The sequence below is a fragment of the Mustela lutreola genome, chromosome X (assembly GCF_030435805.1).
Source record: "Mustela lutreola isolate mMusLut2 chromosome X, mMusLut2.pri, whole genome shotgun sequence".
In the NCBI taxonomy this organism is placed as follows: Eukaryota; Metazoa; Chordata; class Mammalia; order Carnivora; family Mustelidae; genus Mustela; species Mustela lutreola.
The window spans coordinates 113,406,717-113,478,805 of record NC_081308.1 but is presented as its reverse complement, the minus strand read 5'-3'; the positions used below and the strand labels follow the sequence as shown (position 1 = coordinate 113,478,805).

General features: G+C 42.7%; 1 protein-coding gene across 2 annotated transcripts; it reads right to left on the bottom strand.

The window, feature by feature from the left end:
- Positions 1-25,628: 25,628 nt before the first annotated feature.
- On the bottom strand, positions 25,629-56,623 carry ARHGAP36 (Rho GTPase activating protein 36). 2 transcript variants are annotated; one of them, XM_059158422.1, is made up of 12 exons: positions 56,442-56,623; positions 33,593-33,751; positions 32,364-32,429; positions 31,593-31,828; positions 31,137-31,329; positions 30,870-30,925; positions 30,463-30,613; positions 29,862-30,010; positions 29,485-29,661; positions 29,152-29,249; positions 28,910-29,016; positions 25,629-26,881 (listed from the first exon to the last, which is right to left on the bottom strand). In XM_059158422.1, exons 1-12 carry the CDS (start codon positions 56,497-56,499, stop codon positions 26,724-26,726), a joined length of 1,608 nt encoding a protein of 535 aa, XP_059014405.1. In that variant the 5' UTR covers positions 56,500-56,623; the 3' UTR covers positions 25,629-26,723. The 2 variants fall into 2 exon arrangements, with proteins under 2 accessions (XP_059014405.1, XP_059014404.1); XM_059158421.1 differs by lacking the exon at positions 56,442-56,623 and having other exon boundaries at positions 33,593-33,946.
- Between the last annotated feature and the right edge of the window lie 15,466 nt (positions 56,624-72,089).

Genomic DNA, 72,089 nt, shown 5'->3' with positions numbered 1-72,089 from the left:
CTGACACAAACACAGGAACCAGAGCCTTCTTATGACAGTAAGGAATGCATTTCTCTGAAGATTATTAAGACCAAGTTTGAATAAAGACAACTGAATAGTTCAAGAACTCAACAGTTCAAGAAAAAAGCTACCTATTCTATCCAGGAAAAATAATCAAACTAGTGACCTAGTTTGGTCGTGGGACTAACAAATGGGACTAACAATTTAAAAATAACTTCATTTTTATGGGAAAGAGAAATAGGCTGGATCACCTGGTATTCCCAAAGGATATACTGTTGTATAAAGTCATCAAGGGTACTCAGATACTCGGAGATGAAACAACACTGGACAGACCAAAAGTTAGACTAAAGAGTTGGTTCTTCGACGGCCTAGTCATGCCAAGCTATTAAGAGGTTGTTGGGGTCATTTGAGAGCCATCCTCAGCCTTTCAAGATAATGTCAGGGCTAACCCGTGCCCCTCCTTCCCTTTACAACTGCCCCACAGTGGGAAGTTGAAGTCTGAAGTTGTTTATGAGTCATTCTGTAAACTATATCCAAAATACACCTTACAGCAAGATGCTAGTAGATGTGTTATGAAAAATAAGTTCTCTGGTCAAATGAGTGTGGAAATTGCTGGGCTATATATAGTTAAACTGTATGCTTTATTGCTTTATTTAAAACCTTTAATATAGTGAATGGGTACTAAAATTACCCAAGAAAAGATAAAGTTAGCAGTGTTCCCAGTTATTTAATCTGGAAAATACGTGACTAGTATTTCATAGACCACCATTTGGGATACATTGTTCTAAAACATTATTTCTGAAAGTCCATTGTTAAAATGTAAATAGAATACTTGGGAGAAAGTAATTGTACTATTAGCACCCACTTTCATATTTCATGGCAACATGTTCCTGGAGAGATAAAGTATAAGAAATATACATTGTTTTCAGGGAGCTCACAATCTACAGGTGAGACACAAGAAATAATAAAATATACAATAAATATTATGCTGAGGAATTATATATGCTGTAAGATGGTGTGGTGTTTTGGATGAGAGTGGTGGCAGTGAAAATAGAAATAAATAGACAGATATGGGGTATATTTTACAGGTAAGGCCAATAAGACTTAAAAAAGGATTTGAGGATGTAGGGTGAAGGGAAGAAGAAAGTTTAAAAATGACCCAAAGGAATTTGATTTTGCATCTACATGGATGGTAATGCCACTCACTGTGGCACAGAATGGAAAAAAGGAGTGGGTTGTGGGAAGAGGAGCTTAACCTGTGGGATTTCTAAAGACAGTTATTCTCAGCATCATCTTACCTGGCTGTTATTACTTTCTCCACTCTGCTACATGGTAAAGTGAAAAACCAGTTCTCATGAAAGATGTCACAGGTTCTGTCTAAATCATTTATCCTTCCATTTATCCCTATTGTAACTTAATTGATTAACTGAAATACCAGACATAGCCTACAGCACTTGGGATTTCAGACAGAACAGGGCTATTCCACGGAATAAGGGTGTTTCTGATTAAAAAATAAGAGATGAACAGATTAATATATTAAGATTGCTAAATTTTACAACATGTTAACATTAAAGAAAGGAAAATACAGCAAGTTGTATATACCTTTAATTTTTTTTCCATTTTCTCAATAAAACAACATTATGTATCTAATAATTGCCAAATTCAATACTGAATTATACAAAGATGAACCAGTTGAAGCCCTTTATAGTAAATTGTTTGGTCTTGGTGTAGGTGGGTGTCACAAAAACATAAAATTAAGTAAAATAAAGTTTTAGAAGTTTTGTGCCCTAATGTTCATAGCAGCAATGTCCACAATAGCCAAACTGTAGAAAGAGCCAGGATGCCCTTCAACAGATGAATGGATAAAGAAGATGTGTTCCATATATACAATGGAATATTACTCAGCCATCAGAAAGGATGAATACCCACCGTTTGAACTGACATGGATGGAGCTGGAGGGGATTATGCTAAGGGAAATACATCAAGCAGATAAAAACAATTATCGTATGGTTTCACTCATACATGAAATATAAGGAATAGCACAGAGTACCACCAGGGAAAAGAGGGAAAACTGAATGGGAAGAAATCAGAGAGGGAGAAAAACCATGAGAGACTCTGGACTCCAGGAATCAAACTGAGGGTTACAGAAAGGAAGGGATTGGGGGGATGGTGTAACCAGGTGATGGGTATTAAGAAGGGCACATGTGGTGATGAGCACTGGGTGTTATATGCAACTAATGAAACATTGAACACTTCATCAAAAACTAATGATGTACTATATGCTGGCTAATTTAACATAATAGTAAAAAAATAATAAAATAAAATAAAATTTGGTGACAGCTATAAGACTGAGAAAAAGAAAGAAAAGAAAGCCAGTTAATCGGGACGCCTGGGTGGCTCAGTTGGTTGAGCAGCTGCCTTCGGCTCAGGTCATGATCCCAGCGTCCTGGGATCGAGTCCCACATCGGGCTCCTTGCTCAGCGGGGAGCCTGCTTCTCCCTCTGCCTCTGCCTGCCATTCTGTCTGCCTGTGCTCGCTCTCTCCCCCCCCCTCTCTCTGATAAATAAATAAAATCTTTAAAAAAAAAAAAAAGAAAGCCAGTTAAAATCTTCTGAAAGACCATCAACAGACGAATGGATAAAGAAGATGTGGTATATATATATATATATATAGAGAGAGAGAGAGAGAGAGAGAGAGGAATACTATGCAGCCATCAAAAGAAATTAAATCTTGCCTTTTGCAATGACATGGATGGAACTAGAGGGTATTATGCTTAGCGAAATAAGTCAATCAGAGAAAGACAACTATCATATGATCTCCCTGATATGAGGAAATGGAGATGTAATGTGGGGGGGGTTGGGGGTAGGAAAAGAATCAATGAAACAAAATGGGATCTGGAGGGAGACAAACCATAAGAGACTCTTAATCTCACAAAACAAACTGAGGGTTGCTGAGGGGAGGGGGGTAGGGAGAGGGTGGTGGGGTTATGGACATTGGGGAGAGTATGTGCTATGGTAAGTGCTGTGAAGTGTGTAAACCTGGCAATTCACAGACCTGTACCCCTGGGGCTAATAATACATTATATGTTTATAAAAATAAAAAATAAGTAAAAATCTTCTGAAAGAGTTCAAACAGAGGATAATGGAGCAGAATCTGTGAGGTTGAAGAGGAGATTGATCAAAGACATGTCAGAAAGGTAGAATCTAAGAAGCTATTGACTTTCTGTATGTGCAATAGACATCGAGAATGGATTCTAGAGCCGCCTGGGTGGTTCAATCAGTTAAGCATCCAACTCTTCATTTTGGCTCAGGTCATGATCTCAAGGCTGTGAGACTGAGCCCTGCATTGGGCTCCATGCTAGGTGTGGAGACTCCTTAAGATTTTTTCTCTCCTTCCTCTGCCCCTCATCACATCTCTCTCTCTCTCTCAAAAGAATGGAGTCTAAAGATAATTTTCTTATTTTTTTCTACAGAAATAACTTAATGGTACAATTTTATTTATTTTAGCAACATTTACATAAGGAATAACATGGAGGACATTAGGAAAAGGAAAGGAAAATTGAATTGGGGGAAATCAGAGAGGGAGATGAACCATGAGAGACTGTGGACTCTGAGAAACAAACTGAGGGTTTTGGGGGGAGAGAGTTGGGTGAGCCTGGTGGTGGGTATTCAGGAGGGCACATATTGCATGGAGCACTAGGTGTGGTGCATAAACAATGAATCTTGGAACACTGAAAAAATTAAATTAAATTTTTTAAATTTTTTTAAAAAAGGAAATTAAATTTTTTTAAAAAGGAAAAAAATTTTTTAAAGAAATAGCAAAAATAAATTGAAAAGAAAATTTAGTAACATTGCGTTACAGTTCTGTGTCCACTTAGCTAAGTTATAGTCCCCAATTATTCAAACACTAATCTATATGTTGCTGAGAATGTATTTTGTAGATATGATAAACATATATAATCAGTTGACTTAAAGAAGCATATCCTAAAAATGAGTGGGCATGACTGAGTCCACTGAAAGGTCATAAGAGTAGAACTGAGGTTTCTCTGAAGAACGTATTCCACTCTGGTCTGCAACTTCAGCTGGTGCTGAAGAATTCCAGTCAGCCTGTCAGTCTGCCCTGTAGATTGCAGACTTCCTAGCCCCATTTTATTTATGTGTGTGTGTGTGTGTGTGTGTGTGTGTAAATATATATAATATATACAATTATACTATATAATTAATATTTATATGAATGAATTTATATGAATTTATATAAATATATATATATGGAAAGAGAGAGAGTGAGAGAATTCCTTTTCTCTAGTGCAACCCAGACTGATAAAAATATTTCTAGAAATAGATCTGATGACAGATGCAAAATACCTTTATACTGAAACTTGAATCACATTTTAAGAAATGTTCTAAAGACATAAATGGAGAGGGAGACTGTATTATGGACCAGAAATTATTGTTGGGGGGGTGTCTGGGTGGCTCAGTGGGTTAAAGCCTCTGCCTTCAGCTCAGGTCATCATCTCAGGGTCCTGGGATCGAGTCCCACATCGGGCTCTCTGCTCAGCAGGGAGCTTGCTTCACCCTCTCTCTCTGCCTGCCTCTCTACCTACTTGTGATCTCTCTCTCTCACACTGTCAAATAAATAAATAAATAATCTTTTTAAAAAAAAGAAATTATCATTGAGATTATATATTGTTAGGATATAAAAATCTCCCTAATTAATGGTACAGATTCAACATGATCTTAATGAAAATCCAGTGTGTTTTGGAGAAGTTACTAGGTGATCTTAAAATTCATAAGGAAAAACAAAAGATAGGAATAATAGGGATTTTGTAGAAGAGGAGCAAAGAAGATAAATTCACTACCAGATAAGAATACCTATTATAAAGGGATAGTAATTAAGAAGGTGTAAGTTTAGCAAAAGGATAAGCAAACTAATTAATGGAACAAAACTAGAGTCCAGAATAAGACACACACATATATGATTATCTGATTTATGAAAAGAAGACTGATTCTGTACTATTTTGGAGAAAGATTGGTCTGTATAATAAATACTTCTAGGTATGGTGAATATCCATATGAAAAAAAAATCAATTTTGAATAGACTTCCAGAATCATAATTTGAGAAGCACAGAGGACACTATTCCCAGCAAAGCAACCTTCTAACTACTGGAAATTATTTTTGGAAAAAAAAACATTTAAAGCCCCGGCAAATTTCTTAAGTTCCTAAAGCAAACGGTGAAACATCTTATTAAGAAAATCATCTAAATCTCAATAAGAACGATGAGATTTTGTGGCATTTGAGCCTTGATATGTTTATATCCCTTCCACTACCAGCTCAGTGGGATGGAAACTCTATTCCAGGCATCTGCAGTCAAGAAGATGGGCTCCCTCTCTACTTAGCCCCCAGTGTAGGACCACAGTTTTATCTTGAGAGACATGAAAAACCAGCATCACTTATCACCCCAAGCTCCATATTACAGAAATTATATTCTAGGTAGTCATGCTAAACCAGTTTTCCTTTCCTCCACCAGTCTCTACTCAAAGAATGGAAACTCTGTTCCAAGCATGGCAGACAAAGTATGTTTGACCCTGAACAAACTGGATCCAACTCTCTAGAATGGCATAGGTGACAAACTAAAAGGGTCAAGGAGAGAGTATCAGGACCCTCTCTGCTTCATGCCCAGAGCTCTGTTCCTTGAGTTGGGGCGAAATTCTAGGAAAAGATCTTGTTCTTACCCCTTGCTCCCTTGCATTGGCACATAAGTTCTCCCCAGGGGGAAAAAGCAGACAGAAGAACAAAAAGCTACATACATCAGACTAAGGGGACTAATTGTTTTGGAAAGAGTGTTGGGAAGTTCAAGCACAATAACACTGTTGAAAACAATTTAAACTTAACTGGTGACTAATTAAGGGAAGACTGGTAGCTCCATGATACAACAACAAACTAAAAGGTAGACCAACTACAAGTTTATCAGAGAGAACCAGAAAAAGGTACAAAAAGAGTCCCCCTTCAGTCCTACAGCAAATGAGGTTAGCTGTGGATTTTAATAGATGCCCTTTTATCAGATTGAAGAATCTGCCTTCTATTAACTGCTTGTCTAATGTTTTTCTTTTGAATGTTGGATTTTGTCAAATTTTTTTTTCAACAACTAAGTACATGGCCATGTGATTTTATCCTTCATTCAATTCATATGCTGTATTATATTGATTGATTCTTGCATGTTAAACAAAGCTAGAATTCCTGGAATAAGTTCCACTTGGTCCTAATGTATAATCCTTTTTATATGTTACTCAATTCACTTTGCTAGTATTTTGTTGAGGATTGTTGGTCTATATTCACAAGGAATATTGGCCCATAGTTTTATTTTCTTATACTTTCTTTTCTTATACTTACTTTTTCAAGGTAATATTGGTTTGAAATAAATTAGTTTGGAGTGTCCTCTTCTATTTTTCAAAGAGTTTATGAAGGATAATTTTTTAAATGTCCAGTTTTCGATAAAAAATTACAAGGCACACAAAGAAGAAATTATGGCTTACTAAAAAGAAAAAAAAATTAAGAGGGAGTATAGATATAGAACTTCCTAAACAAATACTTTAAATCAAAAGTCTTAAATATGTCACTTTAAATGATGGATAAATATCTAGAATGAAGATCAGTAAGGAAATAGAGGATTTGAACAACATTATAAACTAACTATGTATCTATAGAACACACACCTACCAAAAACAGAATACACATTCCTTTCAAGGGCACATGGAACATTTTATATGATAGAGAACATATTGGGCCATAAAACCAGGCTCAAAAGTTTTTAAAGCTTGAAATCTTACAAAGTACCTTCTCTGGAAACAATGGAATAAAGCTAGAAATCAATAACAGAAGGAAGACTAGAAAATTCACAAATACATAGAAATGAAACTATGGACTCTGAGAAGCAAACTGAGGGTTTTGGAAGGGGGAGTGGATGAGCTTGGTGGTGGGTATTCAGGAGGGCACATATTGCATGGAGCACTGAGTGTGGTGCATAAACCATGAATCTTGGAACAGTGAAAAAATAAAATAAAAAAGAAAATAACACACTCTTCATCAATTGGTCAAAGAAAAAATCAAAACAAGAATTAGAAAATACTTTGAGGTAAATGAATATAACATACCATATACCATATATGACATGCCAAAACTTATAAGGAGTCTTGGAAGAAAATGTTTAACTGTAAATACCTACATTAAAAAGAAGGAGATCAAAAAACTTAACTTTTCACTTTAATAGACTAGAAAAGGAAGTGCAAATTAAACAAAAGTTGGCAGAAGGAAATAATAAGTATTTTTTATTAACATACAATGTATTATTTGCTTCAGGAGTACAGGTCTGTGAATCATCAGTCTTACACAATTCACAGCACCCACCATAGCACATACCCTCCCCAATGTCCATCAACCAGCCACCCTATCCCTCCCACATCTCACCCCCCAACCCCCGGCAATCCTCGTTTGTTTCCTGAGATTAAGAGTCTCTTATGGTTTGTCTTCCTCCGTGGTCCCATCTTGTTTCATTTTTTCCCTCCCTACCTGCCATGATCCCCCTCCCTACCTCTCTCATATGATAATTGTCTTTCTCTGATTGACTTATTTCACTTAGTGTAATACCCTCTAGTTCCATCCACATCATGGCAAATGGCAAGATTTCAGATTTTTTTGATGGTTGCATTATATATATATATATATATATATATATATATATATAAAATATATATTATATATATACACATACATACACACACATATAGAAGATTAGTTGACCATAGAGTTGAAAGACCTCAGTGTGAGACAGGAATCCATCAAAATCCTTGAGGAGAACACAGGCAGCAACCTCTTCGACCTCAGCCACAGCAACTTCTTCCTGCAATAATCATATGGGTTCATATGATTTGAGGAGTTTAACGGATTTCTTCTTAGCCCTATCCACATTCTTATAGGGATGAAATGGCCATGGGTCTCTCAGGAATAGAGTGTGTGTACACACACATATATAATCATATCTTCTCTACCCATTCATCTATTGATGGACTTCTGGGTTCTTTTAAGCACAGTGAGATACCACCTCACACCAGTCAGAATGGCTAAAATTAACCAGTCAGGAAATGACAGATGTTGGCGAGGATGCAGAGAAAGGGGAACCCTCCTACACTGTTGGTGGGAATGCAAGCTGGTGCAGACACTCTAGAAAACAGTATGTTGAAAAGTTGAAAATATAGCTACCCTACGACCCAGCAATCACACTACTGGGTATTACTACTTAAAGATACAATGTAGTGATCTGAAGGTGTATGTGCATCCAAATATTTATAACAGCAGTGTCCACAATAGCCAAACTATGGAAAGAACCTAGAAGTCCATCAATAGATGAATGAGTAGAGAATATATGATTGTGTGTGTGTGTGTGTGTGTGTGTGTGTGTGTATTATGCAACCATCAAAAACATCTGAAATCTTGCCATTTGCCATGATGTGGATTTGTATTTCCCTGATGCCGAGTGATGTGGAGCACTTTTTCATGTGTCTGTTGGCCATTTGGATATCTTCGTGGTAGAAATGTCTGTTCATGTCTTCTGCCAATTTCTTGATTGGATCATTTGTTCTTTGGGTTTTGAGTTTGATAAGTCCTTTATAGATTTTGGATAACAGCCCTTTATCTGATATGTCATTTGCAAATATTTTCTCCCATTCTTTTGGTTGTCTTTTGGTTTTGTTGACTATTTCCTTTGCTGTGCAAAAGCTTTTTATCTTCATGAAGTCCCAATAGTTATTTGTTGCCCTTGCTTTGCCTTTGGCAATGTTTCTAGGAAGAAGTTGCTGTGGCTGAGGTCGAAGAGGTTGCTGTCTGTGTTCTCCTCAAGGATTTTGATGGATTCCTGTCTCACACTGAGGTCTTTCAACTCTATGGTCAACTAATCTTCTGCAAAGCAGGAAAGAATGTCCAATGGAAAAAAGGCAATCTCTTCAACAAATGGTGTTGGGAAAATTGGACAACGACATGCAGGAGAATGAAACTGGACCATTTCTTCACACCACACACAAAAATAGACTCAAAATGGATGAAAAAGTAAATGTGAAATAATGAGAATTAAAGCAGAGATAAATTAGATACTACAAAAAATAGGTAACACAACCAACAACAAGTATATTGAAAAGATCAACAAAATTGACAAACTTTAGACTGAGGGGAAAAAAGACACAAATAACTATAATCAGAAATCAAAGTGGAAATCAGAGGGGGAGACAAACCACAAGAGACTGTGGACTCTGAGAAACAAACTGAGGATTTTAGAGGGGAGTGGGTGGGGGATTGGGTGAGCCTGGTGGTGGGTATTAAGGAGGGCACATATTGCATGGAGCACTTGGTATGGTGCATAAACAATGAATTTTGGAGCACTGAAAAAAATTAAATTAAGTTAAAAAAGAGAAGTGGAAGTGGAGCTTTACTATTCATATTACGGAAATAAAAGATTATAAGAAAATATTATGAACAACAGTAAACTAATAAATAACTTTAATAAAATAGGAAAATTCTTAGAAACACAGAAACTACCAAAAGTGACCTCAAGAGGAAATAGAAAATCTGAACAAAGGAAACAATCAACAAAACTAAGAGGCAGCCTATGGAATGAAAGACTGTATTTGCAATGACATGTCTGATAAAGGGTTAATATCCAAAATCTATAAAGAAATTACGAGACTCAACACCCCCAAAAAACAAATAACTCCATTAAGAAATGGGCAGAAGACATAAACACTTTTCCAAAGGAGGCATCCAGATGGCTAACAGAACATGAAAGGATGCTCACCATTACTCATAATCAGGGAAATACAAATCAAAACCACAGTGAGATACCATATCACCCCTGTCAAAATGGCTAAAATTAACAACACAAGAAACAACAAGTGTTGGTGAGGATGCAGAGAAAGGGGAACCATCTTACACTGCTGGTGGGACTGCAAACTGGGGCAGTCACTGTGGAGAACAGTATGGATGTTCCTCAAAGGGCAAAAGTAAAACTACCATATAATCCAGCAACTGCACTACCCTATGATCCAGCAATTCACTAAATTGTGTTTATCCAAAGGATACAAAAATACAGATTAGAAGTGGTACATGCACCCTTATATTTATAGCAGCATTGTCAACAATAGCCAAAATATGGAGAGAGCCCAAATGTTCACTGACTGATGAATGGATAAAGAAGATGTGGTGTGTATACAATGGAATATTACTCAGCCATCAAAAAGAATGAAATTTTGCCATTTGTTATGACGTGGTTGGGGCTAGAGTGTATTATGTCGAGCAAAATAAGTCAGATAGAAAAAGACAATTAACATATGATTTCACTCATACGTGGAGTCTAAGAAACAAAACAGATAAGCATAGGGGAAAGGGGGGAAAAAGAGAGAGGGAAAGAAGCCATAAGAGACTCATAAAGATAGAGAACAAACTGAGGGTTGATGGAGGGAGGTGGGTAGGGGATTAGATGGGTGATGGGTATTAAGGAAGGCACTTGTGATGAGCACTCGTTATTGTATGTAAGTGATGAATCACTGAATTCCACCCCAGAAACCAATATCACACGGTATGTTAATTAACTAGAATGTAAATAAAAATTTAAAAAGAAAATGGAAAATCTGAACAGACTTGTGACAAGTAAGGAGATTGATTCTTTTCCCTAAAAAAAGAAAATCCAGGATGAGGTGTCTTTACTAATGAATAACATGGGTGTTCTGCAAATAAAAATAAAAATACGATCCAGTAACTCCACTACTGGCTATTTACCCAAAGGAAAGAAAAACACTAACTCAAAAAGACATATGAACCCATATGATTATTGCAGCATTATTTATAATAGCAGAAATATGGAAGCAACGTAAATGTCCACTGACAGATGAATGGATAAAGAAAATGTGATATATACATACCATGGAATATTACTCAGTTATATTATTTTTATTTATACCATAAAAATAAAATGTTGCCATTTGCAACAACATAGATGGATCTAGAAGGCATTATGCTGTGAAAATAAATCAGGCAAAGATATATACCATATAATTTCATTTATGTGTGGAATCTAAAAACCAAACAAATAAACAAACAAATAAACCAATAGAGACAGAATCATAAATACAGAGAACAAATTGGTGGTTGCCAGAGGGGAAGGAGCTGGAGAATGATCAAAATAGGTGAAGAGGATTAAGGGTACAAACTTCCAATTACAAAATAAATAAGTCACAAGAATGAAAAGTACAGCATAGAGAATATGGTCAATAATATTGCAATAACATTGTATGGTGACAAATGGTAACTACACTTATCATGGTGAGCATAGCATAATGTATAAAACTGTCAAATTGCTATGTCACATACCTAAAACTAATATAACATTGTAAATCAAGTATAATTCAATAAAAATAATTTATTTGAAAAAATGATGTAGAATCAATACCAATTTTTTTCAAACTATTCCAAAACACAGAATAGCAGGGCCCACTTCCTAACTTACATTATAAGACCAGCATTATCCTGATACCAAATCCACACAAAGACATGACAATTTAATAAAACTGCACACTAATACTCCTGATGAATATAGATGCAAAACTCCTCAACAAATGAAACATACGAAAGACAGCCAATGTAATACAACACATTAATAGAATAAAAAAAGAAAAACACATTATTTCAATTGATGCGGAAAAGCAGTTGACAAAATCCAACATAAAGGTTAGTAGACCCTACACTTTCAATTATAATGTAAAAAAATCGCAAAAGACCATTTCTCCCACCCTATGAATGAAACCAAGCTACATAACATTAAAAAGTATGGTGTTTTTCCAATACTGTCAGAAAGTCGAGGTTGCAAAGTAACAAAAATGAACTATTTTCCAGAAAAAGATAAGCTATTCCTGAGAGACCCATGGCCATTTCATCCCTATAAGAATGTGGATAGGGCTAAGAAGAAATCCGTTAAACTCCTCAAAGAAATCTTATTGATTAGTGTGACATTTTGGATTCCCAAGGAATCTCATTTGGTGAGTTAATTTGTATCCACGCATCAACTGCTTCCCAAAGTCTTCCTATGCATAGAGGTAATAGAGTAAAATCTGGTAACAGGGTTAAAGATGACAGAGATATCCCACCCCAAGTTGTGTTTTGCAGGAGAACTGAGAGAAACTGTTACAAGTCACAGCAGGTCTTCTAGGAGTACAAGCCAGAGGCTGACGAAGACTAATAATAGTTGAAAGACATCTCTCCACAACACTCCAAACCTTGAACTAGTACAAGATAGCAGCTAAAGTAGTTCTCTGAAGACGGGGGGCAGGGTATCAATGTGATGTAACATCTCCTGAAGCACAAAAAAACAGAGGCAGGACTGGAGAGCTTAGAAAACTAACCAAAGAACTAAAAAGTTATCCAAGCTCTGAAACAGAAAGAAATCTTCCATAGTTCTTGAAGTGGGCAGCAAGTCGTAGAGGACAAGAAAATATCTTCACAGTCCCATCTGTGCTCAGATCCTCAGCTCTGATATAGGGAGAACCTGCACACAAATGTTTATAGCAGTTTTGTTCATAATTGTCAAAACTTGGAAGCAACGAAGATTCCCTTCAAGAGGCAAATGAATAAACAAATTGTATTATATCCATATTACGGAATGTTAAACAGTGTTAAAAAGTAATGAGCTATCAAGCCACAAAAAGACATGGAGGAAACTTAAGTGAAAGAAGCCATTCTGAAACGCTATATACTATATGATTCCAAATATGTGACATTCTGAAAGGCAAATACATGGAGATAGTAAAAAGATCAGTAGTTGACAGGAGTTGTGTAGGAGGAAGGAAGGGAAGAATAAGTGAAGCAGTATAACAAGGGATTTAGGGCAATAAAACTATTATTATGTATGATACTATAATGATGAATAAATGTCTTTATATATTTTTGTCAAAATGCAATTTGTAACACAAAGTGTGAACTCTCATGTAAATTATGGGCTTCATTTAATAATAATGTACCAATACTGGATCATTCATTGTAACAAGTATATCACAATAATGCAAAATATTAAATACAGGGGAGGGGCACCTGGGTGGTGCAGTCAGTTGAGACTTCCACTCTTGGTTGCAGTTAGGTTCCTGATCTCAGGGTTGTAGGATCAAGCCCTGTGTCAGGCTCCACACTCAGCACAGTCTGTTGGGGTTTCTCTCTCCCTCTTCTTCTCCCTCATCCTGTGCATTCTCTATCTCACACACACAAAAAAAGTAAATAAATCTTAAAAAAATAAATATAGGGGAAATTGGGGGTTGGCTTGAGGGGTAATGAAATCTCAGTATATTTTTCACTCATTTTTTTCTGTAAACTTAAACTGCTAAAAAGAAAATATAGAGACTATCCATTAAAAACATTTAAAATGCAGTGAAAGTAAATCTTAGAGGGAAATTGAGAGATGTAAAATGCACAATGAAAAAGAAGTAAAATCTCAAGTGAACAACTTAACCTTCCACCTTCAGACACTGGAAAATGAAGCAAATATAAGGAAAAGATAAATATGGATTAGAGGAAAAAGTAGTTATTAATAGAAAAACAAAACCAAAATTTTATTCCATGTAAAGATCAACAAAATTAACAAACATTCAGCTAGAATGACCAAGAAAAAAAGAGAGAATACTCAAATTACTAAAGAACAAGAAAGGGGCTATTACTACCTACCTTACAGAAATAAAAGGGTTACTATGAGAAGAGAATATTACGAGCAATTGTTCATAATATCGATCACAAACTAGATAAATAAGATAAAATAAACAAATACCTAGAAAAACACTAACAATTGAAAATGACTCAATAAAAAATAGAAAAATATGCATAAGAGTAAAGAGATTGAGTTAGTAATCAATGAATAATTATAAATCAAAGCCCAAGACGCAGTGGTTTCACTGGTGAATACCATCAAACTTCTTTAAAGTTAAAAAGGTATTTTTTTAAAGAGTCAACATCAATCCTTTTCCAACTTTTCCAAAAAATGAAGGAGAATCACTTCTTTCCAACTAATCCTGAGACCCATATTACTCTCATACTAAAACCATAAAAATATAACATAAGAAAAAAACTACAGACTAATATCCTTTATAAATGTGGGCAAAAATTCCTCAACAAAATGTTAGCAAACTGAATCCAGAAACATATACAAAAGAATATGCAACATTGGATATAAGATGGATTATCCTAGGAATGCAAGCTTAATTCACATTCCAAAATTGAATCAATGCAATATACCATATTTACAGAATAAAAGACGAAAACCACACAGTCATAGATGAACAAAAAGCATTTGACAAAATCCCACACTCACTTATGCTAACAACACTCAAAAAACTAGGAACAGAAAGGAACTTCCTCAACCAGTCAAAGGACATCTATGAAAAACCCCAACTAATACCTTACTTAAAGGTGAAAGATTCTTAAGTTTCATCCTAAGATCAAGAACAACACAGGATGTCCATTCTTACACATCTGCACAGCATTGTAGTAAAGCACAATCTAGGGCAATTAGACAAGAAAATAAAATCAAATTCATCTAGATTGGAAAGTAGGAAGTAAAGCTATATATAGTTGTAGATGATAGAATATTATATATAGAATATCCTACAAAACACATGAAAACTCTTGAAATAAACAAATTGGATGTCAGAAAAAGATGATGATACAAATTTCAGTTGTATTTGTACACACAAATTATGAAAAATCTGAAAATGAAATTAAGAAATCAGTTCCATAAGTGAAACAAGATGGGATCGGGAAGGAGACAAACTGTAAGAGACTCCTAACCTCACAAAACAAACTGAGGATTTCCTGGGGGGCCGGGGGAAGGGGGTAGGGAAGAGGTGGTGGGGTTATGGACATTGAGGAAGGTATGTGCTATGGTGAGTGCTGTGAAGTGTGTAAACCTGGCGATTCACAGACCTGTACCCCTGGGGCTAATAATACATTATATGTTAATTTAAAAATAAAAAAAATAAAAGGAATCAGCTCCATCCACAATGGTACCAAAAGTAAGAAAATACATAGGAATAAATTTTAACAAAAAACATACAAGATACGTGCTTTGTAAACTAGAAAACATTGCTGAAAGAAATTAAAAGAGATCTAAATAAATGGAAAGACGTTCCATATTCATGGGTAGGAATACATAACATGTTATCGATATACAAGTTCAACACAATCCCCATCAAAATTCAACTGACTGCTTTTTAGAATTTTACAATCTCATCATAAAATTTAAATGGCAACACAAGGTATTCAATGCAGCCAAAACAATTTTGTCAAGGTAGAACAAAGTTGGACAATTCCCATTTTCAAAACATACTACGAAGTTACACTGATTAAAAGTATCATTCTCATGCGCTTTGGTGAGTGCTGTGAAGTGTGTAAACCTGGTGATTCACAGACCTGTACCCCTGGGGATAAAAGTATATGTTTATAAAAAATAAAAAATTTAAAAAAAAATAAATAATCTTAAAAAAAAAAGTATGTTTCTCAAAAAGATAGACACATAGATCAATGGAAAAGAATTGAAATTCAGGAAATAACTCTGCACATGTGGTCCACTGATTTTGATGAGGATTCCAAGACTAAGTAACAGGCCTAGAATAGTCTCTTCAGCAAATGCTACTGAGACAACCAAATATCTATATACAAAAAAATGAAATTAGACTACCACCGCACACCATACATCAAAATTAACTCAAATAGATCACATACATAAACATAAGTTAAAACTACAAAGCTATTAGAAGAAAATGTAGGATTTAGTTCTTATTATTTCGGTGTTAACAGGTGGTTTCTTATTTCTGTTTTTTAAAAATTATTTTTAAATTTTCATTCCAGTGTAGTTAACATACAATGTCATGTTAGTTTCAGGTGTACAATATAGTGACTCAACAATTCTATACATTACTCAGTGCTTATTATGATAAGTGTATTCTTAATCTCCATCAGCAAGGGTTATTTTTTTAAAATAAGAGGCCTTCAAAAATACTTAGACGGATTCAGCAGAAATTAAACTGAATATCTACTGATTTTGAATTCCAGTTTAATCACTTGCTAACCTTATGATTTTGAGTAAATTAGTTATCTTCCTGAATCTTGGTCCTTCATTTGTAGAATGTATTTTTTTAATTAATGATGGTTTTTAAAAATTAAATGAGACCATATATACAAAGTACATAGCAGAGTTCCTGGAACAGGAATGAGTACTTAGTAAGTGTCGTTTTCTATATTGTAAAAAAATAATAATATGAAAATAAAGTACAGGTGATAAAAGATAAAACGAATAGACTTCATCAAAACTAAAAACTTTTGTAGAGTTAAGTACATTATCATAAAAGTGAGAAGATAACCCATAGGTTGGGAAAAAACACATGAAACATATATTTTTTATAAGATACATATATCTACTATTTAAAAAGAATATTTATATCTCAAAAAAGAATACTTACATCTCAATAATAAAAAAGAAAATAAAATATAAAAATATTCCATTGCATATGTATATAACAGCGTATACATTTGGGCTGTTGTAGATAATGCTACTATAAACATGGGGATGCATGTGCCCCTTTGAACTAGTACTTTTTGTTTCCTTTGTGTAAACTTAATAGTGCAATTGCTGGTTCTTAGGGTAGTTCAATTTATGATTTTTTAAAGTTTTTTTTTTAATTTATTTGACAGAGAGAGAACACAAGCGGGGGAGTGGGAGAGGAAGAAGCAGGCTTCCCACTGAGCAGGGAGCTGAATGTGGGCCTCTGAGCCAAAAGCAGATGCTTAACTACCAAGCTACCCAGGCGCGCCTATTTTTAATTTTTAAGGAACTTCCATACTGTTCTCCACAGTGGCTGCATCAGCTTGCATTCCCACTAACAGTGCAGGAGATCTCCCCTTTCTCTCCGTCTTTGCCAACATCTGTTGTTTTCTATGTTGTTAAATTTAGCCATTCTTACAGGTGCAAAGTATCTCATTGTAGTTTTCATTTATATCTTCCAGATGATGAGTGATGTTGAGCATCTTTTCATGGTCTGTTGGCTCTCTGGATATCTTCCTTGAAAAAAATGTCTATATCTTCTACCCATTTTTTTAACTGGATTATTTGTTTATTGGGTGTGGAGGTTGATAAGTTCTTTATAGATTTTGGGTACTAACCCTTTACCAAGTATGTAATTTACAAATATTTTCTCCTATTCTGAAGGTTGCCTTTTAGTTTTGTTGTTTCCTTCTCTGGGCAGAAGCTTTTTTACCTTAATGAGGTCCCAATAGTTTATTTTTGTTTGTATTTCCCTTGCCTCTGGCAACATGTCTAGTAAGAAGTTGCTACAGTTGAGGCCAAAGAGGTTGCTGCCAGTGATCTCAAGGATTTGTATAGCTTCCTGTCTCATATTTAGGAGGTTTTTTTTTATTCATTTTGAATTTATTTTTGTGTGTAGTGTAAAAAAGTCATCCAGTTTCATTCTTCTGTATGTTGCTGTCCAGTTTTCCCAGCACCATTTGAATGAAATCTTGCCATTTTCAACAACATGGATGGAGCTAGAGTGTGTATTATGCTGAATGCAATAAGTCAATCGGAGAAAGACAAATACCATATGATTTCACTGATATGTGGCATTTAAGAAACAAAACAGATGAACATAGAGAAAAGGAAAACAGAGAGAGAAGCAAATCATAAAATAGACTCTTAGGTAGAGAGAACAAACTGAGGGTTGCAGCGGGGGGGGGGGTGGATGATGGGTATTAAGGCGGACATTTGCTGTGACAAGTATTGGATGTTTTATGTAAATGATGAAGCCCTAAATTGTACTCCTGAAAATAATATTGCACTGTATGTTGACTAGTTAGAATTTATTTACTTATTTATTTATTTATTTATTTATTTTTACTTGAGAGAGAGAATGAGTGAAAGAAAACACAAGAAGGGGTTGGTCAGAAGGAGAAACATACTCCCCACTGAGCAGGGAGCCAGACATGAGACTGGCTTACCCTCAGGTCATAATCCTCCAGGATTATAACCTGAGAGTAAGAAGTTGCTTAAACAGCTGAGCCACCCAGGTGCTCCTGACTAGGTAGACTTTAAATAAGAACTTGAGACAAAAATATATTTATATATAAATAGGCAGAAACATACTCCCCACTGAGCAGGGAGCCATATATGAGACTCCATCCTGGGACTCCAGGAATATGACCTGAGCGGAAAGAAGTTGCTCAAACAGCTGAGCCACCCAAGTGCTCCTGACTAGGTAGACTTTAAATAAAAACTAGAAACAAAAAATATATTTATATATAAATAGGCAGGCTTTAAAAAGACATTTCTTAAGAATATACGTAAATGGCAAACACATGAAATGATGTTCAGTATTGTGAGTCATTAAGGAAATGTAAGTCAAAAGCACAATGAAATGTCATTTCACACCTACCAAGATGATTATAATTTTAAAAAAAAAGAAATTACAATATTGGCAAGAATATGAAGAAATTGGAAACCTTGTACATTGCTGGTGGGATGAGAAAATGCTGCAGCTACTTTGGAGAACAGTGTGACATTTCCTCAAAGTATTAAAAATAGAGTTTCTACTTGACCCCTAGATTCCTCTCCTATGTATTGACCCTAGAGAAATAAAAATATGTGTCCACACAAAAAATTGCACTAAAGTGTTCATAGTAGCATTACTCACAGCAGTCTAAAGTGGTAACAACTCAAATGCCCATAAGCTATTGAAGGGATAAATAAAGTGCAATATGTCCATGATATAGAATACTTACTGCCCATAAAAAGTGAATCTAGTGCTTATATATAATCCAATATTGGTCAACTTTGAAAACATTATGTGAAGTAAAACAATGCAGTCACAAAGGACACATATTGTGAGGTTCCCTATATAGAAAATGACTGCAATGGGTAAATTTATAGAGATAGAGCTTAGGTTAGGAGCTGCCTAAGGGCTGAGGGCTAAGGAGAAAAGGGGAGTGTCTGTAAATGTGTATAAGTTTTCTTTTAGTGGGGCGGAGATAAAATGTTCTAAATGTGAAATGTTTACAGATAAATCTGACAGAAAGGCAAGGCTACTGAAAACTAAAACTATATCTATAATACATATAAAACTAAAAATATATATTAAATTATACATTATATATAATAATGTTTATTTTCTATATATGTGTATGTAAGTATATTATATATAATATATAATTATATATTAAATATATAATATATAAATATATATGTATAAAAATTCAGCCATAAGAAAAGTAGGAAGTCCTGCCATTTGCAACAACACAGATGCACCCTGAGGGCATTATGCTAAGTAAAGTAAGTCAAACAGAGAAAGACAAATATTGTATGATCTCATTCATATGTAGAATCTAAAAACATCAAACTCATAGAAACAGATTAGAATCATGGTTGCAGGAGCTGAGGAGTGGAAAATAGGGAGGCACTGATCAAAGGGCACAAACTTCCAATTATAAAATGATTAAGTTCCAGGGATCTATTGTACAGCATGATGCAAACAGTTTATACAGTTTATAATACTCTGTTGTATACTTGGCAGTTGCTATGAGAGTAGAGCTTCAATATTCTCACCACCACAACCACCACCACACAACAACGAAATGGTAATTATGTGGTGTTAAGGATGTGTTAACTAACCTTGTTGCAGTAAATACTTTGCATTATATATGTATCAAATTACCACATTGCACTCCTGAAACTTACACAGTGTTATAAGTCAGCTATATCTCAATAAAGCTGGGGGGAAATTCTACAGCAATCAAGAGAGATGATACTGACATAAAAGAAAACAAACAGAACCATCAGACACAGGGGAAAAAAGCAGAAAAATACACAAAAAGAATGTAAAATTATTATTGTAGTCATTTCAATAAATGGTTCTGGAAAATGTGAATACATGTGGAAGACAAAAAATTGAACTTCAATCCATACCTCACACTACATACAAAATCAACTCAAAATATATTGTGGACAGAAAAATAAAAACTAAAAACATAACTTTTATTTTTATTTTCTTAATATGATATATTACACTAATTAGCATCACTAGATTGGAGAAATACAAATCAAAACCACAATGAGAAATGATTCACCCCAATAGGAGGGCTGTAATCAAAAAGACATAATAAAAATCAAATAAAAATGGCTGGCAAGGATGTAAAGAAATTGAAAATCTCGTGCATCACGTGTAGGAATATAAAATGGTGCAGTCACTTTAAAAAAAATTGATCCACATATGAGTGAAACCATATGATAATTGTCTTTCTCTGCTTGACTTATTTCACTTAGCATAATAAATTCTACTTAGAATATTAGCTATAGGTTCAGAACTGAGAAATTACACATTAAAATAAATGTTTGCCATGTCTGAAAAAAATGTTTGACAGTTTCTCAAAAATGTTAAAAATAGAGTTGCTATATGACCCAGAAACTCCCTTCCTAGGTATAATACCTAAGAGAAATAAAACCATATCTTCACACAAAAATTTGTACATACATTTCATACCAGCCTTATTTATGATAAGATAAAGGGGAAACAACCCATGTGGCTTTCAACTGATGATTGGATTAATAAAACTATAAAACTTAATGGAATAAACATACCAGAAAACAGTAGGGGGCCTAGGGTGTAAAACTGAAGGATCTTCTCACTCTCTGGGATTTGCACAATTTTCAAGTGAGATCCTCCTATATCAAATATTTTGTGCCCTAGGCTCCTCATCTGTCATTACAGTGTAGGCTTTGGAAGAAATGCATAATGATTTGAAGATAGGAAAACATTCTTACAAATGACACCAATAGTAAGATCTTAAAATTTTTTAACATGATGATCAGAACTTCATTAAAATAAAAAACTTCTGCTCTTTGAAAGATTCTGTTAAGAGATTGAAAGATAAGTCACAGACCGAAAAAAAATAATCCAGAATGAATAAAGAATTTTCAAATCTCTATCAAAAAACTCAGTCAAAAATCTTGCCATTTGCGACAACATGGATGGAACTAGAGCATATCATGCTTAGTGAAATAAGTCAAGCAGAGAAAGACAACTATCATATGATCTCCCTGATATGAGGAAGTGGTGATGCAACATGGGGGCTTAAGTGGGTACGAGAAGAATAAATGAAACAAGATGGGATTGGGAGGGAGACAAACCATAAGTGACTCTTAATCTCACAAAACAAACTGAGGTTTGCTGGGGGGAGGGGGTTTGGGAGAAGGGGATGGGATTATGGACTTTGGGGAGGGTATGTGCTTTGGTGAGTGCTGTGAAGTGTGTAAACTGGTGATACACAGACCTGTACCCCTGGGGATAAAAATATATGTTTATAAAAAATAAAAAATTAAAAAAAAAACTCAGTCAAAAATAAGGAGAATATTTGGACAGAAACATGATCAAAAGATGGGGCAAAATATGAAAAATGTTATTTAGTAGGTATGTGCAAATTAAATATGGTACATCCATATAATAAAATGTTATTTGGTATTAAAAAGGAATGAAGTTCTGATGCCTGCTATCATATGGATGAAACTGGAAAATGATAATGCTACATGAAAGAAGCAACATATCACACATTCTATGATTCCATTTACATGAAATGGCCAGAATAGGAAAAGTATGCAGAGATAGAAAGTAATTTAATGTTTGCCTAGGGTTGGAGAGGGGGAGGATAGAGAGTGACTGTCAATTGGTATGTAGTTGCCTTTTTGGAGTGTTGAAAATAAGACTAAATAAATTATGGCAACGGCTGCACAGCTCTGTGACTACACTTAACATAGTGAATTATAAACTCTAAATTATAGATTGTATAATATGGAAATTATATCTAAAAACATTTTTTAAAAAAATAGCCAGGAGACTTCCACTCAGGACAAGATCACATGGACCTTTTTGCCCAAGCTCCTTCCTACTAAGTACAACTATAAACCCTGGAAATAACTTCAGAGCAAACGGAAGGAGAATTCTGAAAGATGAAGGAGGAAGGTGTACTGTACTGGTTTGGGATCCCAGGACTGGAGAAACAGGACAGTATCAAGACATCCTATGTCTTCTCACCCAACAGAAAGAGGTAACCCAGACCTGCCAATTCCTGAATGCCAGCTTCATTTTAGCAACAGAAGGTAACCTAGGAAGGCTCATTCTTCCTCTAGATCAAAAGGAATTCCCACCTACAACAGGTCAGCCAGACAGCACTACAAATCAATAGCAGAAAGATAAGAGAAAACTTTTAAAACCCTTGGAAATGAAACTAACCTTCTAAATAATCCATGAGTCAAGGAGAAAGAAAGTCTCAAGGGAAATAAAAAATACATTGAACAGAATGAAAATATGACATATCAAAACTTGTGGTACACTGTGAAAGTACCAAATGTTTACATTAGAAAACAGAAAAACAGTAATGTAAGTTCCTACCTAAAGAAACAAGAAAAGAAGAGGAAAGAAAACCAGAAAAAAAGGCGGAAGAGAGGATGTATTTGAGGTGAGTTAGAGTCAAAAGGGCTGTTATTTAATGGGAATAATGTAGAAATGGAATATGAATGAGAAAAGAATTAGAGAAGGAGATGACCTGGGGCATATGAAAAGATTGCTGAGTGGCCCGAGGAACCAGCTCATGTTGGAAATTCTATTAGATGCACCACAGTGGTCATTATGAGATTGAAGAGATCAGATTTTCAGAGGACCTCAAAGTTGAGACTAACACAGATGTGGTATTTGGAGGGCAAGGGGTTGAAGATGTGGTCAGTTCTATATCAATATGCCTTGACATGTGGCTTACGGTATTGAGCACCTGAATGAGGCCAAATAACAAATGACACAGGACCCCAGCCACTGTTAGGAAATTCGAGTCACAGTGGGATATTGAACTTGAGTCTTCAGAAGTCCAGTTATCCCCAGTGATGCCAAGTGGCTGGGGGTGGTTGAAGTGCTAAGAAGTGAAAGGGCAAGGTGGTGAAGTCAGAGTGTGTGGGATCCGTCTTCCATGTGGTTATTGATGAGGTCTACCTAGGATGAGGACAGGACTTGGAGTGTTGAAGAAGCTTATTAAAATTGCCCTGAGAGTATGGGGAAGAGTGGAGATAATACCCACATCTACTCACCACTCTCAGCTCATACCCTCTGGTTAGCAATCAGCACCGGGGAAGAAAGTAAGGAAAACAATAAGATTAGGAAAAAACCTGGTTTCAGGGAAGGCCAAGCAGTAAAAGGGAATGTTTTGAAACAATCTATTTTCCTGCTTATTAGCTGGCTTGTGTGTTGGTTTTTAAGCTGAGTGGGGACAGAACAGGCAAACTCTTCTGGGGACACATTTTACTATGTAGACCCATAAAATTCTGGGTCTGGCAGTCAGGATGTTTATCTGAATATTAATCCAGATCTCTGACCTCAAGCAAGTTGTTTTTCAATAGAAGACCTTGTGTGACCATTTATATAACAAAAGAGTTGAAATTCATGAGTTCTGTATCTCCCACAGGCTTTAATATCTATGGGCCCTAGATAGAAATGCTAGGATCCACCTGACATAGCAGTTATTGTCTAGCATCTTGTCCTATCTAGAGAGAAGGACCTTGGAGGAAAGAACATGAAACTTGCTTCTTGAAGTGCAAATCCCATCCAAAAAACTGCCCAAAGATATCACTGTGCAACTTCTTGTCAGAGGAAGAATTCTAAAATAGATGCCCCAACACAATCTAATGGTTAAACACTCCAGCTTTGGACACTGGTTGTTTTCCACTAACCAGATGTGTCATTTGGGCAGATTATCAGCCTCTCTGTATCTCATTTTCTTCAAGACAAAAATGAGGAATACAGTAGCATTTACCTCATAGAGCAGTGAATATTAAATAAAATGAAGCATGTAAAACTTCAAACCCAGTGGCAGACACTTCAGAAGAACTCAATATGTGTCAACTATCATCATAATGATTATAATTATTATGGGAGGGAGCCAATATGACATTTCTGCTCTCTGTAAAACTCTACACAGGACATATCCTAAAGCGAAGTGTACAAAAATAAAAATACACAACACTTCACTTTCTGGGGCCCTGTCCCAGATATGGGAATTTTCCAAGCATGTCATGAAGCCTTAAGTTTTCAAAAAAGGTTGGAGGTTCCATCAATCAAACAGCTACATGTTCTTCTCTTACCCCTAAAAATCACAGATTTCCAGATGTTTTCAGGTTTTCATTTTTCACAAGAGCAAGGGGAATTTCTCAGTGAAGAACATCTAGCAGTCTTTATTCCTCTCCTTTCTCCCTTTAGAGGTCCTCCTCTCAAGCTTCATTTCCCCCCTACTTCTCCTTCATTCTTCCTTAACCATTTATTCTACTTTAGCTTTTCAACTACACTCCTTCCCCTGTCTTCCATTTTACTCCATTTTACCCCCGCTTTCTCTTTATCCCACGTTTCCCCTCCCTTTTATTCCCCATCACCCGTCCCTCCTTTTATCCCATGTCCCTCCCCTTTATTCCATGTCACCTGCCCATCGTCTCCAGCTTTTGATTCTCATCGCCCCTTCTTTTTATTCTTCATAACCCCCCTTTTGTCCTCATCACATCCACCCTTTTATCCCACATCACCCTTCCCCTTTATCCCTTAACACCCTTCCCCTGCATAACCTATTACCTTAGCCCCTTGATTCCCTATACCCTCCCTTTTATCCCATTTATTCTACTTTAACTCTTCCATTCCCTTTATTCAACAACACCCTGTCACACCCTGTCGCCCTCTTCCTCTCCACCCATATTCCCTCTCCCCTTTATTCTCCATCACCTCTGCTTCTTTATTTCCCTCTTTATTCCCCATAACCCCCGTTTGTCCCCATCACCTCCATCCCTTTATCTCACAACACCCTTCCCTTTCATACCGCATCACTTCCTCCCCTTTACACCCCCTTTACACCTCCCTTTCATCCCATATCCCCTCCCTTTTGTTCCATGTCACCTACCTCTCCCCTTTATTCCCCATCACTGCTTCTTTATTCCCCATCACCCTGGCTTTTTATTCACCATAACACCTTTTGTACTTATCACATCCACCCCTTTATCCCACCTCGTGCCCTCTCCTTTATCCCACATACCCTTTCCCTTCATACCCCATCACCTCTGCCCCTTTATTCCCATCACCCCTCCCTCTTATCTACTTATTCTACTTTAACTTTTCCATTCTCTTTTTTCGACCACAACTTTTTTTCCTGTCTTCCATTTTACTTCTTTATTCCCCATCACCCCTCCCCTCTTGTCCTTATCACCTCCATCCCTTTATTCCACATCGTCTTTCACCTTTATCTATCACCCCTCCCCTTTATTCCATGTCATCTCACCCAGCTAGTCCTCATTACCCCTCCCCTTTATTCCACATCTCCCCCTTTGCTTTATTCCATTCCTCTCCATCCCATTATTCCATGTCAGCCCTCTCCTTTATTCCTCTTCCTACCTCTCTTCCCTTTTCAGCCCCAATCAGAGCTTCCCAACTCACCAACACAATTTTCAAATTAAAAAAAAGACACACACACAGTAAGCCATGAATATGCTGCTGTCACAATACAGATGTTTATTAATGATTAAATGCCAGAGAAGTTTTAACAATCACAAATCTTCGAGCTCTGCGGTTGTTACCCATTGTGTGATCAATTTCTATCCCTCAATACAATACATTCTTCATTCTATGGACCTTAGCAGCTGTTACCCATCAATATCAGCTATAATTTTGGATGTCGTACATAGCCCATATCTGTGTGTTACCAGAGCATGTCCCGCAAATTTGTACCGTCCTGCATAGAGGAACTACAGAGACGATAGTTAAGAACATTTATAATCAGGTGACTTTAGCTACTTGGAACTATGTGTTTCTACCTAACTAGTTGTTTTGCTGACAACAGGATGTTAACTCCAGTTGTCTGTAAAACAGATCTAGGTAATAAAATCAAATTTTTCCTCTAACTTTTGATCCCAGAAGGCTAGTTAGGCTTACACTTAAGGTTTCCCTGTTAGCATGACCTGAGCCAAACTGCACAGAATTTTGGGAGTGGCTGTTGGATGAACCATTGGTCTAAATAATTTAGGGGGAGGAAATCCTGAGGTGGTGGAGTTGCTGCGGGGACATGGCTATGAGTTGGTGTGACATGGTCTAGCATTAATTTTTTTGTCAGCTATCAGTAGGCTGACCTACGTCCTAGCATGCCTCTTGAGGGCCTTTCCAATTGAGCTCTCGGGAGGAGGGAAGGAAAGTCAGGAAAAACATGCAATTCCCTTTTGGAGGGAGGGAAAGCACCTCGAGATTTGTGAGCTTCTCTGGGAGAAGGTATTTACCACAAATGTCACATCAATTAAAGGAAGGGCTGCACTGTGGAAAAGCCAAGATCAGGGGTAAAAGAGAAAGGCAAGGTAGCACCAGGGAGCCTGGGCATGACACAGAAACATCTCTGCTTTTGCTGGCTAAAGGGACCAAACATCCCCAGTGAAGGGGCTGGCAGTGTGTTTGGAATTCTCAGCCTGACCCGAGCATCAGGTGAAAATCCTTCTTACCCTCAGATCTTTACCTTCAACATTCTCCTCAATGTTTCCTGTGACATCCCAGGTCTACCCCCACCCTTTTCCCCTGTCCGGCACCTTATAGAAGGAAAAACATCTAAGGAAAGAAGTAGCCGATGCCAGTTTTGGCCTCCTTTTCCCGGGGCACACGGAGCAATGGGCGGTCTTGCTCTGGAATGGGGGGGTTACCCGCTCCTTCCTCATCGTCATGGGAACGGGCAGTGCCGGGAGGCACAGCTGGCTCCTCAGAGGAACCTGGAAAATAGTAACAATGTTAACTCCTTATGTTTCTAGACTTTATATTTTGCACAGCACCCAAGGGACTAAGACCTAATTTAGCCCTTCAAATACAATACAAGGCAAGAAGTTCGGATAGGAATGAGTATCCCCATTAGACATGTTAGGGAAACTGCAGCCTAACAGTAGAATATAGATCTCTAAATCTAGGCCCACTGTGGAAGGTGTTGGGGGTAGGGCTGAGTTAAAGAACAGAAAGAGTGAGACAGATACCCTGTGCTCAGAGCAAACGTACACCACCACCAGGAAGGCGAGGAAGAGGGTGGCCTCCTAACAACCACCACCACCCTATAAGCAACCTGACTAATTTCACTAAGCAAATGAGTAACATAGTTGGAGCTGGAAGTTTACAACATTTCATGGAGGGGAGAAAACAGGTGTCAGTCATCAATAACTCTGGGGAGGACGTGTGGTTCATGACTTGGCCAGGCCAAGACTTATTTTTAAGGAGGGTTGTATCTACAGGAAATGTAACATCTGCATCTTCCTTATGGATTGCCTTTGGACTCCAAAATTGTTTGGATCCACGATCATTAGGCATTGGGACAGCTTCCACATTCATGATTTCTGCAAGACTGACGGCCAGGTCTGGCTGAGGGTCTGGAACTGTGCTGAGAATGGACATTTGTTCAGGTTCTGGAACCACATTGCTAACTTCATCCTCTTCAAAGGTGTTGGCTTTGTCTTTCTGAGAAATGGAAATTTTGTTGTGAACTTGAGCATACTCAGGTTCTAGAACCACAGTAAGAACTAAGTCTTTTTCAAGATTGAGGCTTTCTTTAGAGCTTGGGATTCCACTGACATCAGAGGCTTCTTTGCGTTCTGAGATTTCTTCAGCATCTGAGGCTTCTTCACTGTTTGGGACCTCACTCACATCTGAAGATTCTTCTTGGTCTTGAATTTCATCAAAATCAGACACATCTTCAGGGCTTGTTACCACATGGAGAGCTGGGACTTCTTCAGAGTTGGAGTCTTCTGGAGTTTCTTCCCGATGTGGAATTTCTTCAGTAACTGAGGTTTCTTCATTATTTGGAACTCCATCAAAAGTTGGCACCTCTTCAAGGTGGGGATCTTCTTCAGAGTCTGAGAGTCCATTATTCTCCAGGGATTCTTTGTGATTTAGGATTTCATGACCCCCAGGGGCTTCTTCAGGGCTTGGTACCATGTGAAGAGCTGGGACTTCTTCAAAATCAAGGTTTTCATCAGAATCTGAAATCCCATTGAGCTCTGGAGTTTCTTCATGGTCTGGAATTTCTTCAGCATTTGAGGATTCATCATTTGGGATTTCGTCAAGATCTGGGACCTCTTCAAGATTGGGATCTTCTTCAGAGTCTGGGTTTTCATCATTACCTGAAGCATCTGTGTGGTCTGTGATTACATCAGTGTCTGGGACTTCGTTGTTTGGGATTACATGGAGATAAGGAGTTTGTGCGAGGTCAAGATTTTGGTTATCTTCAAAATTTGGTCCTTCTTCAAGGGCAGAGTTTGGGTTTTCTCCAAGATTTGGGATTTCTTGCATATCTAGGGCTCCTTCGGGGTCTGGGACCATATCAAAATATGGTATTTCTTCAAAGTCAGGGATTTCAATGAGTTCAGGAACTTCATCATCAGGGTCTAGAATATCTTCAAGGGGAGGAAGATCATCAAAATTCAGGGTATCATCATCATCATCATCGTCATCATCGTCATTGTCATCATCATCTTCTTCATCAAGCTCTGGGATGCCTTCAAGATGTGGGCCTTGAATCTCAAGATCATTTGGGATCTTGAGACCTTGAACTTCCCCAAAGACTATTCCTTGATTGAGATACTCAAATACTAGCTCTTCATGGACTGACACATCTTCCTCAGAGGACTCATCTTCCCCAAGGAGCTGATCTTCAGCAAGGAACTGGCCTTCAGGAAGGGCCTGACCTTCACCAAGGGACTGACCTTCAGCAAGGGCCTGACCTTCACCAAGGGCCTGACTTCCAGCAGGGAACTGACCTTCATCAAAGGGCTTGCTCTGAGCAAGGACAGCAGCCCGGACTTCAGCAGAATTTTCCACTGGATCAGATAGTAAAGCATCCTCTTCCATCTTTATGCGTGCACTCCTGGATGGGAATGAATTTTAAAAAGTAAGTCAGTTTTCTATACTTAGATTGTCTAACACGACGGTGGTCTGGGATTAGAACTCCCACAGGCAATGCTCTTCAGGCTAAGCTTAAACAAACCAACAAAACACTCACTGGATCTTCCTCAAATTCCTGCGTCTGATAAAATCCAAGGCTTCAGGACTGGATTTCCACACGCGCTTAGCAACCTGCTTCTGAATATGGGGAGGCACCTGAGGGTAAAATGAGCAATGTTAGCCTTTATTATATGACATTTTAAATTTAGACTCATCTCTATCAGGTACCTAGGACTGAAGGCACCATAACCATCTAATGCAGGAGGAATTTCTGGAAAATTTGGTGGCTGCTTGCTTTGGCTACCATCAGGGATGCATGTACATCTCTCCCTTGCCTTGTGAATAGGAGAGAGAAAGCTGTGAAGTAAGTTTGTCCAGAGGTTCCATTTACCTGGAAGAGGACATCCCAGTTATCAATCATGGCACGGACCACATTGACAGAAGCAACATAGTGGTCAATCCCCAGTCTTGTCTTCCTGGACTCCCTCTTGGCAAATCTTCCCTTCTTCAGCAGAGCAGATCCAAACACCAGAGCCAAATTGGTAGAAGTCATACGGTTGCCTGAAACCTATGAAAAGGAAAACAGAAAGTGCCCAACTCTGAGGTGCTGATGGAAATGATAAAATTATAAATGTCTCTTATTGTTCTTGTTTCCCTCTCCTACTGTATGTCTCTGTCTCTCATATACTCCCACACATGTCCCCTACTACTCTCATAACTCTTTTCCAGAGCCGTTTTTTGTTGTTGTTTGTTTTGTTTTGTTTTTACCAATTGTCCATCAATGCCAATGGAGTCCTCGCAATTCTCAGTGATTTTATGCAGGGCCTTCAGCAGACGCTCCAGGGTGTCACTATGGCAAGGTGGCATCAGATAAACCAGCAGTTGCAGGGCAGAAAGCTGATCCTGTGGCTTTAGAGCTAGAAGAAGGAAAACAAGGGCTGGCTCAGGGGTCTAACCTTGGCAGCAACCTGGTATCAAGAGAGTGTGATGATGCTTGAAAACTAAGGAAAGCTATGGAGAAAGAATCCAGGCATCTTGTCTTTGCTCATTCCCAAAGTACTTGAGCTCAAGAACCCTAAAAGCAAGAAGGTGATCCCATCAAAATCAGACCCCTTCTATAGAACCTAGGTTCTTCTTTGCCCTGAGAGGCACACAAAGCTTCAAGAAGCTCTAGAGAAATTTCCAAACAATAGACTTACAATGGAATATTAAGAGATGCAAGAAAAGCAATCTGGATAGGTGTTTTCATCTTCTGGTGTTTATTCTGTTTTAGTTCTTTGGGGTCCTGCAGCCAGAGCTCTGTCCCGAGACCCCCACACCCCCATATTACTTACTTTTCTTGCCTGAAAAGGGAAAGCAGAAGACTTACTTGCTGTCAGAAGGAAGGACATATACAGATCATCTGGCAGCAGAGAGTCCTTCATGTCACGGAAAAACTCCTTGAGGAGTGCAGCCACATCATGTACGTTCTGAGTGTCATCCAACACGACATCGAGCCCTTGATCAAATTCTTCACGGAGCTAGGAAAAAGGGAGAGAATACATGGATCCTCTGACCTGCCCACTACAGGCCACCTCCTGCCTCAAGCTTCAGTGGAAGTAGCTGGCAATATGGTGTGCCTGGGGGGGCTAGAAAGAAGACTTTCATTGGCTCCCAACACACACCCCAAGCATGAAACTCCCCCAGGTCTGTGGGGGGGGGAGGGAAGAACCCCACACACACCCCCACCTGCTTTCCCTCAGTCAGGGAACATAAGTATAAACATAACCAATTTACCTCACGCACTCTCTCCTCTGAGTATTCCAGGGTGAAAATCCCCACCGTGCTTAAGCCTGAAAGAAAAGACCAAGGGATGCTAAGTATCTCTGGTCCCCTTCCCCACCGCATTTCCCCTTTCCCCAGCTGAATCCCAACACCAACTGGGGGCAGGGGAATGTTCCCATCCTTGACCACATGACCTCTTTTCTCTCCCCTTTTCTAGAACACCATTCTTTCCCTTTAATTGCCTACCTTGATTTACACATCATTTCCAGGTCCCCTTACCATGTTTTTCAATGAAGCTGCAGCAAGCCTCAACAACCTGGGGGATTTGTTTAGCAATCGGATTGAGGCTCATCTTCCTTTTGGATCCTAGAAGTCGCTGGCCAATTGGAAAGGAAATCTTGGAAAGTTGCAGGGTCTGCAGCAGCAGAGCCCCGTCCTCCAGTTCAGCCAGGCTGTCCACAGAGACTGCACCCTGTGGAGAAACCCAGACTATCTTAAAAATGAGGGTGGGGGGCATGAGGGTCCCTTCAGACCTCCCGGAGGATTGCGTTACATTCCTAGCAAGAGGCAGTCTCTCCGTGGCAAGCCAATTGCACCCCTCCAACATGTTCCGTTCATCTCCCGCCTTCCTCCGAGGACACAGGACTTGATCTTCCTGCCGCCCCCCTCCCTCACCCCGCATCTCTGGATGCCTTAGGGCCACCGCCTGAACCACGGCCTGAACCTTTAACTCACTCGACGCCCACGGCGAGTAAACTCCCGGGGCAAGGAGGGCTCATCCCGCCTGCGACTGAAAAAGCGCCTGATGCGGCCAAACATCCTTTGCACCACATTTCCCCGACGACGGCCCGCAGCCTGACCGGTGGAATCTTCAATCTGCATCGCGGCTGTTAGTTCAAGATGCTTGCGGCGGGTAAGCTCGTTCACCAGCACCTCTTCCAGACGAATGCCAAATGTCTTCAGTGATACGACTGGGAAGCCAGGGAGAGAAAGAATGAGAGACGTCAACGCTCCGCAGCGCTTAAATATGGAGGAACTGCAGGGGCTGTGGCACCCACACTTCTAAGCAACCGCCCGCCGCCAACCCCACCCCTCCAGACCCACAGCGCCCCTCCCCGGGGAGCGGCAAAAAAAAAAAAAAAAAAAAAAAAAAAAACCAAAACCTGCAGCGGTGTGGCGCAAGGACTCAGCTCCACTCAAACTACCCCGACGGAGCTCAAGGTCCCTGCCTTGAGCCCTGCCAGGAGGGGACAGCCTCGGAACAACGAGGGCAGTTTCTTCTAGGCGATCGATCTGGAGTGGGTGCAGCGGGAAGGCTTAGGCAGATCAGCTAGGACCGCTGCGTGTCTGTAGCTAGTGCGCCATTTCCTGAAATCATCCCCTAGGGGGGTTGGGGCGGTGGACCCCCAGCAGCAGAGGGCACCGCCCAGCCTCCGGTAGCTAGGGACACAATATGGGGGGTCAGCAGCCCATTTAGTTCCTAAGAAAAGTAAGAAAGCCCCTCACCCCTCTGCTGTCCTCGCAGAATCAGAAACCACTTCTCAAAGGTGTTTGGACGGTCAATAGGTAGAGCTATGGAAAGAGAAAAAGAAAAGACACGCACGCTCGCACCAAAAGGATTTAATAAGTGTCGAAAACATCTCAGTGGATTGATCTGCCGGGAAGGGGATGGCAACCAGTCCGATCCAGCACGCTCAGAGTGTTGTGCTTTCTCCCAGCCTCAGTTTCCCCGTCTGACAACGGGAACAAGCCTATCTATCACACCCGAGTCTCTGAGCATTGAACCGGATCAGACGACTGGAGGCGCCGCGTGCGCACCGCACACCGTGTCGAGCACGGCAGTAGCTCCACACTAGGCTTCAGGCATCAACTGCGGGCTCTGAGGCGCCGGAACAGAGCAACAGGCGAGGGGAGGGGCTCCACCTGCGCCGCGGCAGCAAGTAGGGGTCTCCAAGTTCCCGCGGGCGCGCTCGCGCCCCGGCTGCCGTCGGCTTCACGAGCCGCAGCCCGAGAAACCGCGACTTGCGCCATCGCGGCGCTCAGACCCCCGCAGCGGGGTCTCCTCGACCCTCCCGCGGCGCCCTCAGGCCGCTCCCGCGGCGCGCGCCTGGCGAGCCCACGGCCCCCGCCCTTTTCACTGCCGCAGGGGGGCCCCTCGGCCCGCGCGCCTCCTCCCACCTCCGCCAGTCCCCCCTGACCCCCTCCCCACACGCTCGGACCCCATCCTGGGCTTTGTCCCGCTCGCTCCCCCGCAGCGGGCCGAGGGGGGCAGCGCGCGCAGCGCACCTCCCGCCACGCTCCGGCGCCCGCACAGCCCTCCCGCTCTGCGCCCGGATTGGCGCTTGTCTCTCCCACTGCCTCGGTATCTCCCTGAACTCGCCGTCTCTCGAGCGCGCGGTCTCTGTGCGTGTTGGTACCTGCTCAGAGTGTCCCTCTGCGCCACCGCCTCCCTCTGACTCTTTCGCGCACCGCACCTGGTGCGTCAGTCTCTTCACCTGCCCTCCGTCCACCTGGCTGGCTGACCGCCCCTCGAGCCCCCCAGGCTTCAACCCAACTCAACTAATCTTGACGTCTCCCACTATTCAGACACCTGTCAACTCCCGCTTCCTCGGCGGGCTGGGCGCCGGCGACGGGAGCGGGAGCCCCTCCCACCCTCCTGGACCCCAGACTCTGCCCATGTCGCCCGGGGGTCCGCTCGCCCGAAGGCGGGGACGCCGTGCTCCGGGCCGGCTCACCTCTGTCAGGTCTGAATTCAGAGAGGAAATGTCTGGCCACGAGTTCGTGGTAAGCAGTCTCTTGCAGCTTCAGACGCTCCAGCTCCGACAGACTGTGTATTGATATCATCTTCGTCCTGCGGTCCGGATTGTGTCCTGGGGCTCCTCCCAGGACGTTCACTAAAAAAATGAAAGCGGACAATAACAGCAAAGGGGGCATAATTCTGGGACACAGTGTCCTTGCTGCCTTCAGAAAAGGAATGCAGCCGCCCATTCTGGAATCGGAGGATTATCAAGGCTGCATCATCCAACTGTCACTGGACCTGGTGGAAGGAACTGTGGGGGGTGGAGAGGGTGGCAAAGGGGGAGGGAAGACTGGGAGGCGGCTTCGCCCTCAAGGAGAGCTGCCTCTGGTTGCTTATTTAAAAAAAAAAAAAAAGCTTAAAAAAAAAAAAATCAGCCCTGAACCGACAGTCCGGAAAAGAGAAAACCTAATTAGGCAAAAAAACCAAAACCAAAACCAAAAAAAAAAAAAAAAAAAACAAACCCAAAAACAAAAACCCACCAGAAAACCGGTTTTCTGAAAACAAAAGAAAGAAAAGGAAAAAAAGAAAAAAGAAGGAAAAAAAAAGATTAGAAAGAAAAATCAACCAACCTTATCTATAATTTTAAAATGTACCCTGAGACAAGAATAAGGTAATATTTTCCATCAATTAATTAGAACAGTGATGGAGTTCATTTTTATTTTTTAATGATACTATTCTATGCTGGCCAGGTTGGATGAAATGGGCACATCCATCTAGGTTAGGAGCACTGAAAATTTGCACAGCTCTTCCAGAAAGCAAACTGGACACATAAGTATGGAGCCAAACATCATCCCCAGGCCCTTTGACCCAGTAATTCCCTTCTAGGAATCTATCCTAATGAAATCTTACTTTGGACAGTAGAAACTATATGTACATGAGCCATAACAAGAAAACATGTAAGGGGGGAAAGCTAGGCCAGCAACAAGACTAGTTATATAAATTATGGAATGACCACAGTCTGGAAAATTATGTAATCGTTAAAGTGAGGCTTACAAAGAGCTTTTAAACAACAAATACAAAATATAGAACTGTATTAATTATGATTACAACCATGTGAAGAAAAACATGCATAAAAATAAAAGACTGAAAGAAATGCACCCCAGTAAGAACAGCATCCGTATTACGTGGTGAGATTTTGTTTGCCTTTTACCTTTTTTCTATTTACCAAAAATTGTACAACTTGATTATATGATTTTTTTTTTCATGAACAAAACATCAGTTTGTACCAAAACAAACAAACATCATTTTGAGGCCATTTCTAGTGGGACTCCCTACTCCAGGTTTGGTGATCAGACCGAAGTTTGTCTTAGTCTATTGGCAAACTTGTTTTATATGTCCCTTCTCCATGGTTTCCACTATCTCAGACTGCTCCCAGGCTACCTAGGATCCCCCAGTGGGGATCTCCCTAAACCCCATAGAACATTCTTTCCTGCACATCCTGGCCTCCTCTACTCACTTGTTCTTTCATTCATTCATTTTTTAAAAATTTGTATGAACTGCCCACTTTGTGCCAGGCACTAAAGATTCAACTATGAGCAAGATAATACAACTCTTTTCATAAAAGATCTAACAGTGCAGTGAAGGAGACACACAGGGTGGCAACAATTTACCAAACTTTGTGATAAGTCAGTGGCCAAGATATAAACAAAGTACTGTGAGAGCAGAAAGGAGGAGACATGTAAGGAGACATGGTGGTGGGGAACGTCCAGAAAGAGATCAGCTTGTGCAAAGGCAGAGAGGTTTTACATTCTTAAAGCTGTCTAAAGGGGATGGAAGGAGAGAAATCTGCTTAGGCAGGGATGAGCTCAGGAATGGCCCTTAAGCCACGTTGTGGAGCTGGCCCTTCTCCTGAAGGCAGTAGGGAACTACTGCAGAGTTTTTACTGGGGAGTGACAGAGTCAGCGCTGCAGTTGGAAAAAGCACAGGGAGCAGTGAAAAGCCTGGTTTGGGTAGAGTCTGAAGTAGGTAGATCAGCCAAGACGCAAAGGGATGCTGATACAAGTCAGTGTCACTGGGTTGGGGCAGGGGATGGGTTTTATGGGTAGAATTGAGGAACTTAGGGAAACCGTAATAAAAAGAAAAGAATTTGGAACAGCTCTTGGAGCTGTTCCAAATTCTTTTCTTTTTATTACGGTTTCCCTAAGTTATGGTTTGGGTGAGTGAGTGGGTGCTGGTTCTTGACAGAGAAGATAATTTGGGGGAATTAGACCTTTTGACAAGAAAGGAAGTGGTCACATGCCATCTTTTTTTCTGAGCTCCCGTTTGCCATGGAGTTTTATGGTAATACTCTATATATTATAATTGAGTTGGGGGGAACCTTAAATTCCAAAGAGCAGGGAATGTGGCTTTAACAGAGAAAAGTAGGGAGGAGTCTGTCATCCAATAATCTAATAAATGAGCTCTGTTCCAAAGAAACACACAAACCTACAGACCCACAAAAATCCTACCCCTCTTCTGTTTCCAAAATTCTCTTTTGCCCACTTTCCTTAATGGCCAAAGTCATGCACGTCAATAATAAATTCCTGCCAGGTAACTGAAGTGCAGTATGGAAAAAGACAAGGAGTCTTTCTATGGCTTCAGAACTGAGTTAGGAGGAACATCCTTAGCATGGATGTTTTTTTAAAGCTACTTCAAGTGCAAAGCACCATCCCCTGGACCCAAGGTGAATGCCTAAGCCCACCCGCCAAACTGTATCCACAAAAATGATCATTTTAACCAAAGAGACATGCACCGCACCCACCTCAGCCCCAGACTGAATCTCTAGCAGGTTCAGAACCTATTAGCCCAGGGTCTCATCCTGACACATACAACCTGGCTCTGAATTTCTCTGACATTACTCCCTTTTCCCCCCTTTCCCCCCTTCCTCTCTTCTCCTCTTTCCTCCTTTTCTCTCTTCCTCCCTTTTCCCCCATTGCTTCCCCCCACTTTTCCCTCTTTCTTCCCTTTCCTCCCCTTGCCCCTTTTCCCCTTGCCCCAATTCAGACATTTTTGTACCTGCTTTGGAGCTTCAGCTACTTCTTCTAAGGCTTCCCAGATCTGGTCATCCAAAGAGTAGGCTGGTTCTTTAACCCAAAAATCAAGATGAAAATCAACCCCTCTCTCCCCCCAAAATAAGGTAAGAACAAACAAGAAAACCTCAAAACAACACCAGCCAAGAGAGAGAGAGAGAGAAAAGCCTTTGAGAGATGAGTCAGCCTGGATGCTTACAATTACAAAGGAAATCAAAGGCCTTAGAATAAACCGTTTGTCATTGCCTCCTGCTCAAAGATAGAGGGCTAAACTTCAGAGCAATCATATGCTGCAGTTTTGCCAGTAAAATTGACACTGTCTTGCTTGCCTTCAAGTCTCTCAAGGCACCAGGAGAATTCAAGACAGAAGCAGAGTTAGCGAGGCCAGTGTGCCCAGACAGGAAGCAGATGGAAAGGGTGGGGAGGAAGACAAGTAAGCAGGCTTCAACATCACCAAGAGACGTGGGTACATAGCAGGTTCTTGAGATCTGAATACTTGTCCTTGGACTTGGTTTTCCAAGCTCCTCACAGGGAACAAAGTGCCAAGAAATCTCTCTGGCTCCAAAGTGTCTTCCCCTTCCCCCCTTCAGCATGTCATGGGGCTGGCCTGAAGTGACCATGACATCCAAAAATACAGTAGGAAGGGGGAAAGCAGGACCTCTAAATTTCAGCCTAGAATTCAAAACATTTGCAAAAACAATATCCTTAGACATGTAACTGTAGTGGCCCCCAGAGTTAGAGCTAAGTGCAAAGCAGAGCTTTACAATTTCTTAGCTGTGTGGCCTTAAGAAAATCAGTTGAGTTCTCTGAGCCTCAATGACTTCCTCTATAAAGTGGGGAAATGATACAATACCCATTTCAGTAGTTGTGTGAGAATTAAATGAATAATATATGTGTGATATTTAGCATCAGCTTTTAATAAACATGTTGCTCTTGAAGATTATTTGCAAAGGGCCCGAGTTTACCAGAAAATATCAGGTATCAAAAGTAATTACATAAAATTAGAATTTGCATCAATGAGTACATCCTACTCTGTCAAGCTCTACTAAATTTGAATTAAATTAAAACAGGTAAAGAGATCTTGGGAGACTGTTGGGAATAGATATTTCTTCTTCAATCCCCAATGGCATCAGGGGCAAGTCGTCAAAAAAACAACAACTATCTTACAAAATTTTGGAAAACTAACTGCATAGGTCCATTTTTCAAATGCTATTATTCAGGTTAGTAAAGTGCCTATATGTCTCAAAATGTATTTTTCTTTCAAACATCCCATTTTACATTGTCACTGGCAAAAGAAGGCATAATTATATTTAGATCAGTCAAAGGGCTAGGATATTAGCAGATGCCAAAGGAGAGAGTTTGAACAGAGCAGAGGGACACCCAGAGCAAGTCTCCAACAATACAAAAAAGAGAAACACACATAAGTGGCACCAAGCCTGTTCCTCACGTCCTCTTGAAACACATAGCACAGATGGAGAAACAAATTAACATCAGAAAGGTCACCCACTTTGACATTGTGAGGACAGGAATGCTTTCAGGGAAGCATAAATCCACAGCCCTCACATTTTGGAGGACTAATTTACTCCATTGCTACCATCAAATAGTTGGGGGTGGCAGAGTGCTCACTAATAAACACCTATGAGAATAAAAGCAGGGACTGCACTGATTACATCATTTGAATCCTTATAAAGTAGACACTTTACGGCACCATCAGAATTTTGTTCCAAGCCTCTGATTGCTCCTCAGAGTTTGAGGAATCAATAGTGGATGAGACAGGCATTGCGTCTGGGTTATTCAAACGTCCACAGGCAGTGACAATGGATGAAGACATCCCCATTAACATATCGCAACATGGGAAAGAGATTCAGGTTTTTAGATGAAAACATTTGGGTACCACTTTGGTTTGCTGGCACAATACCTCATCCATCCCTGAGCTTTAATGAGTTAGTCTTTAAGTTGTTATCCTATAACGTCCATTTCAGCAAAGGCTGCAGTTGTGATGAACAAAATGGCTCATTTTCTCCTATGCAGTGATGGTGCCCCAGGATAATTAAATTTGGGGACAGTGTTCTTCAATACGTAGAGTCAGCCCATCATACCATAGTAGAAGCTCATAAAATGGAGGTAGTCTGTTAAAATATAGTGAGAAAAGCTCTGGCTTCAGAAGAAGAAAAAAGGAATTTTCAGGAACTACTTAGTGTATTAGACTGGATCAGAGAGAAAAAGGACCTTAGCCATCACCTAGTCCAAAGCTTCCATTCCACAGTTCAGAAAACTGATTTTCAGAGAGGGACAGAAATTTGCCCAAAGCCACACAGCAATCTGACAGCAGAATCTAGACAAGAAGCTACCTCTTCTCAGTCCTAGAGCTTTCTCCACTGCTCCATCCACCCTTACTCTTAATAGCTGCCAAATAACAAATGGTTAACTACCCAAATCAAAATAATGGACACATAATCAAAGTTTGATTCCATAAACCAGGGGAAGTCACCTCTGAAGGCAGACAACCACCACAAATCACAAGCTTTTTGTAAAAAACAGTACAGTCATCATTCTATAGAGTGTGGGATGCCCTTTTTAAAATGTTATTGGCTAAAGAAACCACTACAGCCCAGGATATTGAAAGGCAATGTTTATGCCTCAAATATCCCAAATGATAGTGTAAACACGGTGATGCGACACCAAATACAAGGAACTACAGGTATTCTCACTATTATCTGCGGAATGTGTCAGAGTGCATAATAGTGCTGGCATCACAAGCCATGTCACACTGTCTGTTTTCCCCTTTCGGTTGCTGCTTCTTGTATGTCATGGTCAAAAAAGTAAAACATAAAATGTTCCATCAATAGGAGGCAACCTGCGTTTAAATATCTAATTTGCCTCGTGTTTTCATTTTCTCAAAAGCTTTCAATATGCCCATTATCTCTGGGCCCCATCACACAGTAGGTGTGCAACAAGTGTTCCTTAGGTGAATCATAGGATTATGAACTTTGAGGGATTTGAAAGAACATAAAAGTCTTGTAATTAAAACAGAAACAGCTATTCGTGATTCATGGATAAATGAATCATGCTATTTTATTCTCACAACAACCTCTGGAAAGGAGGGAGGTGGGGTATTATGTTTCCCCATTTTACAGATAACAACAAACTCGGGAGAGGTTGTGACTTGCGTGAAGTTGCACGAAAAAAGCTATGGAAAAATCCGATCTGAGAACCAACTGTCCGAACCTATCCTCAGGCCAGGTCTTGCCTTCCCACCAAATCATGGTATTTCTTGGTTGTTCGTCTGCTGTCCAGAACTGGGACAGTCTGAACTGTGACTACATTCTTTCCTAAGAACGCAGCTAGATTTCTAAGGTCTTATTTATACACACTATTCTTGGGAAATGAGAGTAGAGATAGATTACAAAGATCAGTTGATCGACTGATTGTTGGCTAAAATAAATAAAATGATGATGGTGATGGTGATGATGAGAGTAAATAAAATCATGATGGTGATGGTGATGATGAGAGAGCTGTCTCAGAAAAAGACTATTATGAAAGATAGAGGGAAAGAGTAGATAGAGGGAAAGGGCACCAAAGGTCCTGTGTGTTCCTCCCATCACATCCCTCACACTGGCCTACTCCTGAGCTGAGAGGATGCCCTCCTGGAAAGGTCCTGAGATCTAGACTGGAACATGGGTTCAAATCCCAGCCTCGCCACATGTAAGTTCACGCACTCATTAACCAAGTGACCCGTAGCAAATCATCTCGTGCTTCTGAGCCTCAAGCTCCATCACCTTACAAAATAAGAATCATCGTAATTATTAGCTGTGACTGTGGTAAAGATTAAATAAAAGACAGGGCAGAAGGAAAAAATCCTCCAAAAGACACAGTGCTGTACCGAGGTGAGGACTTGTCAGCAGGAGGCACACTTTTAGAGGGGACGAGTTAAACTGCTTCTTCACTGTGTCTTTCAGTGATCAGAGATGCAAGACAACTCTGCGTGAGGGGGGCACAGGGGTTAGTCATGGCTGTGAAGCATAGAAAAAATGAACTGGCCCACCAAGAGGATTTAGGCCCCACCTTTGGCTTCCCCAGCACAGTGTGCAAGCCATCCATGCTAGGTATGGGAGAAGAAAGTGGGGAGTCATCTGGAGTGGAAAGCCCCAGTTTCTGCCCTTGGGATCTTGCAGGCTAGTTGGAAGTCACATAAACGTTAAGACCCTGCAGGTCTGTCGAGAAAGGCCCACAGGTCTAGTATCATTCTTCCCTACACTGTTTTAAATAGATTTCCTCTCCTTTTTTCCTTTAAAGAATAATAAGAATTGACTATTTCCTCAGGTCCACTAGCACTAGGAAGACTCCTCTTTAGGACACACTCCCTTTCAAACACATTGCATTCACTCCCATAGACATCCATGCACACACACACCCTCAAGCTCTTTCACATATGTATATTTAGACACACAGAATGTATTCGCTACAACAGAGAGAAGAAATAAGACTCTGCCATCAAGCATTTGTACCTGCAGACCACAGCTGGGGCTTCTACAGAGTGGGCATGAGACAGAAAAGACCAATGGAGACACTCCCTCACACTATCTGAACAGACCCCTAGGAAGGAAACTTCTAGAATAAAGTTCTTCTCAGACTCTGTGCTGAGATGTGTTTTCCTCATCTTTGTTTCCCCACCCCCAACCTGCCTCTCATCTCCTTTGATGGTACCCTCCCCCAATAAGCACCCAATTTGCTGCCAGTTTTCTTTCTCAAAATCCTGTCTAAGTGGCTGTCATAGAGAATTGGGGCTGTGGGAGATGTTTTCTCAGGTAGCTGTCATTCTAAGAATGGTATTTTAAAAGTACATTAAAATAACCATATTTTTTTAAATGTCTAACTATCTATCCCCTCTTCAAAATTAGACCACCCTCTCAGCTATGATGCAGTGAAAAAAAAACAAAAACAAAAAATCCTCGACCAGGAATCAGGAGGCCTGCCCAGTTACTAGGCAGCTGAGTGGCCTTGCGAAAGTCGGTGAGCATCTCTAAGCCGAAACACGACTGGGGTAATTTATTATCATCCTGTTTATCTAAGAGCACGGCAGAAACACAACTCTCAAGTCTGCAGAGTCCTTGATACTTCCATAGGACTTCACCAACTCCAGGACACGGGGCCATACTGCTGCTGTCCACAGCTGTGAAGCAAGGGCGCCCCTAGTCCTCCGCAGGCCTAAATGCTCCTGAGAGGAGAGGAGTCTAAGCGGGTCTCCCAGTCTCTCCCTCCTGGAGCCGCAGCTCCGCTGTCTGCCCTTGACTCACACCCCCCCTTGCCCCCCCCCCCAACCCCCCTCACCCCCCGCGCTCGGTGACGGTGGAGGGAGGGGGAAGAAGACAGAGAGGAGACCCGGCCTGGCGTGGCCTTTGTGCCCTCTGCCTGGGCCTCTGGCTGCCACCGTGCCGCAGAGCGCGGCCTTCCGGCCGGGGTGCGCCACACGCGTCCCGCCCCGATGTGGCTTGAGAGAACGCAGAAGCTACGAAGTTAAACAAAGCCGCGCGGCGCGCAAAGACCCCTCTCAGCTTCCACTCCCTGCTAAGAATGCGAAAGATTCAATCTTGCTCTGGAGCTCGAGGTCTGAACATTGAACGCAGAAACCTAGAACTTGTGAGCACTTGCGGGCTGCCTCTCCCTCCCTCACGTCGGGTCCTCCCTTGGACGACCCTCGCCTCCCCACCCTCGTTGGGCTGCATTCAAGCCCCTGGGGCTCTGCCCCTGCACTACCTCTTGGCGACTCTCCTGGTCCGGCCAGGGAATGAGTGGCTGCGTGACCCGCTGGTCAGTCCTGCGGCTCGGCCACAGCCCGTCCTGGGACGAATTGCTGCAGGCTCAGCGAGCGCTAAGCTCAGCGGCTCGGATTCCCCCACTCTCTGTTAAGCCTTCCGCGGTGGGGCAGGGGCTGATTCATAGCAATTTTCCACGCAGCAGCCAGCTGATTGCCTTACGCATACCTGTTTGCTAAATTCCCTGGGCTACTCCCACTGTTTCTCCCTGTACCCCACAATCTTCTCTCCTTTAATTCAAAGCTGATCTCTCCTTCAAGATTCAGCCCAAGGGTCCCTTCCTCTGAGGGCTTTGCAAATTTGCCCTCCCCTAGCCATGCCACACAATCTCACATTACAGGAGAAGGAAAGGCAGAAGTGGAGGTTTAGATGGCTAAGAAACTTACCAAAGGGCACAGAGATAATTAGTGGCAGAATCAAGAGGAAGACCCAGAACTCCAGGATCGAAGCTCAGCACACTTTTTGCTCCCTTTCACTGCTTCCCCTCTGGCCTTATTTGTCTGGCACTGGAGGGCAAGGGACATCTCTGGTTGGCCCTTTGCACTCAGGGGCTGCATCAGCAATAACCCCCTCCCCTCCTTGCCTCATGCTTCCAGCTCCTTGTTTCCCATCTTGTCCAGGGCCTTTGCTCTTGCAACCTCAGAGGCAAAAAGGTCATTTTGTTCAAAGTCCAGTGCAAGAGCAAACAGAAGCTGACTTCGCAAAGTCCTCTACCCACCTGGATGAGAATGGCCTCAGTAACGCCCTCCCCCCAACCCCCACAACACATATACACAAAACCATAGTCTTCATCTTTCTTTCTGTACCTCCTTGGCACCTTGCAAAATCAGAAGGCACTCACACCTGCCCAAAACATCTTACCTTCTAATACCTCTTCCAAAAATGCTGCCCTTTCAATCTGCAGCCCAGCACTTATATGTACAAATCACTGTTCAACCAAGCAAAAATATAATATTCCCAAGTACTAAATTTTCACATCTGATGCAACAAGGATAATTCGATCTTATTAACACAAGCTCTCAAGTGGGGAGAATTTCAAATATGCAATTACACCCCCTCCCAATTGGATTTTCTCCTCTCCTGGACAAAGTGAATGGACAAAGGGAAGGTGTTGTTGATGCAGAGGGACAGGAATGGAAAAAGAAAGTAGAGTCAAGAATGCCAGAGACTATGGGTGACCCTGGCAAGAGGGAAGGAGCAGGAAGCAAAGCCTGGGCAAAGTAGAGAAGGAATGAAAGAGAGGGGAGAGGAAAGCGGGGAGATGCTGACTCCAGGTGGACACAGATACTGGGGCAGACCAGGGAGACAAGGATGACTCCCCAAAGGTTCAGGGAGGTTGCTCTCAGGGACCTGGATTGGAAGTGAGATCCAGAAGCCCAGTGGCAAGTCTCTCTTATGCCCTAGCAAAGGGAGAGAGCTTCTGGCTCCAGTAGCAGCATGGGTGGGGCTCTTTGCACTTGAAGTACCACCTCACCACCATTAGGACCAGGAAGATGCTCTCTTTTCCTCCTCCTCCTCCTCCCCCCACCTCCCCCCCCCCCCGCAGTTATTCAATAAATCTTACCCAAAAAAGGAATGTAATTTGAATGCTCAGGGCAGTTTTCCTTTCCGTAGAAGAAGAGGATCTCTCCCTCTCCTCCTGCAGAAAATGGGTTGGGTGCTCCCCCTTTGTACATTCTAGAGCACCAGATCAAGAGAGGGGGAGAAAGGAAGGGAGTGGCAATTTGAGGCTGGTCCAAATTGTCCTGGCATCTCCCTCTTTCTCTCTTTCTCTCTCTCTCTCTCTCTCTCTCTCTCTTTCTCTCTTCCCCCCCCCACCCCTCCGTTGGAATTTTCTGTAGCCCCTCCTTCTGGCCCTGGCAGCTCTGCCCCCCCTCCACACTGCTGCATCCTAAGCCACTTCCCCCACCTTTGTGATACAGGACTGATATTGGGGTGCATCTTCCTGGTGATGCTTGCTTTCTAATGTGGGATCTTAGACTAACACACCACAGAAAAATTTTAGTTAAGAGTGGGTGGGTGTCACAGAAGATGAAGAGAGAAACCCATTCAGATAGCCAACTGCCTTGTCAGGAAAGCATCACAGGTCGATGTTGGGAGCAGTTGGGAGAAATGATTTGAACCCGAGTGCACACGGAGCCGATTTATGCAGAAAAACAGCAGATTGTTGGCTTGGGTTATAGTGATCACCTTGGTAACATAAATACATAAATACTGCGTGATATATTAGTGAAAAGGTAGATCACTGAAGATCACTCCGTGTCCATTTTCTCATGTGCAAAATGGGGGAGTAAATGTCACCCTATAGCTTGTGGGAAAGAGCATGTGAAATAACATCAGTAAAATACTTAGCACATGGCCTGGCACAGAGACCCTTACCTCATGAATTTCCTTCCGGTGTTGGACACAGGAGGGAAAAGAGATTTCCCAAGGTTGCATAGCAAGCAGCAGACTCAGGATTAGAACACAGGTATCCCAAACACCCCCCTAAGAAGGGTGCTTTCCACTTTACTTCCTCCTCTGAGAAGGCTGCCAAGGCTTTCCTTGGGGACCCAGCTGGAGTGGAAGCAGGGAAGTGGGTTAGGAGCCGGTTCTATGCGTCTGTATATAGTGACTACCACTTAGCACCAGTCCCAAGGGCTCGGGCTTCTGCTTCATCCACCTGCTCATCCTCACTCAGGTAATTTCCCCATGTCATCTTGGAGTGATTCATTGCCACTTTAGCGCCACCTCTGCTGCTCAGCTCTGAGACAGTGACTCACCCTCTAGCTGGCCAGGGCCTCTGCCCTCCAGGAAAGAGGCTTTCTTCTTAATTGACCGCAGAAACCTCCGAAGCAGTGGAACAACACCCTTCCAGGCAGGCTTAGAAATGGACCACTTTGAGGAGGAAAGGAAGAGCCCCCTCCCCCAAAGCCTTCATTCTCTTCCTCCCCACAGTGCCTGGGGTGCCACTTCAGGAATCCTCTCTCTGGATTCCTTATGATAACTCCTTTGGTGCCCTCAGGTCTCGGCGTTTCCAAAAGATTTTACCCAGGACATGTCTTTGCCGCCTGTATACAGCCACAGCGCTGTGCCGCGCACTGTGCTAGGCACCCAGGTAGGAGGAGATGTCCCTGGCATCCACTGAGGGCTCACCACAAGTTTTTTGAAAAGAGTAACACAGCTACTTGGAAGGGAGGAGAACAGGGGTAGAAATAAAATAGGTAGTACCTGCGAGGAGTGGAGGTGATGGGCAGAAGGGCCTCACCGCTGCCCCAAGGACTGGGTCTGTGACCTGGAATGTCTTAAGACTCCCGAGTGGCGTCACTAAAATCACTGATGCAAGCTTTTCCCTTAAACACAGACCGTGGCTTACATAATTGAATGCCACTGTCCGTCCTCTGGCTTTCTGGCCTGGCTTGGGGGCATCATCTGGGAGCCACATATCCCTCCCTCTGAGTTCTCGATGCCTCAAACTTTCAAAGCTTTATCTTTGATGAAGGTTGGGGAGAGGAGGAGGGCCTGGCAAGGAACGGAGATCTTCCAGATCTTATCCGGGATAAGCACTTTGCTTGCGCTTCCTCCTTCCAACTTCACAACCACCCCGCCGATCTAATTGAGGGACTTGCTAAGCTAGTCAGCTACCCCACAGAGTAGGGATTCGAACTCTAACGAGTCTCGGAAGCCTGGGCACCGCGCTTTACACAATGCGCGGCAGGGGGCAGAGCCTCTTCCTCCACCTCTCCTCCACCCGCTGCGCATCTCAACCGAAAGGAGGAAAGCAAGCAACGGGAGCCAAATGGTCGTCTGGCCGCGAGCCTTCTGGAGTGACCTCTGTAGCCTGTATCCCAGAGCTCCCTGCAGGGGCTACCTTGCCAGGAGTACAAAGCACCTTTGGCGACTCTACCGCCCCCTGCCGCCAGTGGCTCCCTGGCCTTGGCCGCCGTCCTCAGGAGGGCTTGCTTGTGCACTAAGAAAACAAAAAAACAAAACACAAAAAAACTCACCGGTTGCCCAAGAGCTGTAACGGGCTGGTGCGGGCTGCAGATAGCTCTACCAGATTTGGTGACAGAAGCGGGAGGGAGGAACATTTATGTGTCCTACTATGTGTCCAGCGCGGGGTCAGTGATTTTTATGCAGAAAATTAGTTGCTTTGCAAAATAGTGAGTTCTCCATTAAGAGACGTCTTCAAGTTAGGCTAGGACAGGTTTCGCAAGAAGCTTCTCTGCAGAAATCAACTCCTTACTTCTTCAAACCATTAAAGCCCTCCACCCCTAACAGTTGTCCACTCTTTCAGGGAGGGGAGTTAAAAACACCCCTTGGGGGGGCAAAGGTCAATGCGGTGTAGGGGTCTGGGGGGATGGTGCAGGAGGAGGAGCCACCCGGGGGGTCGTTTATACGCGGAAGCAGGGTCCCTGCGAAGCCTTCACGCTCTCCACCCGCCGGCGGATTCCCCAGACCTTCCAGTTTTCCCGGGTTGCGACCAGATCCTGCCTGGACCCAACTCTACCCCTTTGCTTGGGACGGGGGAACAGGCGCGTTAAGGGGAGTGTTAAGGGGGCAACACCTCAGGTCAAAGGAAAAAAGCGTCTATGCCTGCACTGCCTGGCCAGCCCATCGCTCCCCGCTCCTTCCTTCCCCTCCTCCCCTCCTCGCCCCCTACTCTTCCGCCCGGCGGGAAGGAGGGGCGGGCTGTGTGTGTGTGTGTATGTATGCATGTACGCGTGTGTGTGCGCGCGCGCGCGCTGGTGCTGTTCGTCTGTGTGTGCGTTCGGTATGTGGCTGGTTGTGGGGTGTGTGTGCGCGGCGCACGTTTTAACCCGAGTGCTTGGTGTGGAGTGTATTTGGTTTGCGCTAGGACATGGAGTGTGTGTTTTGTGCGGTGTTTGTGTGTGCACGCTTGTAGATTGTACGTTTGTGCTTGATTATAGTGTGACTATGTAGGTGCGATCTGGATGTGGGTGTGTTTGATGTATGGTTTCTGCCGGAGTTTGTGGCCGTGCTGTGGTGAGTGTGTATATGTGTGTAGTGTGCATGTGTGTGCCTGTTGAACCTCGTGTGCATACGTGTGTTTGGTGTTTACCCTTAGATGTGCTATGCAATATGAGTTTACAGGGAGCCTTTGTTGGAGTGTATAACGTGTGAGTTCATGAGCGAGATGTCTTTATGTGGGCTTCCTTAAGGTGTGTGTTCAAAGGTTCATGTGCATGAAGGCGTAGGGTGTGTGGGTCTTTGGGTGTGATGTGTTCATGTGTGTGGTGGGGACGCATGTGGCTAGTGCATGTGTTCAGATGAAGGGTTGGAGACCATGTGTATTTTGGAGTGGGGTTGCGGCCTGAGTCTGTGAGTACGGTGTGTGAGAGAGCAGGGTTGTCTAGAGAATCCAAGTGACTGTGTGCTTGGTGGTTTTGTTTTGTTTTGTTTTGTTTTTAATTGGGGGTGGTGGACAAGGAAGGAGGACCGGCCCGCGACTGGGGCAGGGTCGTCCTCTGGCCTGACCTGTCCTGTCTGGGTCTGCCTGCCCCTGGCTGGTGCCCTCCAGGCCCGCTGGGGCAGGGAGTGAGCTTACCTGGCTGCTTAGAGGAAAGAAGAGGAGGGCGCTGCACGTGACTGGCCAGGTAGGCCACCTAGGGGCGAGGTGCAGGGGCTGGTGGGAGTAAACTGGAGAGATTCTTGGTCACTTGCCCAACAACCCTTCCCCCACCAGGACATCCCAGTCCTTGCTAGCTGAGCCCAACTATTTGCTCAGGGCCTTGCTGTTTCACACCTCCTTGGCTTTGTGTGGGCAAATCCAGTTGCCTGTTATCCCTTTCCCCCTGGGCCTCCTGACAAGCTCCTACTTAATTTTTGTAAGACTTAACCTAAGAGTCACAAATCTTTCTCTGCTTTTCTGTACCCCTCCCTCCCAGTTGAGGGCTCCCTCCTTTGAGCCACCACAGTTACCTCTTCTTATTTCTCATGACATGATCGTACTGCAACTATTGGTCTCTCCTTTTAAACTCTGAGCTCCTGTAGAGAATGCCCGGTATATAGTAAGAATAATAGTAGTGATCATCATGATAATGTTACCATTTATTAAGCACTTACTGTGCACCAGGCATCAGGCTAAGTGCTCTTACATGCATTACCTTCTTGAGTCCTCCCAATGACTCTGTGGGGTACGTGGAGCTATGATTATTGCTATTTTACACATCACACATCAAGCTCAGAGAAGTTAAGTAACTTCCCCAAGATCACACAGCCAGATGAAGGTGGAGCTGGTATTTAAATACAGGTTTGCTATGTTCCCCAATCCTTTCTTCTATACCAGGCAGCCTCACCAAGAGCCTTCTGATTCTTGCTAGGCATTGAAATCTCTATCAAACAGTATCATTTCCTAACAAATCTTTCTTTTGAGTTTACTGACAGCACCAAGAGTGTTCAGCATAATTACTTTTTTTGTCTCTCAGACAGCTGATACCTTCTCCACCTAATTACCTGCTTTGTTGACACCTCAAAATCTTTAATTACTCTAGGCTCATAAGCATCTCACCAGTTCTAGTTCTGGGAGCTCTCCTTAGGCTGGTGCTGAAAGAAAGATCAGAGAATGAGTATTTTCTAGCCATAAGATCAGGAGAATTGGGTATGGAGAAGGTGAGGGGTCAGGATGGAGTGAGGGAACGATTTCACAGCTCCCCCAGATCTGTTTTTACAGCATTACCACCAGAACTTGGTATGCAATGAATTTCAAACAGAATAGGCATCTTCATATGAAGCTGCACATAGAAAAACAAGCAGACCCCCCCCCCCCTCCGGGAGAAAAGATTCCCGAATGGCCCCATTTTGTATTATTCATGTTTGGTGGGGAGCACTGTACTTGCCTAATGGGGTTCATGCTGGTCTAATGCTTTCCAAGCAGCTTCATAGGAGAAATCCAAATTAAAACAATACATTGCATTTGGGGAAACACATTTATTGGGGGGGTGTCAGGCCAGTCACGGCTTCCAGCTCAGCCCCCGGGGAACCAGCCTAGACTGCTGCGAAGGGGTCAGGGGGTGGATAGAGAGGGACAATTGAACTGTGGTGAGTCACTTCACCACTTTTCAGGGGGGAAGAGAGAAGCACGATTAAATTGCTGCTGTTATTATTGCGCCCTTTCGACTGGCACAAATGAGCCTGGTGTGCACTGGGAAAGCAGCTGGAACACCCATAAAGCTTCTGCCAAGCTGGGTCTGGGTCAGCACCTCATCCTGGGCAGGCAGAAAAAAAAAAAAAAAAAACATTGCCTAAACTAATATGTAGCCAGAAAGTTTCCTTTTGAAAAAAAGGGAAGCGAGGATGATAGAGAGGCCAGTCTAAGTCACTCACCGCCCATATGAGGAGTTGAGGGAAACTTCGGCGTCTCCCACCATCTAGTCTCAGACATTTGGCTTTCCTGCTACTGTGGGCCAGTCTGACACCTCTTCTGAATATACCGGCTTCACCTGCACTTCCTCAAAGTCACTCCTGTGAGTCTCTCCCTCTTCTAAGGTTCTCTTCCTGCCTCCCATCCCAACACACACACACACACACACACACACACACACACACACACACACTACTTGGAGCTTAAAATTCCCACTATACATCTCTCTCTCTTTGGAGTTCATAACATGAGGATTACATGGGGAATTGTAAAGGTGGAGAAATGCTCTAATAACCCCCATTACTCCCAAAGGTAAACAGAAATTTGCTTGTTTTCATACTAAAATAACCTGTAGGGGCAAGGCACTAGTGTGAATTTTATTGAGGAGAGAGATCTTAGTTTCCCCATGAGAGTAAAGCCCTTTACCTATGAGAATCTTCACCTTTTCCATGGGAGCAGAGGAGCTTAGGAGTGAGAAAGCTTTAAGTTTATATCCCAGCTCCATTGCTTACTTGCTGTGTGATCTTGGGACAGCTAGTTCATCTCTCTGAATCTGTTTTTTTCATCTGTAAATTGGAGATACTATCACCTGCCTTAGAAATGCTCGGATGACTGAAAGGGGTAGACTGTGGACAGTGCCAGCCAAATGCCTAACACGCACAGTAAACATTCAAGAAGAGGTTAATTCCCTCCCTCGACCACTCTCTCCTCCCCGTTATATAGCCCTGAGTGTCTCAGCTACTTTGTTCAGAGACTGAAGCTGCCTGACTGAGCTGCCAATTTTCCTCATTACTGATGTGTCTGACACTCTTGAAATAGTCCCTCTTCTTTCAGGACAATGTTTTGATCAGCCTAATGCAGCCCGGGAAGAACTGGACCCTTAGTCCAATTCTCACTCTGCAGTTTCTCCTGGCAGTGTTAATGAGACCAAGGTTTCAGTGGTAATACTCCATGGAGGAAAGTTTCAAACTACCTGCCCAATGTCTAGACTCCCCCCCCCCCAACCCACCGCCCCCAGTTATGTCCTGAACTCCCCAACCCTCACTGCAGCGTGACTATTTCCTGGCTAAACTGCCCCCCCCCCACAATTCCTGTTCTGTTTATTCACCGCTACCTTAGAAATTAAAAGGGATTTCAAAGGCCACCTTTTCTCTAGTAGCCACCAAAGTTGGGAGATAGATGGGGTGATGAGGAGAGAGATGATGGGTATTTTTCTGAGATAAACTTTGCAGCACGCAAATAAAGTTCCAATTAGTTGTTTATCTGTGCTCAGTTAAAGGGAAGTAAAATCTACCCTTTGCCAAAAATGGTAAAGTGAGAGAAGACCCCCATCTGTGCTCTTTCCTCCCTGGTGCTGTTGCCTCCCTCTAGAGACAAAAGCAAGTCACTACAAGCTAAAGCTGCATTTTAAGCAGGAGGTGGTAGGGGAAGGTTAAAAAGTTGATGGGGGGTTGATATAATGCCAGAGAAGTATAATAAGCAGAGAAGTACTGAGATTCGAGGCCAGACAAAGCTCTGAGAGACTGGGCTCCAGGCGTTTCCAGTCTCTGGAAGATGCTTTCACCTTCTCCCCTCCCTCACCCCTCTTATTCATCGTGCATGTGCATGCTACCACTCACTGACCCCCAGACTCCAGCATGCAGCATTATTTCTTCTTGAGTCCCTCTGAGGTTTTAGGAATTTAGAAAAACTTCTCCAGTGCTTACTCACAGCTGCTTCTGAGGAGGCCCTGCCACCTCTACTTGGAGGAGGGAGGAGGGAGCAGAAGCAATGAAGGGTCAGCCATACCATACCTCTGGCGACCCAGGGGTTTAGCATAGTCCCTGGCCACTTTCAAAGCTTCCCTGAGTGCAGGGACCTATTGGTGGCTGGGTATTGGGCACCCATGCTGAGCAAGCCGTGTGGTTTCCAAGAGATGTATCTGAGACTTGACAGTAGCTGCCAAGGCTCATCAAACATGCCATCTACCTACTTCTGCTGATACATGTGAGAACAAATGATACTGTCAGGAGGAAACAGAAAGCGTTTCCTAGTGACTCAGAGCCCCGGCAATGAGGACACAGGTGGTATTTGCACTGCATCTTCCAGCTGAAATGTGCACTTCTTCGCAGAAAGGAATCTATAAGTAATCAAATAGATCGGAGACCAGAATTTGGACTCTGGGCAAGGGAACAGTAGCAACCTCATACAGACCACCCAGTAATTGTCTGTTGTATATCAGCACAGGGCTAGGAGCTCTGCAGATGTTCTCTCTTTTAATCTCACTCAAGCTTTGAAATCACATCAAACAGGGCCAGAATCCTTGCTCAGCCACTGTGTGGCAGTGAACAAGTTACTTAACTTCTCAGAGATTTTGTCGTCGTCGTCTTCTTCTTCTTCTTCTTTTGGTTTGTGTTTGAGCTTTTGTCTTTAAAATATTGGTAATAATACTTACCTCATAGAGTTGTAATGAATTTTAAATGAGATCATTTATGTAAAATGACTGGTCCATGGTAAATATTTGGAGAAGGAAAGCACATCTTTGATACCTGAACCATAGAGGATATTTAGTGTAATTGATATTACCATATGAATATGATTACTCTTATTTATAACCTGGAAATGTAGGCATTATTACATCATTTGAAGAGAGACTAAATAACTTGCTCGCAGCAACATTACAAAAACAGGCCTGGGACACAAACCAGCTCTGCTTCTTCCCACCCAGTTTTAGAGGACACTTCATGGTCATTAGGGAGACCACATTTAGCTGACCTGATCTAGAAATTACATTTAAACTAAAATTTGAAGGAAAAAAGCCCTTAAACACTTTATAGTGGGATTCTAGGTTGTCATCTGGACTATTTGCATATCATAGGCCCTGTAATAACCTTTTGAAAACATTTTTAAATTACAAAAGTGATGTAAAAACAAACCTGATAAAGATTTTAAGAAACAGAAATAACTATTTTGACCCCCACTTCATAGAATCTCTTACTTGACCTTGTTGCTGAATTTTCTTCCACTCTTTCAAAAATGCATACTTGACACAATTGTAATCATACTGTTTCCCACATTGCTACATAGTCTTCATGAACACCATCTTTATGGCTGTAGACTAGTCTGATAAGTGGTATGTCATCCAGTCTGTTTAACCATTCCGCTAGTGTAGGATGTTTAGGTCATCTTAGTAGATAAGTGTGAACAAAGGAACAATGTTGCTTTCACATTGCCATAATCACCCTCAGGGACCTGGTGTCCTTCTCTATCAATGCCCAATAAGCTTTTTGTCATTTGATATTTAAGCTCGATGAATGTCAGCTCTTCTGCTGGAGTCTGAGGTACTTTTTGCAAGTTTTATTTTCAGCCAGTTTTCATCACACAGATTCTGTATATTAGCCTCCTGGTGGGTAAAGAGTGGGCTCACCCAGGAACCTAAGCTCAAGAGCGGCACATTTTTTTTCCCTACAGATAAATGTCTTTTGAGGTGCAAATAAATGATTTACAAAGGAATTTGGGAAGTCCTGCTACTGGTGAATGGGGGTGCTAGTCAGATAGCATGACCAGGGGAGTGGGTTGTCACACTGGCAAACTTGCTCCAGCTCTGAAAAATTATCCTGTTACAGTTCAACCAGGCCTGGTCATAGCAAATTGATTGGGTCCCATCTCCAAGAAAGGATCAAATTTGTATATAAAGTGGGCCCCAAGGTCCCTTCAGCTTAAGAGTTTTGGCTGCTTTACAGAAGCCCAACTGTCTGAGACTAAATCCAATGCCAAAAGCAAACTGGAAGAGACAAGTTCAAGTGGATCAATTTTGCTGTCCCTTTCTCTGGGAATGAAGACCTTTCTAAGCCACCATTCTTCCCAGATCTCAATGATGCCTTGTCCAGATGTCTTCGTATGGTTGTCCATTGTCCACTGACAACCTCAAAAGATTACTCTGACATACCAACTGTCTCCTCAGAAAGCAGGGATATGTGGTCTAAAGAACATTTAGAATACTTCCTCCACTCTTTTCAGTCGGTGGCCAGCTACTTTCCCCCACCTCTGATGCCAGAGGATTTCTGTACGGCATCTGAAGGGAGCACCCTGGGCAATTATAACCCTATGGAATATCAATAATTAAGCTTCGTGTTACACGGCATTTGTCAGGGGGGAATGCAATGAATGGGTTCTTACCTGGTCAAAAAACAAAACAAAACAAAACAAAACTGTACTCAAAGACTAATTACTTATTGCAGAGTGATGTTGTGTGACTTAAACGAGATCATACACATAAAGGATTGAGCCTAGGGCCCAGCATCTTGGAAGCGCGTCATAGATAATTGGCTGCTATTGGATGAGTACTAGAGCTGGGGTAGGCAGTGGTGTGCCACCAGCATATGTGGGGACACAGGTCTTACCAGACTGGAAATTCAGTAGCAAATCTAAAGTCTTGCACTTGGGTTCAAACACAAACACCTACTAAATACAGAATGGAGACTCTAAAAAGAACTTGGGTTTTCCTCTTCTTTTTTTTTTTTTTTAAGGAAGCTTCAGTCGAAAGTACTTTCAAAATAAACTATTTGTGTGAACTGTGTGGCATGTCCATGGGATTTGTGTATAGAATGTGCATGTGTGGTGTGGGCATATTGTACTCTGTGTGAAAAGTACGCTATGCATGTGAAGCGTGTGTGTTTGCACATTAGTGATTTGTATATGGGCATGTGTTAAGTGTGGAAATGTGTATATATGTGTGAATTTATGGCTACTTATCTGTGTACCATGAGTGCAATGTTTCCAAAAGAGGGAAAGTCAGCCGTCCAGGACTCTATTTACAGGGGCACAGCTGGAAGTCCTCTTTTGGCCAGATCACTAGGCATTCACAAGTTGGAGAGTGTTCAAAGAAGAGCAGCTAGATGCGGGTAGGAGACTTGCAGCCATGTCACATGTTATACAGATGAAGGAACTAGGGAGGTTTGGCCTGGATAAGAACCGGGGTGAGTGGGGGTGGCGGAACAGGGAGCGCTGGCGCTGTTCCCTTGGAAGGATCATGAAGGTCAGCACCAGGGCCAGAAGGACATAGATTTGGGTTTGGTTTAAGAAAAAGCCTTCAAATTCTAATGGACAAGAATGTTGTTAGGTGGGAGTGGGCTTCCTTGTGTGATACTAACCCGCTCCCAATAGGGTATTCATAAAGGAACCATCTTATCCTTGATCTCATTGGAGTCACACCACAATCTTGTAGACCAGGTAGGGGTGGAAGGGTCCCCCTTACTCCTTTTGGTATCGGGTGCCTGAGCCATATGGCCTTAAAAGGCATTTATAAAACTCCCTCCCCCCTTTATTCCAATTTATCAGGATCACATAAACCTGAAAGAACATACAGAACAAAAAGTTAAATTTTCTTTCCTTCTCAGGCTTGCCAGAGACTGTACTTGAATTTGCTAAGCATGCTGTAGTCCCTTAACAGTATGTCAGACTCCTGGGATGATTCTCAGCAGGGTGCTGAGGCTGACAAGAACTAAAAGCAAATTTTTGCTGAAATAAGTTAGCTGAGGCCCACCCTCTCCCTGCCTCTCCTCCCCCGCCCGTGAGGGGGCAGAGGAAAGAAGAGACAGCCCCAGGTTTGGTCTATGGCTGGTGACCAATGACGCACTCTCACCAATATAGATTTTGGAGGTGGAGACTATGGAAAAACAGGTGGCAGTGGGGGCAGGTGGCAGCCTGGAAGGGGTGGGGCCTACCAAGGGGGAGTGAAGGACAGTGTGGGTGGGGGTCCTGGGAAATCTCAAAAAGAAAAAAGTCAGTCTCCTGAAACTTTAAGGAAAAATAAAAACAATCGGTTTCCAAAATGTGCCTCATAGAAGCCGTTCCAGAAAAGAGGTGAAATGCCACCCACACATTTTGATCCGTGCTGTGATCTTTGCACACCTATGGCCTCGATTCCCCAGGCAAAGGGGAACCGAGCATTGATTTCAGACACCCAAGGAAATACCCAGACTAAAGACCTCCGGTCTTCGACCCTGGGCTGTTTGGGGCAATGGGCTGTTGGCAGGGCTTCAGCAGAACCAGATTTGCTGCCAACTCCTTATATGACCTTGGGCAGGCCTTTGCCGTCTCTGGGATTCAGTGTCGCCATCTCTTAAATGAAGGGGTTGAATTCGACGACGGTAAGGAGCCAACGGTGATATTCTGTAGTTGAGACTGGGATGCGAGGGACAAGCTTCAGACGAAAGGACACCCCCTCCACTCCCATCTTCAGAGTCCCTGGGCCCTGACCGCCCTGCCAGGGACGTTCCCCCTCGGGGCTTTAGGGTCCTTGGGTTGCGGGACGGCGCGTTGAGGCCCCAGGGCTCCGCAGTCTCCCTGCACGGCAGAGCCAGCGACTCCGCCCCCGCGCTCGCCCAGAGTCCCGCCGGGCCATTAGCGGGATTGCTCGCGGTTCCCGGCAAAGCTGGTGATTTATGCGGGGCCTCGACGGGGCAGTCCCTGGAGCCAGGAACAATTAGCTAAAAGCCAGCGGGGAAGGGAGGCGAGGGGGCGGCGAGCCAAGCCCCAGGACGCCCAGCCGGGGCTGCAGCGCCGGCCGCCCGGGGCCAGAGCACCCCAGCCCCCCTAGTCGTGGGCCCCACTCACCACGGCGGGGGCGGGGCTCAAAGGCCGAGGCGAAAAGGCAGTCCAGGATCCACGCCATGACCCGTGCCGAGTGCCGGCCGCCTTGCAGCTGGCTTCCGCGCGGTCCCCGCACAGGGCCGCCCTAAGTAGCCCCCGGTGACCACGCCCTGAGCCGCACCCTGCACCCAGCTCGGAGTGTCTTGGTCACCGGACACCTCGGGCTTGTCACGAAGGGGGCAGGGCCTCAGGGGAGCACCCCCACCCTCCCGCCGGAGGAGAGGCTGCGGATCCCACAGCCCCTTCCCCCACCCGGAGGGAGGCCAGGATGCAGCTCCTGTCCCCGGGAGCTCACTCTGAGGGCGGGACCCTGCCCCTACCCCAGGGAGCCCCGAGTCTGAGGGGAGACGCAACCTCAGCCCCAGTGAGCCCCGAATCTGAGTGGGAGGGGAGAGCTCTGCCCCCAGGAGCCCTCGATCGAGTGCATAAAAGCCAGCCTGCCCCAAGGAGTTTGCCGGCGAGATGGTGCAACTGTCCCAGGGAGCTTCAGATCTGAGCGGGAGGCTGTATCCCAGCCCTACAAACTCCCATGTTTGCGGGGACACATCATCTCTGCCCTCGGGAGACCCAGTCTAGGGGGGAAGCAGTGTCTGCCCCAGGAGCCCTGAATCGGAACCTTCTGTTTTAGGGGAGGCATCACCTCAGCTCTTGGTAGCTCCAAAATTGATTTTAAATCACTGTTCCATTCTACAGAACCAAGAATGTGGTAGGGGAAAAAGAGCTTTGTCCCCATGGAGCCCCGAAGCTGAGAGTACTTTTACTGCCCCTGCCCTGCGGTTCCCTCAGGGAAGAGGGAGATGCTATGCTTCCTGAGAACCTCCGTTTTTAGGGGGTTGATCTCCAAGTGAGGATAAAGAATGCATTGTCAAGTATGTATAAGTATGGGGGGGTCAGTTGCGAATGCATTGTCAAGTATGTATAAGTATGGGGGGGGGGGTCAGTTGCCGCTGACGTACAGATTCCGCCGCCTATACTTTTTGCTCAGGGCACTGGCATAGGAGGGGCACCAACATTTATTTTTAGAAAGAATTTGATATTTGATATTTCAATGGGGGGTGGTACTGTGTTGGATTTTATTACACTTCTTCTGTGACCTTGTATTTTTAAATTTTAAATACATATGGGGGCAAGTACCATAAGGGGTTCAGTGTTTAGGGCATCTGGTAGTAGTAGACCAGCCCTGAGCTGCTTAAGTCCATGAAGCCCAAATTAATTTCTCCCCCAGTCCTCCATTGGTAGTTGTAGGGACGTGACTCTGTGCCTTGGTTTTCTCCACTGGGAAAATGGGGCTCTGTCCATCAAAATTCTAGTGAGGAGGTAGCAAGAAATATGAAAAATCCTCTTCCAACAGCTTGATTGCCAGCCTGAGGAGTGCAAACTGCAAACACAGGTCCTTTGGGGAGAGGAGTTATTACATTTGCTTTGTTAATCACTGATATTAGCATTAATGCAGCAGAAGGGGTGCATAACAGGGAAGAATAACCTGTACTTTGTTATGCAACTCTTAGCAAAGCTGCGCTCTAGTCAGTTTAAAGGGCTTCCTTCCACTCATTTTCCTGCCTTTCTGGGAAACATGGTACTTCCATGCCTTTGCACCAATTTTTAAATCATTTCCAATTTTCTCTGTTTTCTAAAAGCAATCAAAGACAACAAACACTCACCAGACCTGCTCTTCTACCAATTTCTGTTGTACAAATACCCAGTCATCTAAGCCAAACAAGTCTGACATCTAGAAATGTCCAGTTTCAGGCCTTGGATATTGAAATCTTGGCCTTACCTCTTCCCATGAGCTTATCCACCACCAGCTTTTGTCATGGCATCAATGGGTTTCTTTTTTTTTCCCCAGCTGAATGAACTTTTTTTTTTTTTTTTTTTTGGCTCCCTCATGGGGAGGCTGCCTGCCCAGTCCCATCCAATGGGCCTCAGTAAATGAAGTTTCTCTGCTTCCAGAATAGCTCTACGAGAGCCACAAACCCATGACAGCTATCCTTTGTTGCCTTTTTCGGCAAGAGATGTGATGTGGTAAAGGGACAAAGCCAGGGACCTTCACAGACCTCGACTGGAAGCCCGGTTCTGCTTTGTACTATGTCATCTCAGGAATATTACTTAGGAAGACTTTCTGAGGCTTGGTTTTCTTCATCTGTAAAATGGGGATATTAATAGTTGTGAACAAGCTTCAGACAAACCAAGGCCAACTCTTTGGGGGAAAAAAATAGAGAGAGAGAGAGATGAAGTTCAGAAATCTTAAGAAAATGTACTTAACAGTTGAATTAGCAATTCTCACCTGTCCTCTTTTTCTCTGACCCGCCTCCTCTGCCACTTAATTAATTAGTGCTCAGTTTCCTTTGAGAACCTTTGCCCTTAACTAAATGTCACATAAAAGGGGAATACATCCATTCATTCGACAGATATTTATCAAATATTCTCTGTATGCAAGATATTGAGCTATGTATATAATGTCGGTTCACTCAGTGAATGACTGCAGTTATTTTTAAGTGTATAATTTGAAAGCCTATATGATAAACTGGAAATACGCTTTTGATTATTTTAAATGAAAAAATCAAAATGCAAAATGTGCGTACAATATTACATAAACAGTACAAAGAAATAATAAGCCTACACATCGGTGGAAAAAAGCTAACAGGAGACACACCAGAATCTTAATATTGATTGTATTTAAGCAATGCAATTATGGACAATTTTTAACTGTTTTATTATTTCCATATTTTAGTATTTTCCAATCTTTCTTTAATAAACATATATTATTTCTGGAGTTAAAGAAAATACAACTTATATAAAAGAAAATCTGCAGCCTTGTCTCTGCTAAAGAAAGGATAGGGGAGTGACTGGTACCTTTTGGCTGGGATTGTATTATTGGTACAAGGCACTGGGGCTGGCTTTGGTGACCCAGAAAAAGCTGAAGGTTGGTCTGTGAGTAAAATGCAGGACTCCTTTGCTGTGCAGAGGCACATAACCAGCTATGATACCTCATTCCCAAGAATGCAAAGGCCCTTAGCATCCACCTCACACAATCAGAAGCCTGCTAGCCTGGACTCGCAACCTCTTACCCTAAGGTGTACTCACAAGGGGCATGTTGGGTCTATCTGCCTTCACTCTAACAGCCTAGAGCCTGACAGCTTGTTGCTTCTGGAGGGTCTTTCATTGCAATTCCAATTAAGTGCCAAACACCCTGCTCCTTACTTAGGTCGTTGTCTACCATGAGGTCCTTAGCAGGAAGAAAACAAATTTTAACTGAGAAGAAGGCACGAGATGAAATCAAACTAGGGGCTTGTTGACTGTGAGAAGGAAGACTTCAGACCTTCCTATCTTTTTTCCCTAAGGCTCAAAAGTAGTTGTCAACCAGGCAAACAGTTGCTAATTAAATGAGATTCCAAGAACGACAGCTCATCGTGAATCGGGGTTTCAAAAATATGGCCCATTGCACCGATGTGTCAGAATCGCTTTGGATGTGTTGTAACGATGCCAATTCCCTGTCCCCACTTGAGACCTACTGAATGAGAATTTTTGGGCATGGGGACCAGAAAACATTTTTAGCAAGCCTCCCAGAGAGGCTCTTACAGCCAATAAAGTTAAAGAAACTCTAGTATAGTAGAAAGATGTATTTCCCTGAGAACCCTTGACCCTTGAATATGATGTCTTCCTGTTGCACTCCAGCTCCAAGGAGCGCTGGGGCAGCCATTTGGGGAGCTTGATCCCTTGAACCCCACTCTACTTCCCTTTGGGGTGTGGGTAAATATGTAGCAGGAAAAATGGAGCAAACCTCAAAACTTGATGGGGTCCAGTGGTATTCAAAGTGAGCATAAAAGTCATCCATTTGGATTTTCCATAAGTTATCCATTTGGATTTTCTGAGAATCCTGGTGTATGTCTATATAGCATTTTTCAGTCTGGTTATCTCATTTGGACTCCCTACTTGTTGGGTTCCTTGAATTATGCAAAGGCAGCTGGAGGGCATTTAAAGTTAAAATACCATTATATGCTAATAAAAATATTAAAAATTTTTAAAAATTAAGTTAAAATATCAGGTGGGAGTCTGAGCTTGTTGACTGACTGGCTGAATGAGTGCAAGTAGGTCTGCTACCCAACCTGAATACTGGGTTCCTCCTTTATGTAATGGGGATCCCCATCCCTCAACAGGTTGTTATGAAGGTCTTTGCAATTTTAGGGGTGAGATGACAAAGGACTCTGCCTCCAGGGCCCTGGACAGAATTGGTAGGTTAGCAACCTTGTCTCCCAGTACCTCCTTTTGAGGAGTCCCATTAGAAAGGTTTACATGGTGTGCACAGGGATCATATGTGCTCTTGCAAAGTGGCTGTTAGCCTTAGGACCCCAGGACTTTGTCTCTCTGCTTTTCTGTTTGGGAAAGATTTATCTGGGCTCATGGTAGCATAACGAAATTATGGGGGTGGGGCGAGCTTCTTCATATTTCTCAAATGGGGTTATACAAGGGAAACTTGAAGTTCCTTTCTAGCTACTTAGCATTCCTAGGATACACTGCTTCCATAGCACATTTTTCCTTCCAGAACTCTATTGCTTCCAAACATTTTCATATAGCCAAAGCCTGACAAGGTCCTGGCACTATCTTCATAAGGTAGAAATGGGAGAAAATTATTCCCATTTTTTACAGTTAGAAAAGCTGAGGCAAAAGAGAGTAAGTGACTAGCCCAAAGCCCGGCAGAGGAGGAGAGATGAGCCAAGACCAGCCTCCAGATCTTGTCCCCCCCCCCTCCTGTCACCACCCCGTTCTTTTCCAGTACCCCTCACTAGATCCCAGGAGCTGTCTGTCAGTGTGCTGACACCACTCAGGAAAATGCAGGTTTCATCCTGACACCAGGAAGACAGAGCTACGATTACGCTTCAGTCCCCAGGGAGGCAGAGAAATTGCTTTTAGTTGACAAGTGCATCTCCCACACACATACCCCCTCTGGTTGAATGAAAAGATAAAATCAAGTTAAAAATCCCAAATGTTCACTTAGTTTTGTAAAGCATTTTACTCTTTGAGCTAGGGGTAGGCAGAATGAGAGAATTTTCTAACTCTAGAAGCTTCAACAAGGTTGGGGGGAATAGTAGAAAATAAGGAGGAACACAGAAAGAAACGGCAGAAAGAAGAAAAAGTAGAGAAGTGATCTTTCAGGTTTGTGCCATAATCAATAAAAGAAAATGGATTTATCCAAAAAATGAACTAGAAAAACTGAGGTGTGTGTTAAGGTCCTTGAAAAACAGCAAGAGACGCAAGCCACGGAGATTCCTATTAAAGATGAAAATTCTGGGGCTTCCAGTAACAAGAGTTTGGGGGTTGAGCAAGGGGACTATCCACTTCCATGTGTTAACAGAGTCTTCTCGGCTTGGAGCCAGGGAAGTATTGCTCTGAAGCTTTACTTGCTCAGAAGGTCAGCTCTGCAAATCACTTGCCCTTACATGTTTAAGTGTGGCAGCTCCCCATGTGCTCTCATAATCTATTTTCACATCCAAACCTCATAAGGCTCTGGAAGGTTGGCAGGACCAAGACTAGCACAATTCCCATTTTATAGATGAAGAAACCAAAGTTCAAGGAAAGGAAGTGACTTTTAAGGTCATTCTGCTTTTTCCTTTTTTTTTTTAAATTTGGAAACTGTACCTGAACCATTGTTTGTACCTCCTTCTCCTATGCTTGGCTCCTTCTCACACACCCACATCTGGACTGAAATCTGGTCTTTAGACCTCATATACTTTCTGTCCACCTTTGTGCTCTAGAGACTGGAGACATCCCCCTAGCTGAGAATTGCAGAGCCCTTAAAAAAAGCTTCCTGGCTAAGAACATCCTTATTCTTAGGAGATATGTGCTGAAGTATTTAAGAGGGAAGTGTCATATCTGCAATATACATTCAGAGGGAGAGCATGGCAGGGAGCAAGTGGGGGAGAGGGAAGGGAAAGAGAGCATGCAAACATGGCAAATTGTTAATGAGGGTATGTACAAGTTTTCATGTACCATTCTTTCCATTTTATTATATGTTAAAAAGTTTGAAAATACAAACTTGGGGGAAATCTCTCCATCTAAGTAGCCACCCTAACTGCCTATCCTAAAATCTGGGGATCGATGGCACATCCCCTCCTAGAGGGTCCCACCTCAGGACTCCATGAAGACGACCGAGCGTCAGGAACAGAACTAGCTCAGCAAGAGAGGCAGGCAGGACCTATAAGCAGTTTTTGATGTCCTAGTTGGGGCTTGGGTGCTGGGAAATGGCCATGTGTGCTGAGGGGGAGTTTAGGGTGATAGATTTGGTAGCAAAGCAGCTAAATGGAAGCCCTAGAGAAGGAATCCCCCAAAAATTCAAATCAGAATTTTTCCAAAAATAGACTTTTTTAAATTTCAGAGTTTGATTCTCAGAGCTGACAGTGTTATTAGAGATAATCTAGTTTGACCTCCTCACATTCAGGGCGGACACTAAGATTCAGGGAAGGAAAGTGACTTACCCAACATCGTCCAGCAAGTTAATAGCTGAAATGGGACTAGAAGCCAAGTGTCCAGCCCTCTAGTCCAGGGCCCGTCCCATTATATCACTCTGTCATCCCACCTTGGGTTCGTGGGCTCTTGAAAGGTCATCTGCTCATCCTAGGGCGTGCTCTCTTCAGACCAGCATGGCATTCAGGGGATTTGTAGTCAGCAATAGTCTCTGCCGCTGGGAGCAGAGCCAGACGCCTGAAGATGGCACCTGTCACATCCCATTGGAATGAATGACCTCCCTCTGAAACTGAGATGGGCCAGGGAGAATCTGGAAGCGGTACCTTGAGAGCCGAGTCAGTCCAGGCCTGTGTGGCTGGTGAGCCATGGACATTTGAGGCAGAGGAGGTCACAGAAAATGTCCTGAGCACTGTTTGCTGAGGAGTTTCCCATCTTTCTTGGACCCCAAGTGATTTATTGGTCATTCGCAGGGAAGCCACTCTGGTTCATTGGTTTAGCTGCCATTACCCCCTGAGAGGGTGGGGTGTGTGTGTGGGGGGGGGGGGTCTGCCTGCCACTTCCCCTGGTCTGTCTGCTCACAGGATTGGTTCATGGGACAGCTTAGCCAAACCCTCGTGAGCCTGTCAGGATTAATGGCATTTGACTGTAGATCATGAGAAATCACATCAGTAGCTGTGGGTGGGAGTGGATGGAGCAAGCGGGAGGAGGGCAGAGGAAAGGAAGGGAGAAGAGCCAAAGCGGGTGGGGGGGAGGGAAAAGGAGGGAGTAGGGGAGAGGAAAATGCAAGAAGGAATTCTCTGACATTTCTGAGCCTGTAGCTTCGCTCACTTTTAATCACCTCCTTTGTTAATTGCCATTTGTCAATGCAATAAGTCTTTCTCCACCATAACTCAATCCTGAAACAACTCAGGTCTAAAAATGGGACTCAGATCTAGCCACAGAGCCCGAATTTTTTCCTCAAAGAGCCCTAATTTTTCCTCACTAGCGAGCTGTTTGTCCTTCTCCCCTGCATTCCTACCTCCTGGGCACTGTGGAGGCATATATGAGCACTAGAGCTGGCCCCAGGACAAAAGATGCTAAGGGCTGGCTTTGTTTGCCAAGCTGCTTTGTGTCTGGAACCAGCCCAAGGCTCCCCTCTCCTGCCTTCCAGGGCCCAGAACCCTCTTCTACTTTTAGTCATCCACGGCTCATAACTGCCCTGTTGTTCCACCTTCCAAATCCCAAGAGACTTGTCAGACTGTAAGCTAAGGTGCAAAGCAAGGAGGGCCCACAGACACTGTGTCTGCCTAGGACCAGAGAGGAGCCATGCTTGAGAGGAAGGGCCATAGCTGGAGCCAGATCAAATGGCAGTAAGGCCAATATGACGCATTCAACAGGCTGTGTGTACATGTCCAAAAGCTGAAGACCAGGCTACATTCAGAAAGTCCTTTTCCTGTCCTCAAAGGAATAAATATTTAGCCAGGTCACAGGACCCTGGGGCCCCCGGTGCCTTAGCAAATAATAGCAAAATTTGAACAAACCTCTAAGTGACCATGGGCCTGACTTTGTTTCTAAGAGGGGTTCTGATTTCAGGAAGAAAACTAGAAGAAGAGACTGTGTGGCATGGGTGCAGGTCCTAGATGGTAGGTTCTCTCAGCTGGGCCATGTTTGGGGCCAGTTTTGTGGGAATGGGGCCATAGCTTCCTTCCACCTCCCCAGGGAGAAATTCACCAGTATATCCACCCATATCGCACATCTTGCTGTTGTCAGAGATTGCCCCTTAAATCTACTCAGTGATAATGAGAAGCCCTGAAAAGATATGGGGTCAGGAGTGGTGGTATTAGCACCCAAGGACAGGTTCAAGGAATGAATGTCGAACCTTGGCCTCTCTGTTCTTTTGTCTCTCTCTCCTGCCTCCAAAAAAAGAAGGTACCTTCCCTGGGCCCTCCTCAGTGTTGCTCAGCCCCTCTTACTACTGCCACTTCAGCCACCAAGGAGCCACTCACTCCCTTGTCCCTCTACTTGTCTTTCTCTACCTGCTTTTGGGTCTACAAAGCTTAAATGGATGGTCTCTGCTATCCACTCACCATTTTATTTCTTGTGACTCCACACCCACTACTGAAAGCCCTCATTACCTCCTACTTCTACACGTGGTAGCCCCTTGTCAGTGCTCAGTACTCTTGACCACATGGCAAGTCCCTCTTCCCAAAACTGCACCTCCCAGGACTCACCTCTCAGACTTCTTCTGCCTGTTCAGTATCACTGTCTGTCACCTGCTTATTCATTTTCTTTTTCCCCCATGAGCTTCTTCTTCTCCATAACCCACACAGACATTCAAACTCTTCAGTATGGCTTTGAGGATACTGTGCTATACTCGTGTTCTCTTACTATGCTACACTAGTGTTCTTATCAATGATTTCTCCTTATCTCTCTGCATTCTCCTCTGGCACCCCAAATGGGACCATCCCTCAAGATCCTGTCTTTAATGTTCTGTTCTTGTGTGGAGGAGCTCATCCAGTCCCATGGCTCTGACCCCTCTGGATTACTCATAACATCTAAAACAGTGTCATGTGTACAGGAGACAATTTATGTTTACCTAATTGATTGATTTTGTTAACTGCACAGTGCCTTGTGAATAGCAAATGTTCCATAAAACTGGTGTTGGGAGTCTTACAGTTTAGCAACATTCCCTGAATATTTACCTGGCTTCCTCCTTATAATAACCCAGTGAAGCCGATTCTTTATTATTCCAATTTTTATAGAAGAGAGCAGTGGAGTGGAGTTAACATGTGTTTTCTGCTTGTTTTATACCAAATGCCTTCTACACATTTTCATTTAATTTCTGTGACAGCCCTCTGAAATATCTGTTCTTAGCCACATTTTACAGATGGGAAAACTGAAGCTCAGAGAGATGAATGAAAACTGAAGCTCAGAGAAGTCCTTTAGATCTCAAGGACTATGTAATTTACCTCTTCTGCTATTTCATTGTTCTGTAAATTTGATCATACCAAATTTAGTGAGCACATGGAGAGGCATATAAAAGATATCATGAAGCAATATCATAATTATTGTTTACATATAAGTATTTTTTTTGAGTTTGTATTCCTATGAAATGTAATGTCAGGCATATAAAGAGCTGAAAAGGAAAATAAAACCCTTCTATTTCAAAACATTCCCTGCCTTTCCCCCTGCATATAATAATAGGAACAGATTATTGCATGATTACCGCATGTCAAGCATTACATTCTGTGCTTTACATGCATGCTTTCAATTAGTCCTCACCACCACTCTGTGTGGTAGGGGCTCCTATTGTATACCCCAACTTATACATAAGGTAATTGTGCTTCATAGGAGTTAAGTAACTGGTTCAAAGCCTTCTAGTTAATTTGTAAAATACTTGAAATTTTAAGTTAGGTTGGTCTGACTCCAAAGTTAATGTTCTTTTGATGCCACTAAGCTGACTTTCTAAGAGGATAGAGAAACCAAGGCTCCAAGAAATTAAGTGACGTCAAGTCTCCTGACTCTGTATCTTATATTTTTTTCCACTTCACCTCAGCTCCTTGTATCTCTTTGTTGAAGGGATCACTTTGTATTGTCAGTGAACTTTATATGTCTCTGGTCTGTCTTCTCAACTACATTGTCAGCTCTGCCAAACCTCTTTAGATCCCCCACATAGGGTTCTCACTAAATACTTGTCAATTGATAAGCACAGAGCTCTCTTCAGTTGGGAGAATTATTAATAAACCATCAGGCTTTGACAAAGCCCTTCTCATCTCCCAAGGAGTTGAGCCCTTGGTGCTTAGGAGATGTATCAATTCCTCGCTTCCTGCAGCTTGAAGTCAGAAGCCCACACTCCCCACCTCCGCACAGCATCCATTCTCCAGGGAGCCTCAATAACGTCAGAGTCATTCCACTGAAGGCTGAATTATGTGTGTGACTCTGAGAGGATGAGGTCCCAGTCAAGTGGGAGAAGAATGCGCGCTGTGATTCTGCATGCAGGTGGACTCTGGGGATGTTTCTTCCCGTCTGAGATGATATGTCAACATCTAGAAGCAATACTCCATGAAATGAGCTCTAAAGATTGATTGTTAGTGTTATTATTGAGAACATTAATAATCATTCTTACATTTATTTGTACAGTGAACTTCCGTTTATGCAAAAGGTTCTGCTCAAGATTTCATTATTTTAGTTTGTGCTAGCTTTCTGCAAAATCTTTTTGGCTTCGGTATTCCCCAGAGGGGGGAAAAAGTCCTCTGTCTGGCTTTTGAGGAAGGGAATCACCCCCAAGGAAACTAACAGCTGAGACCCTGAAAGGGGAAAAACTAGCTGGCAGGAATTGAAGGACAGCAACTGATGCTTCTGAGCAACATACTGCTGAGACATGTCTAGGGACTGAACACACATCCCCAACCTCTTCCTCCTTTTTTTTTTTTTTTTTTTTTTTCTTGGCCTGTTCCCAGTAAACCAGAACTGGCCCAGTCTTTCCAGCCCAAACAAATCCTTCACCCCTCCAGGTCCCTTCCCCCATCAATGACCTCAAGGACACCTCTGTGGAAGCTGGCTCATCAATTATCTCTTCCCCTCCCTCAGACCAATTTTCTCATGCATTTGTATGAGTAGACTCAGCATCCCACAAAGAGACAGGCAGTAGTAATGATCATAACTAACACTCATGGAGATTTTACTATGAGCCAGGTGCTATATTAAGCACTTTACATGCATAATCTCTCTTTATCTTCATAACAGTCCTATGAGAAAGTCTTATTAGGATTCCCATTTTATAGAGGAGGAAATTAAGGTTCTAAGTGAGTAAGCAACCAGCCCAAGACCACAAAGCTGGCTAATGCAAAACCAGAATTCAAACCCAGGATTCAAACTCTCTGACAATGAACCTCTTCAATGGACTGTCTCTCCATAGTAGCTTCTACTTTCCAGATAAGAACAGTGAGACCAAAAGATCAGAAGACCACTTAGCATTCAGAAGAAAGAGCCCCAGGAAGCCAGAAAAATAAAGTTTTCCTCCCGTCATCTGCCAGTAACAGGCTAGATGACTCTGAGTGAGTCACTTAAAAGCCCCTGCTTCTGAATTTGCAAGCCGGATCCAGTGTGTGGGATTCAAAAGTGATGGGCCAAGAAAGGTTAGTCTCCTCCAAATTTATAAAGTTTAAAAGCACAATGCAAAGGTAAAGTGTTCTTGATCATAATCCTTCACATTATTATTCCAGCCTACTCGTCTACCAATGAACCTGGGATAGAGTTCTGGCTCTGCCCCTGGATTCTGGTGCCATTTAAGTGCCAAGACAAATGGTCTCCGGGAGCCGGGGTGATCCATTATCTGGATATGGATTATTTCTCAGGAGTAAATCGTTAGCCCTGTCGGGCGGCTGATGAATTCTCCCACCGCACCTGGGGACTCATTGCTCTACATTGGACGTGCTGGGAATGCAAGCAGTGGCTGGAGTCACAGTGTGACTCTGCAGACAGGGCCCTGAGGGGCAGGGAACAAGGATATTTGGGTTAGATTCCAAGGAGCAGCAAGGACCTCACCCACCCATAAGTGAGAAGACAGAAAATTAACCTCACCCACCCACAGCCCAGCCCAGGGCAGAAAAGGACCACTTCTCTCTCCTGATGCTTGCAGCATCCTTGGGGACAACAAAGCACAAAAAATAAACAGAGAAAGAAAGAAAAGGTGTTTTTTTTTTTTTAAGGGAAAATATACGGGGAAGGGTGAATCTAGAGAGAAAACAAATAGAAAAAGAAGAAGAGGAAGAAGAGAAATAAAACAGAAAAATAAAAAGGGGCTCTAAAAAATAGAAAAATGATACAGTAAGAGATAAAGAGAGTGGGAGAAAAGGGGGGGGAGGTAAAAAAAAAAAAAAACAGATGAAGAAAGAGAAAATTGAAAAATGAGACTGAGGTCTTTAGAGCACCAGAACTGGTTTCTTGTTTTTCTTTTACCTATTTGTGTCTTTTTGCTTTGGCTGTGTGGTACACATGATTTCAATGTGTTGCCTCAGGGCTGGTCTTAAGAATGATCAGAGTCACCAGGCTTTCCTCCAAGCTCGGAAATTTCCCTTCCTCCCACTTTCACCATTACCATTCTTGTAGGGTAAACCATTGAAGGCAGAACCAGAAAGGCAGAGACAATTACCTACTGAAATAAAAGCCACGGATACAGAGTGCTGAGCCCATAGAAGAGCACATGCACACACTCACTCACACACACACACATGCACGTGTGTGCATGCACACATGTTGGCAAAATCAGATGACAAATAGAAAACAGTCTGAGACACATAGGCATGTGGATGCCTTGAAAGACTTGAAACAGGCAGGGGTAGACTCAGACCAGACAGGTATCAGCAGAGCCAACCTGAACATAAGGATGGACATGGGCAGAAAGTGATAAGGAACTAGATACACTGCTGCAGAAGATGACACACAGGCACAGGAAAAGATGGACACACGAGCAGACAGGTGCAGAAGCAGACACCAGCCAGGATGGGAGGAGGAGTTTCCATCTTAACTGTGCTCTTCCTCTCTCTCTCCTTTGCCTTCCAGAAGTACCCTAATAAAGGGAGTTTACCTCCCTGTGTCTCCTCCCCTCAGGATTTCCCTCTGGGCTTTGTGACAGCTGGTAGCAATGTGTTTTATTTAAATAAAATCACTTCTGCTAACGAGTCTGTTCCTTACAGTATCATCCTTCCCAGGGAACAGATGTCCCTAAGCAGTTTAAATGCCTACATCTAAAAGGTCCCCTCAGGCATGAGTTTCAATGGTAGATTATCATGTCCTGTGGCTAGGATAGACTTGAGGCCTGCCTTGAGTCTTTCTCCAAGACTAGGACTTCTCCCCTGCCCCCCCCCCCAGTATTCCATGATCCTTTGTAACTTTATTAGACTTTCCTCTTATCCTTTGCAGTTTGAGGCAGATGAGAGGTGGAAGCCAGGCAGGAAGATACAATATCCGCACCCCCAACTTGAATGAGAGGAGCACCAAAAGATTTCACTGGATAAAAGTGTTTATTGCAAAAGAAAAGTTTGAAAACCTCAGGGTTACACAGGGCCAGATGAGATCTAAGGGTCCTTCCAGCTCTGACATTCTAGGATTCTATGACTAAGAGCTAATTCGTTCAAATCTAAACCCTCAGTAATTGGACAAACCTTGATTGAATTTGCTGAGCAAATGTGGCGTCACTGTCTGCCCCAATAAATATTTAGCTGTGGCCCCAGTTTATTGATTTTGTGCAGTATCAATATTTCTTGGCACAGTTTCTGACACTGACTGGTAGACCCATGATGATGTGAAACATGCAGGCTCAAGATGCCTTCCTGGGAAAGCCACAGATGGTTGTTGGTGTGTTCATCTGTCTTGGGCTGACACACAGAATGTGCCACCACGCTAGCCGGTGCTGGACACATGGAGGGATGAGATAGCTGCCTTTGAAAGGGACATAATGCTTGGGTGGGTGGATCAAGTTGACTTAGAAGCTCAGGAATAGGGGTGCCTGGCTGGCTCAGTCAGTGGAGCATGTGACTCTTGATCTCAGGGTTGTGGGTTCACATACCCCATGTGAGGTATAGAGATTACTTTAAAAAAAAATCTTTAAAAAAAAAGAGACGTTCAGGGATACTGTTGCCAATTGATCAAAAAGAGAGCCTAAGTGCATGGGGCTTGCATTGCACAGCTCTACTTTGATGACCGGAACATCCCTTAGAGCTTTTATCTCACTTACTATTCATTCTACAGTGAGTGCTTTCTTCTTGCCAGTCTCTGTGCTATAGCTAGGGATGCAGTCATGAACAAGATACAGTCAAATACCTCTCAAATACAGACATACTCCATTTTACTGCACTTTATTGTGCTTCAGAGATAATTGTATTCTTTTACAAACTGAAGGTTTGTGGCAACCCTGTGTTGAGTAAGTTAATCAAAGCCATTGCTGTTGGAGACAACAGTGTTTGCTCACTTCACGTCTCTGTGTCCCATTTTGGTAATTCTCACAATATTTCAAACTTTTTCATTATTATTTTATTTGTTATGGTGATCTGTGATCAGTGATGTCTGACATTACTGTTATAAATATTTTGGCTAATAATTTTTAGCAATAAAGTATTTTTAAATTAAGATATGTACATTGTTTTTAGACATATGTTATTGCAGATTAATAGACTACAGTACAGTGTAAACATAAATTTTATACACACTGGGAAGCCCCAAACTCCACTGATTTGTTTTAACGTGATACTCACTTTATTATTGGAACCAAACCCACGGTATCTCAGAGGCATGCCTGTATGTGAGCTCTAGTTGAGAAATATTGATGCTGCTCCACATCAACAAACTTACACTATGGATAAATATTTATGAGAAGAAATACTTTTATAAGAGTATTAGAGTATATGCACACTTATAATTATTCTCACTGGCAAAACTGATTATTCAGAAACCTTATTTTGTATGTAGTATTCAAGATGCATAAAAGCCTTGTAATTCAGGTAAAATAACTTGGTTGTTTTCTAAGTACAACTCCAAAGAGTACAAGTTAACATAATACTTTTTTGTTAATCTTTTAGTTACACATTCTTGGTGATGGGAGTTTCATTTGTTGGTGATGGTTGAGAACATTGTTTTTTGGAGAGAACTGAGGAATTTACTGGAAGGGAAGATTTCAACCCTCTCTTTGATGCTGCCATGATAACCCTATCATTCCCAAACAGAAATACATTTGGATAAGTTTGTTCCTTCGGTCATTCATTTCTTTGCTTATTTGGTCTTTCATCCATACTCCAACCATACACCAAGTGCTTTGTTTGAAGCTTGTACTGGGTCAGGTGTGGGATCACTGAAGAGATTCAGATAGCCAATGCCCTTGAGAGGGGAACTAGCAAATAACTTGGGCACTTCATAATGAGTGCTGTATAGCAGAAGTGTGGACGAAGGGAAGCTGTGAAAAATAAGGATTAAGAGATGAGGTAGTTGGAGAAGCTTTAAGAAATGAAGTGACCCGTGGGTAGGGAGAGGTCTGAAGCTCAACCTTATTTATCACTGTGAGGTTACACGGAGCCCTTCTTGTTCCCCAAGCTCTTTTTTTTTTTTTTTTAAATAATCAGTAGCATGTATTCGTAAGAGCCACAGAACTACACAGCAAGATCAGCCGGCGGCTGG

Bases quoted from the DNA above. Each gene is read 5' to 3' on its own strand.
- ARHGAP36 (XM_059158421.1), bottom strand. From the start codon at position 33,845: ATGGGCGGCTGCATTCCTTTTCTGAAGGCAGCAAGGACACTGTGTCCC. The intron at 30,011-30,462 runs GTAAGTCTTCTG...TCCTTCTTCTAG, and splicing joins GTCCTTCCTTCTGACAGCAA to CTCTAAAGCCACAGGATCAG. The intron at 29,017-29,151 runs GTGAGTGTTTTG...ATTCCCATCCAG, and splicing joins AGGAATTTGAGGAAGATCCA to GAGTGCACGCATAAAGATGG.